The sequence below is a fragment of the Triticum aestivum genome, chromosome 2D, assembly GCF_018294505.1.
Source record: "Triticum aestivum cultivar Chinese Spring chromosome 2D, IWGSC CS RefSeq v2.1, whole genome shotgun sequence".
NCBI classification, from domain to species: domain Eukaryota; kingdom Viridiplantae; phylum Streptophyta; class Magnoliopsida; order Poales; family Poaceae; genus Triticum; species Triticum aestivum.
In genome coordinates this window covers 420,860,924-420,933,012 of record NC_057799.1, presented here as the reverse complement: position 1 = coordinate 420,933,012, position 72,089 = coordinate 420,860,924, and the positions used below count along the sequence as shown (strand labels likewise).

General features: G+C 50.1%; 1 protein-coding gene across 1 annotated transcript; it reads left to right on the top strand.

Annotated features, from left to right (window-relative positions):
* Positions 1 to 14,478: 14,478 nt before the first annotated feature.
* Positions 14,479 to 66,380, top strand: LOC123055813 (putative uncharacterized protein ENSP00000383309). Its single transcript, XM_044479661.1, has 4 exons — positions 14,479 to 15,021; positions 63,576 to 64,120; positions 65,460 to 65,628; positions 66,090 to 66,380. The coding sequence occupies exons 1-4, from the start codon at positions 14,479 to 14,481 to the stop codon at positions 66,108 to 66,110; spliced, it is 1,278 nt and encodes a 425-aa protein (XP_044335596.1). The 3' UTR covers positions 66,111 to 66,380.
* Positions 66,381 to 72,089: the final 5,709 nt, after the last annotated feature.

Here is a 72,089-nt window from a genome sequence, read left to right as displayed (position 1 = left end):
ATCTTTGTTTTCTCGTCTTTCAAGTTCCTCATAGTGACCAGCAGATATAAATCCCAAGTGACTCAAAGAATAGAGCTATGCTCCTCGGCAACGGCGCCAGAAAATAGTCTTGATAAGCCACAAGTATAGGGGATCACAATAGTTTTCGAGGGTAGAGTATTCAACCCAAATTTATTGATTCGACACAATGGGAGCCAAAGAATATTCTCAAGTATTAGCAGTTGAGTTGTCAATTCAACCACACCTGGATAACTTAGTATCTGCAACAAAGTATTTAGTAGCAAAGTAATATGGAAGTAACGGTAACGGTAGCAAAAGTAATATTTTTGGGTTTTGTAGTGATTGTAACAGTAGCAACGGAAAACTAAATATGCGAAGAACAATATGTGAAAAGCTAGTAGGCATTGGATCGGTGATGGAGAATTATGCCGGATGCGGTTCATCATGTAACAATCATAACATAGGGTGACACAGAACTAGCTCCAATTCATCAATGTAATGTAGGCATGTATTCCGAATATAGTCATACATGCTTATGGAAAAGAACTTGCATGACATCTTTTGTCCTACCCTCCCGTGGCAGCGGGGCCCTAATGGAAACTAAGGGATATTAAGGCCTCCTTTTAATAGAGTACCGGACCAAAGCATTAACACATAGTGAATACATGAACTCCTCAAACTATGGTCATCACCGGGAGTGGTCCCGATTATTGTCACTTCGGGGTTGCCGGATCATAACACATAGTAGGTGACTATAGACTTGCAAGATAGGATCAAGAACTCACATATATTCATGAAAACATAATAGGTTCAGATCTGAAATCATGGCACTCGGGCCCTAGTGACAAGCATTAAGCATATCAAAGTCATAGCAACATCAATATCAGAACATAGTGGATACTAGGGATCAAACCCTAACAAAACTAACTCGATTACATGATAAATCTCATCCAACCCATCACCGTCCAGCAAGCCTACGATGGAATTACTCACGCACGGCAGTGAGCATCATGAAATTTGTGATGGAGGATGGTTGATGATGACGATGGCGACGGATTCCCCTCTCTGGAGCCCCGAACGGACTCCAGATCAGCCCTCCCGAGAGAGTTTACGGCTTGGCGGCGGCTCCGTATCGTAAAACGCGATGAATCCTTCTCTCTGTTTTTTTCTCCGCAAACACGAATATATGGAGTTGGAGTTGAGGTCGGTGGAGCTCCAGGGGGCCCACGAGGCAGGGGGCGCACCCAGGGGGCAGGCGCGCCCCCCACCCTTGTGGAAAGGGTGTGGGCCCCCTGGCCTTGATTCTTTCGCTAGTATTTTTATTATTTCCAAAAATAATCTCCGTGGAGTTTCAGGTCATTCCGAGAACTTTTGTTTCTGCACATAAATAACACCATGGCAATTCTGCTGAAAACAGCGTCAGTCCGGGTTAGTTCCATTCAAATCATGCAAGTTAGAGTCCAAAACAAGGGAAAAAGTATTTGGAAAAGTAGATACGATGGAGACGTATCATGTCTCGCGAGGGTGTCGGCGTTCTGGGAACGGGGGTCCCCAGACTTGCCTGCGGCCCACGGCGTGGCTATGCTAGCAGGCCGTACGACCCGTCTTCATCAACAAGGCATTCAAGACCCTCGCGAGGGGCCAAGCCTCGCGAGGCGGACGATGCAAGACCTCCTCAGGAGCGGCCTCACTAGGCTGCCTTGTGAGGAGCGGATATATCAAGGCGGGGCAAACCTCGCGAGGCTCTCGTGACGTGAGCCATGACGATCGACACCAGGCGAGCGCCAGCGCGCGCAGCATCCTTGTTTACTCTTTGGTGTTAAGGAGGCAGGCGCAGGCGCGGAGTACCGAGGCATCAGGCAAAGGTTTCCATATCGGTGCAACGAGACCAAGACCAGCAGGCCAGCAGGACGGAGGTCACCATGGAGCCCAAGACGGCGTCACCACCAGAGCCCTTTCGCAGGCGAAGACTGCTTTTGTCAGGATAACTTGTACTAGCTATCCCCTTTCAAATTTGCCCGCCGTTGTTGGCTCCCTTCCCGCTCAATATTTGGGGAGAGGACCAGGGCCTATATAAGTAGAGCTAGCCATCACAGTAGGGGCAACTCAACTTGATCTCACCCGATCGAGAGCCAACCCTTAGCGACACCGAACACAAGAACACCTCAACCTCACGAGGCTGTTCTTCCCCTTGTACTGTTCATCATCAGCTCAAGAGGCAATCCACCACCACCACCACACTGGAGTAGGGTTTTACACCACAACGGTGGCCCGAACCAGTATAAATCTCGTGTCTTTCTGTGTTGAGAGTTTGTCGAGTTCGTCTGCGAGATCTTAGCGAGCTAGGGCATAGATCGGTAGGAGGGAAGGAACTTCGTGCGCACCCTAGAGTTCGAACCTTAAGGGTTTTGCCGGAACCCCAGATCCGACATTTGGCGCGCCAGGTAGGGGTGCACCGTAGCTTCCCTTCCGTCGATCCGCGCTCCGTCGCTCCGTCATCTCCATGGCGGACGCTCGTCGCGCTCGAGCTGAGCGCCGGGCTGCCCTCACCGCCCGTGTTGCTCAGACGGCTCCCGTCGGTGGGCCACCTCGTCGTTCTCCGTCTCCGGCCGCCAACGCCGCCACCGGCCCGGCGGGGAACGGGCAGCAAGCGTCCTTGCTGCACCCGTCGGTGCGGCAGGACGGTCGCACCGCCACTCCATCGCTGACCCCGACCGGTTCCTCGTCCCACGCATGTCGCGCTCCCATGGACGCGCAGGCCGCGCTCCTCATGGCGAACGAGCTCCTGCGCTACCGCCCGGTCGATGACCTCTACGAGGACTGGCTCGACCGCATCGCCGAGCTCGTCCACGCCGCAGGGGGCTCCCCGGCACCGTCCCACTCTCTGCCACGCCCTCCGCCAGCCACGGGCGACGTGGCTCATGGAGCGCCTCCACCACCTCTGCCCCAAGACGGTGCCTTGGCACCAAGGCGTGCGGCCCCACGACGCGATCCACCACGCCCGGTGCCAGCGCGCGAAGAAAGAAGCTGCCAAGAAATTCCTCGGCCGCGAGAAGCTGCACCTGCGCTCCCCGCGCCGCCTCGCCAAGACCGCGCGCCGCATGCGGTGGCGGCACGCGGGCCTCATCAATACCAAGCTCCACCTCCGAGACGGGCCCCGGAAACCACGGCCGGCTGCCGCGCCTTCACCCCCGAGCTGCGTAGCGTCGCCTGGCCGGGCAAGTTCAAGCCGGATCTGCCTCTTCGCTACAACGGCACCGCCGACCCCACGGAGTTCCTGCAGCTCTACGGGCTGAGTATCGAAGCAGCCAATGGCGACGAGAAAGTCATGGCAAACTGGTTTCCCATGGCTCTCAAGGATGGTGCCCGCTCCTGGCTCCTGAACCTGCCGCAAGGCTCGATCTCCTCCTAGGATGAGATGCGCGACCGCTTCGTCGCCAACTTCCAGGGCACCCGCGACCGCCCACCGGCCGCGGGCGACCTGCGCCGCATCAAGCAACAACCAGGAGAGACCCTCCAGAAGTACATCCAGCGCTTCAACAACACTCGCCTCAAGATCCCCAAGGTCACGGACGAGGCCATCACCTCCGCGTTCTCTGACGGCGTCCATGACATCAAGATGAAGGAGGAGCTCGCTATCCACGAGGAGTTGTGCAAATCTCAGGAGTTGTTCAACCTGGCGACCAAGTGCACAAGAGCTAAGGAGGGGCGCCTCTCCCTCCTCGAGCTGCCAGCTGCGGGTGCAGAGGAGAAGAAGGCCAAGGCCAAGGACGTGAAGCGCAAGGAAGCGGCTGTGCTCGCAGCGGAGCCCGACACCAAGCGAGGCAGAGCCCGAGTCATCCAAGAACAGCCGGCCGTTCTGCGCCTTCCACAACCTGAACACCCACAACACCAGCGACTGTCAAGAGCTCAGAGCCATTCGCGAGGGACGTTTCGGTCGACGCCCCGAGCACAGCGACCGGGGCTACGGCCTAGGAGGAGGACGTGGAGGCGGACGCTGGGACGACCGTGGCCCGCGCCAGGAGTGGCGCGACAGGCCTCGTGAGGATCGCTGGCAGGATCATCCTCGCGAGGGCGCCTGGAGGGAGCAGCCTGGTGAGGATCGCCCTCAGGGCAACGCCGGTCTTCCCCCGCTGCCGCCACCACCAAGAAGGAATGACGACCACCATCAAGACGAGGGGCTGGGGGCTTCCAGGAGCCGCGTCCAATCGCCTGCATCTTGGGCGGCGCCCAGGCCCCAGCCTCGCAGCGTATCTTCAAACAGTTCGCTCGTGAGGTGAATGCAGTCCTCCCCAAGCTCGAGGCCACGCGCCTGCTCAGGTGGTCCCAGTGCGCCATCACCTTCAACTTGGCAGATCAGCTCAAGTGCGCAGCCACCGCTGGCACCCTCCCGATGATGTGCTCCCTAGTCATCAGCAATGTGCAGGTTACCAAGACCCTCATCGATGGCGGCGCAGGGCTCAACGTCGTATCCGTCGACACGTTCGACAACCTCCAAGTGCCGTATGCGCAGCTTTAGCCTACCAAGCCTTTCTCAGGAGTTACCGATGGTTCCACCACACCGATAGGGCAGGTCCGCCTCCCTGTCACCTACGGGGAACGCAAGAACTACCGCACCGAGCTCATCGACTTCGACGTCGTGCACATCCGTCTGCCGTACAACGCCATCCTCGGGTACCCAGCCCTGGCCAAGTTCATGGCGGTGACACACCACGGCGACAATGTCCTTAAGATGCCAGGAAGCGGCGGAATCATCACGGTCCCATGCGAAGAAAGAGATGCGGTGTGCTCCCTCGAGCGCGCCTTTCAAGCTGCCGCAATCGACGACCCCGACAGCAAGAGCGAGGATCCTCCCGAGGCAATCCCCAAGAAGAAGAAGAAGCAGATGCGCCGTGCCGGACCTCAGGAGGGTGGCGTCGCGGCTGGAACCTCGTCAGGATCAGCGCCCGCTCCAGGGGCGCCACCTTCCATCGCATAGGAAGGCGCGCCCAGCGCCCTCCTTGGGCAGGGCTCGGGGGATCTCTTCTGGAGGGCCTCAGACCTTGCCAGCATCTCGAGGGAGGCGCTCGGGCACCACTTGAAGGCGTGCTTCACGGCACGTTTCCCTCAGGAGAATACAGGGCAAGGAGTGCCCACCACTCAGGAGTTCATCACCAGGACCACTCAGGAACTGCAAGACGCAAGGGCCATGCGCGGCGACCGCCGCTCACGACGCGCAGCTCCCCATCCAGGCGAGGATGTCGGGCTGCGCGTCTGCATCGACGTCCCAGGGCTCAACAGGGCCGCTTCTTGATAATCCCCAAGTGCAAGGAATCGTCGTAGCAATTTCCAAAGGTGGAAGTGATAAGTATGGAGTGTCGAACCCACAAGGAGCTAAAGGTAAGATCAATATTCTCTCAAGCCCTATCTGCCACTGATACGACTCTACGTACACCGAACATTTGCTTCCAACTAGCAACGAGAAATAAAACTATGTTGTGGGTATGAAGAGGATAACTTTGTATGATAACGGAGAGCTAAAATATAAAAGTAGGTGTTGTTATCATAAAGTTAGAATATATTACTAAATATTATAAATAGCAAGTGTGGAATAATGATGGGCCGGTGTGCGGAATTATCCTAGGTAATCGTTAACAAGACCGGTAATCATCATTGCAATTTCATATGAGGGAGAGGCATAAGCTAACATACTTTCTCTACTTCGATCATATGCACTTATGATTGGAACTCTAGCAAGCATCCACAACTACTAAAGATCATTAAGGTAAAACCCAACCACAGCATTAACATATCAAGTCCCCTTTATCCCATACGCAACAACCCCCTTACTCGGGTTTATGCTTCTATCACTCAAGCAACCCACTGTAAGCGAATCATGAACGTATTGCAACACCCTACAGCGGGAATCCCTCACGCTTGCGCGACACGGAGGGCACGATAGGACAGCACCAAAATAAAACATACAACTCGTACCAATCTAGATCATCAATCAACCCAAAGACAAAAGATATCTACTCAAAACATCATAGGATGGCAACACATCATTGGATCATAATATGTGGCATAAAGCACCATGCTCAAGTAGGGATTACAGCGGGGTGCAGGAGAGTGAACCGCGTAAAATAGATGAGGATGGTGATGATGATGGTGATGTTGATGAAGACGATCACCGCGGCGATGATTCCCCTCCCAATGGCACTCCGGCGCCATCGAGAGAGAGGAGGAGAGGTTCTCCCCCTTGTGCTTCCTCCTCCATGGCCTCCCCCCTAGATGGGGAAAGGTTCTCCCTCTGGTCCTTGGCCTTCATAGCGATGATGGCCTCTCCGGGATACTCCTCCATGGCCACCGGTGATGATGGCCCCCTCCGGCAGGGTGCCAGAGAGGGCCTAGATTGATTTCTCGTGGCTACAGAGGCTTGCGGCGGCGGAACTTCTGATCTAGGTTTCTTTCTGGAAGTTTGGGTATATATAAGAGGTGTTGGCGTTGATTTCACGTCAGGGGGGTTTCCGGGCTGTCCACGAGGCAGGGGGGCGCGCCCCCACCCTCATGGGCAGCCCGAGACTCTTCTGGCCTACTTCCGGTACTCCGTGGGCTTCTTCTGGTTCAAAAATGATCTCCAGCCCGAGACTCTTCTGGCCTACTTCCGGTACTCCGTGGGCTTCTTCTGGTTCAAAAATGATCTCCGTCAAGTTGCACGTCAATTGGACTCCGTTTGGTTTTCCTTTTCAGCGATACTCTAAAACAAGGGGAAAACAGAAACTGGCACTGGGCTCTAGGTTAATATGTTAGTCCCAAAAATCATATAAAAGTGTATAATAAAGCCCATTAAACATCCAAGATAGATAATATAGCAGCATGAATACTTCATAAATTATAGATACGTTGAAGACGTATAAGCATCCCCAAGCTTAATTCCTGCTCGTCCTCGAGTAGGTAAATGATAAAAGAATAATTTATGAAGTGTGCATGCTAGCAAGTGCTTAAGTTTGATCAATGATAATTCTAATCACTTTTTCTAGCATCATTATATGTCATAACAATAGCTCATCTCATAAAACTTTTCATGATCAAGTAACAAGCAATTCACGTGTTAAGGTATAGATCATAAACTTTCTTGGAAACTAACAAACCGTGTTATCAGTCATCAAACAATTACAATTCATCTTATTTTCAGGAAGAGTCTATGTCAGAGCTTTGATTTAGCAAACTCCACATACTCAACTATCATTTAGTCTTTCACAATTGCTAACACTCACGCGATATTTATGGGTTCAAAGTTTTAATCAGACACAGAGAAAGATAGGGGCTTATAGATTCGCCTCCCAACCTTTTACCTCAAGGGTAATGTCAACAATAGTAGTTCATGATGCCTTACATCCAATTGGATATATATATATATATATATATATATCAGAATCTTTCCAACACAAGGTGCTTGCCAAAAGATAAAATGTAAAAAGGAAAGGTGAAAATCACCATGACTCTTGCATAAGGTTAAGAGATAAAAGTAAAAGATAGGCCCTTCGCAGAGGGAAGCAGAGGTTGCCATGCGCTTTCAGGGTTGGATGCACAAAATCTTAATGCGAAAGAACGTCACTTTATATTGCCACTTGTGATATGGACCTTTATTATGCAGTCCGTCACTTTTATTTCTTCCACATCACAAGATCGTATAAAGCTTATTTCCTCCATACTAGTCAATCATACATATTTAGAGGGCAACTTTTATTGCTTGCACCGATGACAACTTACTTGAAGGATCTTACTCAATCCATAGGTACGTATGGTGGACTCTCATGGCAAAACTTGGTTTAAGGATATTTGGAAGCACAAGTAGTATCTCTACTTGGTGCAAAGAATTTGGCTAGCATGAGGGGAAAGGCAAGCTCAACGTGTTGGGCGATCCATGACAATATACTTTATTTCAGATATAAGAAATCATAACCCATTACGTTGTCTTCCTTGTCCAACATCAACCTTTTAGCATGTCATATTTTAATGAGTGCTCACAATTACAAAAGATGTCCAAGATAGTATATTTATATGTGAAATCCCTCTCCCTTCAATATTCTTTCATGAATTGTTCAAGTGACCAATTCTACGTTTGCTAACTTTCAATAAGTTTACTACCTATACTTATTATGTGTGAAGTCATTACTCCCCATATTATAAGCATATGAAACATATATAGATTCAGATTTATGACATTCAATTTATTCAACCATTTACTCATAGGATATACGTGAAGCACATGAGTAAATGACAAACTACTCCAAAAGATATGAGTGAAGAACACTGAGTAGTCAAATAATTAACTAGCCATGGGAGGATTCTTTTTCATTCAATATTTCAGATCCAATGATTTTATTCCAACAGCAAGTAAAATTGAAAATACGCTCCAAGCAAAACACATATCATGTGACGAATAAAAATATAGCTCTGAGTAAGGTATACCGATAGTTTTGAGGACGAAAGAGGGGATGCCTTTCGGGGCATCCCCAAGCTTAGGCGCTTGAGTCTTCCTTGAATATTACCTTGGGGTGCCTTGGGCATCCCCAAGCTTAGGGTCTTTCCGCTCCTTATTCTCCTCATATCGATATCTCACCCAAAGCTTGAAAACTTCAATCACACAAAACTTAACGTAACTTCGTGAGATAGGTTAGTATGGTAAAGAGCAAACCATCCACTTTGGTACTGTCTAAGACAAGGTTCATAATTGTTCCCACACAATGTCTACTGTACCATATCATTTCTACAATTTATATTGAGAAATATAAGTCATAGAAATTAGAAAACAAGCAAACTATGCAATGAAAACAGAATCTGTCAGAAACAGAACAGTCTGTAATGATCTGAACATAAACCATACTTCTGCTACTCCAAAAATTATGAAATAAATTGGTGGACGTGAGGAATTTGTCTATTAATCTTCTGAAAAGAGAAGCAACTCAAAAGCACTCTTCCGTAAAAAAATGACAGCTAATCTCGTGAGCGCAAAGTTTCTGTTTTTTACAGCAAGATCACATTAACTTTCTCCCAAGTCTTCCCAAAGGTCTTACTTGGCACTTTATTGAAACAAAAGATATAAAACATGATTACTACAGTAGCCTAATCATGTAAACACACAAAAACAGTAAGGGTAAATACTGGGTTGTCTCCCAACAAGCGCTTTTCTTTAATGCCTTTTAGCTAGGCATGATGATTTCAATGATGCTCACATAAAAGATAGGAATCGAAGCACAAAGAGAGCATATTGAAGAATATGACTAGCACATTTAAATATAACCTACTTCCTATGCCTAGGGATTTTGTAGCACACAATTTATAAGAACAACAATCAACTAGCATAGGAAGGCAAAATAAGTATAACTTCAAAACTTTAAGCACATAGAGAGGAAACTTGATATTATTGCAACTCCTACAAGCATGTATTCCTCCCTCATAATAATTTTCAGTAGCATCATGGATAGCAACTTTGTTCTCATACTCAATTGGAACCTCTTCCAAAATAGTGGAATCATTACTAGCTAAAGTTGACACTCTTCCAAATCCACTTTCATAAATATCACACTAAGATTCAACACCCTCCAAAATAGTGGGATCACTAATTCCTAAAGTTGACACTCTTCCAAACCAATTTAAATGATAGTAGTATTCATACTCCAAAAGATATAAGTGAAGTTCATGGAGCATTCTACAATTAACATAGACTAACCAATATCCAAGCTCAAAATATATAAGTGAAGCACACGAAGCATTCTATAAAACCATACTCAAAAGATTTAAGTGAAGCACAAAGAGTAATTCTATAATATCGTACTTAAAAGATATAAGTGAAGCACATGAAGTATTCTATAAATTTATGAAGGGACATCTCATACTATCATGGTTCTTAAATAAAAAGAAAAACACAAAAGACACAAATCATGTGAACAAAACAAAAACCGAGGTATACCGATATTTGTTGAAGAAGAAAGATGGGATGCCAACCGGGGCATCCCCAAGCTTAGATGCTTGAGTATCCTTTGAAATATTTACTTGGGGTGCCTTGGGCATCCCCAAGCTTGAACTCTAGCCTCTCTTTATTCTTCTCACATCGGTAACTCCTCGTTCTTCGAACACTTCATCCATAAAAACTTAACAAAAACTTTGTGAGATCCGTTAGTATAACAAAGCAAATCACTACTATAAGTACTGTTGCAAACCAATTCATATTTTCTTTTTGAATTTTAGCTATTGTAATATAACTTTTCCATGGCTTAATCCACTGATAGAAATCAATAGTTTCATCAAAACAAGCAATCAATGCATCGAAAACAGAATCTATCTTAAACAGGACAGTCTGTAGTAATATGGACGTTTAGTATACTTATGTAACTCCTAAAATTATGAACTAAATTTAAAAATTTGAAAAATTTGTACAGAAGTAATGTGCAAAAATTTCTAGACCCATTTGACTTTCCAGTAAAAAATTTAAAATCATTCACTACAGCCAAAGTTTCTGTTTTTGTTCTGCACATAGTAAACAAGCAATCTAATCATCCTAAAACCAAAGCTTGGCACATTATTTTTATAATACAATGGATATATACAAGGGGATAATTATTTACAGAGAAACTTCCATGAAAAATTCTACATTGTTTCCGTGAGCATGAACACAAGTGCTCAAGGTCGACCCTCACTTCTTCAATGCATAACTTTCCAATCACTTCTCTTTTTGAAAAAAAAATTAGGCATGAGAGGCAAGTAATAATTTTTTTTCATTCTTTTAATTTTTTTTATGTTTCACCCACAACTAAACAGAAACAAAAAGGAAAAACAAAATCTACTTAGTGAAGAAAGCAAACAAGCACACACGAGAATATCAACCCCACGCTATTGCTCCCCGGCAACGGCGCCAAAAAAGAGCTTGATAATCCCCAAGTGCAAGGAGTCATCATAGAAATTTCCAAAGGTGGAAGTGATAAGTATGGAGTGTCGAACCCACAAGGAGCTGAAGGTAAGATCAATATTCTCTCAAGCCCTATCTGCCACTGATACGACTCTACGTACACCGAACGTTTGCTTCCAACTAGCAACGAGAAATAAAACTATGTTGTGGGTATGAAGAGGATAACTTTGTATGATAACGGAGAGCTAAAATATAAAAGTAGGTGTTGTTATCATAAAGTTAGAATATATTACTAAATATTATAAATAGCGAGTGTGGAATAATGATGGGTCGGTGTGCGGAATTATCCTAGGTAATCGTTAACAAGACCGGTAGTCATCATTGCAATTTCATATGAGGGAGAGGCATAAGCTAACATACTTTATCTACTTGGATCATATGCACTTATGATTGGAACTCTAGCAAGCGTCCGCAACTGCTAAAGATCATTAAGGTAAAACCCAACCATAGCATTAACATATCAAGTCCCCTTTATCCCATACGCAACAACCCCCTTACTCGGGTTTATGCTTCTGTCACTCAAGCAACCCACTGTAAGCGAATCATGAACGTATTGCAACACCCTACAGCGGGAATCCCTCACGCTTGCGCGACACGGAGGGCACAATAGGACAGCACCAAAATAAAACATACAACTCGTACCAATCTAGATCATCAATCAACCCAAAGACAAAAGATATCTACTCAAAACATCATAGGATGGCAACACATCATTGGATCATAATATGTGGCATAAAGCACCATGTTCAAGTAGGGATTACAGCGGGGTGCGGGAGAGTGAACCGCGTAAAATAGATGAGGATGGTGATGATGATGGTGATGTTGATGAAGACGATCACCGCGGCGATGATTCCCCTCCCAATGGCACTCCGGCGCCACCGAGAGAGAGGAGGAGAGGTTCTCCCCCTTGTGCTTCCTCCTCCATGGCCTCCCCCCTAGATGGGGAAAGGTTCTCCCTCTGGTCCTTGGCCTTCATAGCAATGATGGCCTCTCCGGGATACTCCTCCATGGCCACCGGTGATGATGGCCCCCTCCGGCAGGGTGCCAGAGAGGGCCTAGATTGATTTCTCGTGGCTACAGAGGCTTGCGGCGGCGGAACTTCTGATCTAGGTTTCTTTCTGGAAGGTTGGGTATATATGAGAGGTGTTGGCGTTGATTTCACGTAAGGGGGGTTTCTGGGCTGTCCACGAGGCAGGGGGCGCGCCCTAGGGGGGTGGGCACGCCCCCCACCCTCGTGGGCAGCCCGGGACTCTTCTGGCTTACTTCCGGTACTTCGTGGGCTTCTTGTGGTCCAAAAATGATATCCATCAAGTTGCACGTCAATTGGACTCTGTTTGGTTTTCCTTTTCTGCGATACTCTAAAACAAGGAGAAAACAGAAACTGGCACTGGGCTCTAGGTTAATAGGTTAGTCCCAAAAATCATATAAAAGTGTATAATAAAGCCCATTAAACATCCAAGATAGATAATATAACATCATGAATACTTCATAAATTATAGATACGTTGAAGACGTATCACTTCTCAGGAGCTCTCCTGGCCTTCGCGCGTGGGACGCTGCGAGGGTCCGCCGCACAGCTACGTTCACATGCCCTTTTGTCGGATATGGGGTTCCGGCAAAACCCTTAAGGTTCGAACTCTGGGGTGCGCGCGAAGTTCTTTCCCTCCTACCCATCCACGCCCTAGCTCGCTAAGATCTCGCGGATGAACTCGACGAACTTGCAACACAGAAAGACACGAGATTTATACTGGTTCGGGCCACCGTTGTGGTGTAATACCCTACTCCAGTGTGTGGTGGTGGATTGCCTCTTGGGCTGATGAAGAACAGTACAAGGGGAAGAACAGCCTCCTGAGGTTGAGGTGTTCTTCTGCTCTGCGGACTTGTGTGGGTGAGATGGCTCTGAATGAGTTCAACCTGCCTCTACTGTGGTGGCTAGCTCTACTTATATAGGCCCTGGTCCTCTCCCCAAATATTGAGCGGGAAGGGAGCCAACAACGACGGGCAAATTTGAAAGGGGACAGCTAGTACAAGCTATCCTGACAAAAGTGGTCTTCGCCTGCAAAAGGCTCTGGTGATGACGGCGTCTTGGGCTCCATGGTGACCTCCATCTTGCCGTCCTGCTGGTCTCGGCTCGTTGCACCGATATGGTAACCTTTGCCTGACACCTCGGTACTCCGCGCCTGCGCTTGCCTCCTTAGCACCAAAGAGGAAACAAGGACGCTGCGCGCGCTGGCGCCCGCCTGGTGTCGATCGTCTATCTCCGCTCCTCGCGAGGCAGCCTGGTGAGGCCGCTCCTGAGGAGGTCCTGCGTCATCCGCCTCGCGAGGCTTGGCCCCTCGCGAGGGTCTTGAATGCCTTGTTGATGAAGGTGGGCCGTACAGGCCTGCTAGCAAAGCCACGCCGTGGGCCGCAGGCAGGCAAGTCTGGGGACCCCCATTCCCAGAACGCCGACAGTAGCCCCCGGGCCCAAGGTGCGCTCGGGCTTGGCTTCGCGGCGAAGCCAAGGGTCAAGTACGGAGCGCCGCAGGCCCCAAAAGCCTGCAGCCTTGATTGACGCGTGGCGGTTGATTAGACGTGGGCGCCTCCGCTTCCCCACGCTGCCTCTGAATCCGCCTGGCTATGCAGCCCCTGCAACCTACGCAGTTATTCTCCCATCACCCGCGCCTTGTTTCTCCAGTTCCTCTGCTTCTTCGAGACTCTGCTCCTTCCTTCCAATCTGACCTGCGCTTCGCCTGCTTCATCGCCATGGCGCCGAAACAGGCTGACAAGGGGAAGAAACCTCTGTCTTTGCCAAGTGCGCCTCCGTCCTTCGAGCCTGCGCTCGGCCGTCCCCGGGTGCTCAACGACGAGGCCATGGACAAGGTGCGCCCCATGCTTGCTTCTAGTTTCAACGAGTGGGGAGAGACGGTGGCTTGGCCCGCGTCTCGTTCCCGTATTGCTCGGGCGGCCACTGAGGTCCCAATCTTCATAGATGACCTTTGGGCTGGCCTGATTCTCCCCTTCTCCGCCTTCTTCAACCCGGTGCTTGAGCATTATCAGATCCACATGTTGCATCTCGACCCTCAATCCGTGACTTTTCTTGCCGTATTCGCCTTTGTGTGCGAAGCCATGGCTGGCATCGCCCCTTCTGTGACCCTCCTTCGCCATTTCTTCTCATTGCATATGACTGACCCTTGGCAGAGCTCGGGGTGTGTGGGCTTCCAAGCCGTGGCCGCGACAGCGGGCGCGGGGATCGACTTTGAGCTTCCTCCATCCACGAGCGAGTTTCGGACACGATGGGTGTTTGTTGACGCCGGCGTGCTCAGCCCTCTGCTCCGTGCTCCACCAGGGCCTGCTGTTCCCAACTCCAATTGGGGCCACCAGAGGCTCGCAAGCCCCCGTCTCGCTCCTGTCTGGCTCAGGCTGAGGCGGCTGAAGGACTGCGGCGTGACTGTGCCTATGGTGGTGAAGAAGTTTGTCAAGCGCCGAGTTGCCCCGCTTCAGCGCCATTCCCACCCGATGTGGACCTTGCTCAGCAGCCAGGACCACATGAGGTTTCAGGAGGAAGGACTTCCTCTTACGATGCGGCAAATGGTGCTTGCAGTCCTGACGGGTGCCCCTCTGCCGGACGACATGCCCAAGAAGAGCTGTCTGCTGTACCGCTGTGAGAACAAGGCCGAATTTGCCGCGGGCACGCCCTCCTTTGATGTGTGGGGGCTGCGCCCGATCGGCCTGGTGGGGCCCCGCGAGAACCCCGTCGACGTGGTCCCCTTCCTCGCCGCTGGTGCCGAGCTCGCCCCAAGTGAGGGTGCAGGAGGGCAAGCTCCGACGGAGGTCGGTGGCCCAAGCGCTGAGGAGCACATGCCACGTGGTGATCTTGGGGCGTCGTCCTCGGGAGCTCACGATCCCTCCCCTGGGGCGTCGGTGACCGAGGCAACGCAGCATGCGGTTCCCGAGGTCAAGGCCCCGGAAGCCTGGGAGGTCGTGGCGAGACGACGCCCGACTGTTCACCGCAGCCGAGCACCCCTGAAGTTGTCCCTCCAAGCTCTTCTTTGGCTGCGCCTCGCGCTGGCCGCCATGTCCAGCACTTCGGTCGGCTTTGCATGGACTTCGAGGAGCTCCGCAAGAGGATAGGATCCCCGAGCGGCAACAGCATCTTCGGGCCGTTGAAGCGACGAAAGTACTTCGCTGTCGACGAGTAAGTACTGCACCTTGTGGTTTCTTGATTGTTGCTTCCCTTCCTGATGCTAGTTCCTCAGGACCCCTTCTGCCAGGACCGTTGAGTCCCTCGCGAAGCAATCCTCGCCTTCCTCAGCACCGCCGTTGGCCTTGTGCACCCCGAGCCTGCATGCTGCGCCCGGAGCCGGGCCGACTGAGGGGTGCACTCGCCTCCATGGAGCCTCGAATCTGCGACCTCGTTGCCCTTCCTGCACGGTCTGGCTTGGAGCCTGGCGGGCGTTCCCTGTTCTCCTCCTCTGGTTATGGACAACAGCTGGTTGGGCTCGGCCTTCAGCTCTTCCTCAAGCGGCGGGCCCCGACTGGCTAGGACCCCCCGCAAGGACTGGCTGGCGCCTGGGGCAGCACTAGCCCCCAGCCCCCTGCCGAGAGGTGGTGCGTCGCTTGATGTCCCGCCTGCAGCCCCCGGGGTGGAGGATGAAGTGAGCCGTGCGTTCGAGTCCGAGCGCGGGCGAAGCATCGTTCGTCACGAGCTCTTCCAGCAGGCGATGGACGTGATGAGTCGACTCGGTGAAGAACTCACAGGTGTTGACTCGCGCCTTGAGGCTGAAGGTCTTCGGCTGGTGGAGGAACGGCGTAAGCTGAAGGTGGCCATCAGCCTTGGCCACTATCAGCGTGATCTTGAGAATGCGAAGGCTGAGGCGTCCCTCAAGGTTTCCCGCGAAGCTTGCTCCCGAGCCTTGGAGGAGGCTCGAGAGGCTGACTGCCGTCACGAAGCTGCGGAGAAGCGCGCGTGGGAGCTCCAGGCCTGGAGTGCGTCTCTCGAGCAGCAGGTGGAGGAGCGCAGAGCCATCCTTGTGTCGCTGAGGGGGACGCCCGCAGAAGAAGAGGAGGTCCGGAGGCGTGAGGAGGCGCTGGCTCTGGAAGCCGTGGAGCGCAGCCTTGAGCTCGAACAACTGGAGACAAGGGAGCGTCAAGTTGCTCAGGCGGAAGATGCCGTCGGGGCTCGTGAGGCCAAGGTCCAGGAGGAAGTCGATCGTCAGGTGGCGCGGGTTCGCGCGGATCTTGAAGGTCGGTACGACCTGAAGCTGAAGCTTGCAGGAACTGAGGCGGCGGGCAGGACCGCCGCTCTCAGGCCCAAGTTAGACGAGGCGGAGAGACGTGGGAAGGCCGCGGCTGCCGCCTTGGTCACGGCAGGCGGACTTGGCCTCCGCCCACGCCGAGCTGCTTTCGCTTTAAAAACGGGTTGATGATGCTGAGGCCGTCACGCGGCAGAACAGGGAGGAAGTGCTTCAACGGCGGACGCTGGAGCGCGAGCATGCCCCCATGCTTCAGGACCTCCGAAATAGGGCTAACACCGCCCTGGGCTTCATCTATGACGAGAATGCACCGCCCCCCACTCGAATGACTACGCCAGCTACCTGACCTTCTTCACCAACATGGTGACACACCTGGAAGCCCAGTCTGACAGGGCTCGCCAGCTCGTGGAAGAGAGGAGTCGGGGCCTGCTCGGGCGCGCGTTCTGCCGCGTCTTCAACCATCTCCGGAACACCTACCCCGACATCGACTTCGATGCCGCCATTGCCCCCGTGCCACATGCCATCCGAGGCGACCTAGCGCGGTGGGTGGAGGACAATGTGGATGCGCTGGTCAGAGCCTTTGCCTCTGACGACGACGCGGTGGTGGTCGTCGCGGATGAAGGCGACGTGGTTGACGACGGCGACGGTGACGGTGACGGCGAAGACAACGACGACGCGAGCGACGCGTCTGAGGGCGATGTAGCGAGCGACATATCTGGCGGATCCCGCATTCTCTTGTGATTTTATCCTGTACTAAAAAACTCGGGCATGGCGCCTAAAGATTGTGAGAGCATTTTGAGAGGGGGAGCCCCTCATGTAAACAAATCATGATTTCTACTCCTTTATGTTGAACCGAGGGTGCGTTTTGGTCAATCACGAGCCTGACGGCAAGTTTTGCCGCTGCGGCTTACCTTAGCTGGGGCAGGCCCTAAATCGTACTGTAAGGTTGAGAGTCGCCGCGGGGCTCCTGAAGGGTCTGCTGACTCGCCCGAGTGGGCCTCACGAGGTTCTTGTGCCGATCGGCACGCGTGGCATGCGTGTTGTGCCTTGCCCCGCTTACGAGGGGCCTGCGAGGGGGAGGCGGTGAGTGTGAGCTCCAGAACAAGGCAAGAACCAGATGGCAAGAAATCGCTTGAACGAGAAAATTCACCCCCGCACGCAATGACAAAAACTCGACTCCAACTTAAATCCAAATCCAGAAAGCAAGACTACAGAAGAAGAGATCCAAAGCAAATGGCCGCGTCCGGCGCCTAGTCTAGTCTTCTGGTCTTCAAGTCTTCTCACCAGCGCGGAGCTAAGTGCTGCCACTAGGCATGGGAGGGAGCCCCAAGGCCTGAGGCCGGCACCCCTGAGACTCCGGGGCATGTACAGCCCCACTCATTATTACGTGAGAGTGTCACGGGCGGCGAGCTTCACAGGCACTGGGCCTTCTTCACAGGAACCGGCCTTTCTTCATATCGCCAGACGAGGGCCCCGCCTCGCGCCACCCTCGACCACCTTTGAGCCGACCGGCAACCTGGACGACGCTAAGGGGGTAAAGGGGACGCCAGCGGTGCCCCCGGCGACCATGGGTCCTCTGCCGGGGGAAGGCTCGCTGGCACCTCCCCGGCAGAGGGCCTACCTCCGGACGTTGCCTGGCTTCGCGCGACGTGGGGAGGGGCCTTGCTCCTGGCTCCCTCCGTGCGGCCCCCAGCGTGCTTCCCCCGGCGGAAGGGATGCTGCTGTGTCGGGGTCGTCGATCGATGTTGTGACCTGATTCACTTGCAGCCCATGGTTAGCGTAAGCCTGCCCCTGAGAGATTAGTGGTACCCTGAAGTTGTCGTTGCTGGCGCAATCGTCACGGTTCTCCGTTGGTTCCTGGAAGGCTTTAACTTCCAGCGTCCCCTCTTCCCAATCCTCTCCGAGGAACGAACCAGGGTCGTCCTCCAGTGCGTACTCCTGATCCATCATGCGGGGCACATAGGCTTCCGGGGCCGTCACCCCGAACACCTCGCCGTAGTGCCCCACACTCCATGTTGCCCGGCCCAGCGTGGCATCCTGAGGATGGTAACGCGGCATCCCACTGGGACCATGGGAGGCGACGCCTGTACCCATGCTTGTCGCGGGCGGTGGAGCCCCCGGCGCCGCTGGCCGTGTTGGTGTTGACGAAGCCCCCAGGCGCACCCGATGGCGCGTGGTTGCGGCGAGGCCCCCCGTGAGACCCCGTAGTGGCCAGAGAAGGAAGCTGATAGCAGAAGGGTGGCACCCCCGATGCCGTCGCATCCAGCATCTCGGCAACACGCTCCAGCAGTGCATCCCGGCCGCTCTCCATCAGCTGGCACCGCAGCAGCTCTCACGCCACCGTGAGCGCTGCCCGCATGTTTGCCTGCTCCCGTCGTGAGTGCGGCGCCGTTGCTACGGCGTGGCTTGCCGCCCTTGCAGCGGCTCGTACTTGCCGTGGAGTGAGGGTAGATGATGCCTGGCCGCGCTGCCCGCGCCCCGCAGTGTTGGGCGGTGCTCGCGCCGCCTGGAGCGCGGGGTCGAGGGCTTCATGGGCATGTGACACCGCTCGGGCTGGCCAAGCTGCCCAGCGGTCGGAGTCTGGCCTTGGATTGCCGGACATCAGGGCGTGGAGCGTCGGTGGATCGATCGGCGAGGAAGAGGCTCCGGCGCACCCCTACCTGGCGTGCCAAATGTCGGATGTGGGGTTCCGGCAAAACCAATAAGGTTCGAACTCTGGGGTGCGCGCGAAGTTCTTTCCCTCCTACCAATCCATGCCCTAGCTCGCTAAGATCTCGCGGACGAACTCGACGAACTCGCAACACAGAAAGACACGAGTGGATTGCCTCTTGGGCTGATGAAGAACAATACAAGGGGAAGAACAGCCTCCTGAGGTTGAGGTATTCTTGTGCTCTGCGGACTTGTGTGGGTGAGATGGCTCTGAATGAGTTCAACCTACCTCTACTGTGGTGGCTAGCTCTACTTATATAGGCCCTGGTCCTCTCCCCAAATATTGAGCGGGAAGGGAGCCAACAACGGCGGGCAAATTTGAAAGGGGACAGCTAGTACAAGCTATCCTGACAAAAGTGGTCTTCGCCTGCAAAAGGCTCTGGTGATGACGCCGTCTTGGGCTCCATGGTGACCTCCATCTCGCCGTCCTGCTGGTCTCGGTCTCATTGCACCGATATGGTAACCTTTGCCTGACGCCTCGGTACTCCGCGCCTGCGCTTGCCTCCTTAGCACCAAAGAGGAAACAAGGATGCTGCGCGCGCTGGCGCCCGCCTGGTGTCGATCATCATGGCTCACGTCACGAGAGCCTCGCGAGGTTCGCCCCGCCTTGATATCTCCACTCCTCGCGAGGCATCCTGGTGAGGCCGCTCCTGAGGAGGTCCTGCGTCGTCCGCCTCGTGAGGCTTGGCCCCTCGCGAGGGTCTTGAATGCCTTGTTGATGAAGGTGGGCCGTACAGGCTTGCTAGCAAAGCCACGCCGTGGGCCGCAGGCAGGCAAGTCTGGGGACCCCCGTTCCCAGAACACCGACACCTTTGGCTTGCCGAGCGTGGCATCAGCCTATCAGCACAACCTGCGGCGCGTCCTGGAGGCTAAAGAGGCTAGGCACCACGCCGTCCTGGCAGAAATGGAGACGGTCCTTAGGGAACCACCTGAGCCCCGAGAGCCTCCCGAGGCTCAGGGCCCCGGTGGCTCGTAAGGAGCTACCCCTTCGTTGCACGCCTTCAGCTGCCCCAACTCTCCTTCGTCTACAGAACCAGGTGACATTTTCCAAGTTCGTTTAGCTGGGAGCGCCCCTCGGGCTGCATTATTCCCAGGCCGCATGGGTCCGTCCCTGTGGCATGTATCCATTTTGCTTATGTCTTTAGTTTACCTTGCTGGGGGCGCCCCTCGAGCAGCATCATCCCCAAGCCGCTCGGGCCTGACCCAGTGGCATGTATCTTTCTGCATTTACCCAAGCTTATCTGCCTTCCGTGCTTAATCCGCCTATGATTATCGCCTGCACGATTACCACCTGCTCGATCGTCGCCTCCCACGGGACCTCCTCACACTGGCACGACGCTGGTGCATGGGTTCGTCCCTACCACGTCGACAAACCTGAGCGGTCGAGCTCTGGCTCGCGGCATGCCCCGCGCACGTCACCTCATCAGGCCCTCAGTGCCTTTACCTCCTCATGGAGCAACCAGCGGCAGGCTGGCAACCATAACGGCAAAACCGTGTTTCTCCTTGTGCTGGTTTGCAGAAATATCATGAGGATAGCACGGGGCGGCACCGCGAGCTCCCACCTCTACCAAGTAATCCGCTTGCGCGTTAAAAGGGGGGCTCCTGAGCATCGCGACTCAGGAGCTCTTACCGGCTCTCCAACCCTCAGCCCCTAGCCTTGACCACGGCATCGCGACCTGGCATACCAGCGGCGGTTGAGCTCGCTCGAGGGCCGGGACCTGAGGATGTAGAGCATAAAGGAAAGCATTGGAAGGGGGGACCCGTATGGGCCTAACCTGTCTACGTTGCGGATGATTGCGCACAAGTCTGGCGCGGCGCCGAGAATCGACCCCGAACTGCCAAGATAAGTCACGAGCTCGGAACAACTAAATTGTTGGAGCCTAGGCGTTACGCTCGCCACATCCCTGATGCGGCCATGTCGCATCCCTTTCCTACCTTACCATAGCTGCTTGAGGGCTAAGGGGGACCTCCTGAGCATCGTGCCTCAGGGGCTCTTACTGGACCTCGGGCCGCTCACCTCCTGGCCTTGACCACGGCACGCGACCTGGCATACCAGCGATGGCTGCAGCCTGCCTGGGGACCGGGACCTGTCAGCGTAGAGCAACAAGCTATCGCGAGGATGGAAAGGGGAGACCGAGCCTTAACAGGACATGTGTTCGCAAATTTTCATAACATGGAAGATATGCGCAAAAGACATTACAGACCCTTTACGCACCGCTACGGGGTACTTCATGATTCTTCGCAGGGAATAAAAACGAGAACTAAGAGGAATCCTATCTACACCCTCCCGCGGCGGACGCCATCATCAACAGTGGGCCACGGGAGGCCGGCGCCGACCCCATCCAGATCAGCGGCGGCGGCGGCTGGACGTCGCGGCCCTACTTCGAGCCCGGCGAGAGCTCGGGGGCACGTAGCTATCGCCGCTCATCTCCGGAGTCTCGTAAAGCTCGGGAGAGTCGCTAGACTCCCAGGGGCTGCTGCTGCTGGAGTAGCCACGAGCAGAGCGCGCGTCGTCCTGGCGCTCCCCTCCAGGGCAACACTCCAGGCGGCGGCCCTCCGCGTCGAAGACCTTGAAGAATAGCGTGGAGGAGCCGTCGTACTCGAAGTGGATCGCGAGGGCGCCCTCCGCGCGGCAGATCTGCGCAACCTCGCCCCAGCCGCGGGTCATGAAGATCTTGCCGGTGGGGACTGCTTCGATCTCTGCTCAGGTCGCTGGAGCATCGCAGTCGGCATGCTGCAGCCAGAGCTCGAGAGGCCCCCTCGGCAGCATCACGTCGGATAAGAACCGCGGGAAGCGGATCCAAGAGCTTGGGGCATCGGTGCCCATAGCACGAGCTCGCACGAAGAATCCGAAGCGTGGATTCCAGGGGCGACAGCGTGTCGCCATAGCGTGGCGACCACGGGCGCGGCGCGGGCGGCGCCGCTCGTCGCTCCGCCCTCCTGAGCCCTCAGCTCGGGCGTACAAGGGTAGCGGATACCCTAGAGGAGGCCGCTCGCACCAAGGCCTCGTCACCACCTGCATCCCTGCTTCGTCGTGGCGGTGAGCCGGCCTCTTCTTCGGCGGAAGCGGCCCTGGATCATCGCGGGGGGCCTTTCCTTTCTCTTTAGTGGAGAACCTTCGGATGGGAACCATTGCTGCTAGAAGTGGAGCAAGGAGGAAGAAGCGAGTAACCCAAGAAGAGATGGGCGACGGGGGCTCCGCCCCCCTCCCCATTTATAGCGGAAGAAGGCCAACCGGCGCCTCCCACGATCATAGGTAATGATGGTTTTCCTATCATGTCGCAGGGACTTGTCAAGTCGAGCAGTTGCCGAGGCAGCGTGGGGAAGCGGAGGCGCCCATGTCCAATCAACTGCCACGCGTCAACCGAGGCCGCAGGCTTTTAGGGCCCGCGGCGCTCCGCACTTGACCCTTGGCTTCGCCTCGAAGCCAAGCCCAAGCGCGCCTTGGGCCCGGGGGCTACGGTCGGCGTTCTGGGAATGGGGGTCCCCAGACTTGCCTGCCTGCGGCCCACGGCGTGGCTATGCTAGCAGGTCGTACGGCCCATCTTCATCAACAAGGCATTCAAGACCCTCGCGAGGGGCCAAGCCTCGCGAGGCGGACGACGCAAGACCTCCTCAGGAGCGGCCTCACCAGGCTGCCTCGCGAGGAGCGGAGATATCAAGGCGGGGCAAACCTCGCGAGGCTCTCGTGACGTGAGCCATGATGATCGACACCAGGCGGGTGCCAGTGCGCGCAGCGTCCTTGTTTCCTCTTTGGTGTTAAGGAGGCAGGCGCAAGCGCGGAGTACCGAGGCATCAGGCAAAGGTTTCCATATCGGTGCAACGAGACCAAGACCAGCAGGCCAGCAGGACGGAGGTGACCATGGAGCCAAGACGGCGTCACCACCAAAGCCCTTTCGCAGGCGAAGACCGCTTTTGTCAGGATAGCTTGTACTAGCTGTCCCCTTTCAAATTTGCCCGCCGTTGTTGGCTCCCTTCCCGCTCAATATTTGGGGAGAGGACCAGGGACTATATAAGTAGGGCTAGCCATCACAGTAGGGGCAACTCAACTTGATCTCACCCGATCGAGAGCCAACCCTTAGCGACACCGAACACAAGAACACCTCAACCTCAGGAGGCACTACAAAAAAAATACACTTCCGTGATGATACGTGTTTGTCACAGTAGGTCGCGTTTTCTGTCATGCATGTACATCCATGACAAATTTATGACAGAATCAAGATAGTCATACCTGTGCTGTCGTAGAAGTGTTCCATGACATTGCCAAAATTATCATCACGGAAGTGTCCACTTCCATGACGATAAATCGCGCGTCACAGAAGTGCTTTCGTCAAGGGTGACCGACACGTGGCATCCACCGTAACGGAACACCGTTAAGCTATCGGGTCGGGTTTTGGATCCGATAACCCGTTAACAGCCCTGACCAATGGGGATTTTCCACGTGTAAAATCATCATTAGCTGGAGGAAACACGTGTCGGCTCATCGTTGGGACAGATGTCATCCACTCATTGGACGGAAGGCGCCTATGATACGTCGACACGTGGCACGGCCCAACAGAGGCCCATTCCTGTGAAAAGGCCGGCCCGTTTGACTTGGTGAAAAGGTGGCGGGCCGGCCCATGGAAAGCCTGTTAACGGCCTGTTCGTATATAGCCCATTTACAGCCCGCTAACCCAAGGCCCGTTACGCCCTATCCGAATTAGGCCCAGTAGCGTCATCTGGGCCATCCAATATGATTCCAGCCCGTTTTCACTTCTGGCGCATGTATGGCCCATGACGTCTTTCGGCCCATATGAGGCCCTATGTAACTCTTGGCCTATTAACGGCCCGTGGTGAAACTGGCCCGTAATGAACAGTGTATCACTTTACACCCATTAACGGCCCGTGGTGAAACTGGCCCGTAATGAACAGTGTATCACTTTATACCCATTAACGGCCCGTTATTCCGTTGGGCCGTTTCCAGCCCATGTTATCTTTCGGCCTTCTCAGAGCCCATTTATTCTTGGGCTCATTTCCAGCATTCGTTTACTTACGGCCCGTTACTGTCATTTTCTGCTTGTGGGCCAAATTCAGCCCGTGGTTACAGTCGGCCCGTTTGTGGTCCGTTAATACGTTGGGCCGTTTTCATAGCGTCATCAAATACGGCCTATTAACGATGGCCCGTTATGGTCGGCCCATGAACGGACGATTCCAACTCTAGCCCGTTTACGGCCATAATGCGGTCTGTTTGGCCCATGTTTGGCCAATCGATCATACGGCCCGTATAAGGCCCATTGATGATACGGCCCGCAGAAGGCCCATTGTTTCTACGGCCCGTAGAAGGCCCATTGTTTCTACGGCCCGTAGAAGGCCCACTGTTTCTACGGCCAGTAGGAGGCCCAGTGTCACTACAGTAAATATTAGCCCATGGTTATTGTGGCCTAGTTTTAAAAAATAGGTTATTGCAGCCACTAGCTAACCGCGGAAAAAGAACTGCAATGACTACAAGCAAACAAATAAACAAGACAACAAGGAAATAAATAAGCAAGCAACTAACGCTAGGCTATCACGGCTATTACACATATTACATCCACTGGGCATCAAAGTTCGCCACCAGTGCAAATATAGGGAACAAAGCAGCATATCATATACACTGGTTGTCAAAGTTGGCGACCAGCGCAAATAAACGCCGCAGCAAAACAAATCCAGAACTGAAACCACTTCAGAAGATCTCAAGAAACAATATCCTGGGTACCCATAATGCTGGCAAGATGCTTAGCAAGCTTATTAACTTTCTCTTGTTTGGCGCTTAAATCCTCCAGCGCTTGCTGTTGCACCAGAAAATATGCATCTGAATTCTGCAGGGACTTCCTCAGTCCTTCAGCTTCCTGTCGCAGCACATCTGATCGATGTCTTTCAACTTGAAGTTGAGACTCAAGAAGACGAACTGATTCAGGCAGCGAGTTCGAAGAGCTTGTGCCAGCAGTAGTGGCCAGTAACTCGAACACTACATCAAGACAGGACTTTTGGGTTCCCTCACTGTCGTCAAGATAGTTTTTATCAGCTTTCTTGGAGACCAACAGGGATGTCTCACTATCTTGAACCTTATCTGCATTACTTCCTTTACCATTGGATAACGCGGTACTGTTCTCCAATATTTTGTCCGCATTCTAAAAGAGAAACAAGCAGACACATCACATGTTTACCATGTTGTATATGAAACTCATTTTGGTAAATGAGTTCAGTAGTAAAGTGGACAGGATAACAGCATGAAACAAACATATATCTATGTACCATGGTCACTTTATGGTCTATATCATTCTAGTTTTTGTTGCCAAATCAAGATAGAGACACAGTTCAAATAATATTTGTTCAAGACAAAGCAGAATAGACAGAATATAAGTGTGGGTAACTATAGAGCAATAACAACACTTGTAATGTGCATGACATGAGAACATAACTGTTTATTCAATTGAAACTGAAATCAACATAGAGCAGGTTACAACAGCAAACCAGTTAAAGAAACAGGTTTAAAACATACCTGTTGCGCCATTGGAGTTTCAATTCCATCCTTCAAATTTGAAAATAGTTGGTATGAGTAAATACAGTAATGCAAGAGCAAAGGAGTATGAACCATAGCTACAGAACCTGACCTGAGAACAAATCTTCTTCTCCTTTAAGCGTTGAGTTGGGATTCGGAGTGGTGGTCCTCGTGCTTTGGGCACTGCAGTTCCCTTACTAACTGCTCGTGTTTGGGTGCTCTGTGGTGGAGACGGTGCTGTGTCAACTGGAACTGGGTTACTATCTGCCGGGGTTGGGGTTAGAAGGGGTGTAGCTGGTTCTCTGTCCAACTGGGTAGGGGTACAATCTGCGAGAGTCTGGGTTATGTGTGGTGGATCTGGTCCTTGGGCAAGTACAACCGTGGTTCTATCTGCATCAACTGGTAGCACTATCTTTTCTGAAGACCGTGTTGTTACTCCCTTAGATACTGCCATCACGCTCTCCAATTCAAATGGCTGATAAACAAGAAAAGTAATTGAAAGTATAGACATTGTATGATAGACAGGTGCAATGGATAGTGGGGAATAAAAGAGGGCATGAAATAATTCATATTTATGTTGTCTAACCAAACAGGATAGCATGACACAATTTCACATATATGATGGCTAACTAAACAGGATAGCATGACACAATTTCACATTATGATGGCTAACTAAAAAAGATGGAAAGACATAGTTCAAAATATGAGACTATGTAAACAGGATGACATGACATAACTATATAATGTGTTTATTAAATAGGTTGGCATGCCATAATTCACATACATTCACGGATAGAATGCCATAATTCAAAATATGATGACTGTAAACACTAAACAGGATGAGATGATATAACTATATGATGTCTTTATTAAATGGGTTGCCATGCCATAATTCAGATAGATGATGTGTATGTACTATGTAAACATGATGGCATGATATAATTCAAATATATGATTTATATAGTAAGCAAGTAAGCAGATGGCAATCCATATATGATGTAAAAACTAAGCAATGCAAGACAACATGCATGACATGGGTAATATAACCCTGCCAAGTTTGAGCATAGACCTCAGGGGGGAAATAGGACTGGTCATCAGTCTCTGAATCCTCCTCTGAGGAGCTCTCTGTAACCAGCAAGATGTCTGCTTCAGCAGGTAGCATTGTCTGCTCTGAATACCTTGTTTTCACTCCAGATACTTCCATCACCGCTTCAAATGGCTGATGCACAGGAAGAGTAGTTGAATATACAAACGTTGTCGACAAATGGAACACGTAATACAAAAAAATGATAGCATGATATAATTCACATACATGATGATTGGCTAAACAGCATGGCATTGCATAATTCACATATATAATGCCTTTGCAACAAGATAGCATTGTATAATTCACATATATAATGTCTTGCAACAAGATGGCAATGCATAATTCACATATATGGTAATTAGACACTGAACAGGTGGCATTCACACAAAGCATGTCTAAACTAATCAAATGACATAGCAATGCGAGACACCATACGCACGATATGAGCAACATAACCCTGCCAAGTTAGAGCATACACCTCGGGGGGGGATAGGACTGGTCATCTGTCTCTGAATCCTCCTCTGAGGAGCTATCCGTAACCAGCGAGATATGCGCTTCGTCAGATAGCATAGTCTGCTCTGAAGACCTTGTTTTCACTCCAGAATTTGCCATCACCGTGTCAAATGGCTGATGCACACGAAGAGCAGTTGAATGTACTAACATTGTTGACAAATGTAATATGTAACGAAAAAAGGATGGCCTGATATAATTTACATATAAGATGACTGGCTAAGCAGGATGGCATTGCAAAATTCACATATATGATGCCTGGCTAAACAAGATGGCGTTGCATAATTCACATAAACGATGAATAAACTAAACAGATGGCATTCGCACAAAGGATGTCTAAACTAAGCAGATGACATATTTGATGTATAAAGTAAGCAATGCAAGACACCATATGCATGATATAACCAACATCAGCATGCCAAGTTAGAGCGAAGACCTCAGGGGGTAAATAGGAGTTGTCTTCTCCTTCTGAATCCCCCTCAGAACAGATATCTTCCTCTCGATTACAATCCGAAATGCGTGGAGGGGGGCTGCCTTTGCGCCTACCATGGAGCGACGTCTGCATGAAATTTTATTGCCACGCAAGGCTCGTCTCTTTTGCTCTACATGTTCAGTTCCATTGTTTACAATAACTGTCATGCATAGGAATAAAACATAGTGAGATTATGTAAGGAGTGCATGCAGAAATCCAGAGTGATGGTAGCAACCTGTGGATAGACCCAAAACCAATAATAGCAGGCAGATAATGGCTTCAGTTAAAAAATACAGATAATGGCTTCTTTACTGTTTGTTTCCCACCCAACATGAAACTCATAGTAGACACCGGAGATTAACCAGATAGTAGATAGATACTATTGATAGCGGCCCCGATATGTACCCCACAACCATTTAAAAACTCAAGTTTGACCATTAGTTTGGAGCTGACTCAGAGTCTAATCGGTGAACAGGACGATAAAGTAGCATGTAATATTAAGCGATGCATAACGTAAGCAGACACGAAAGAGTGCGACCTCTCTTGCGGACCCGTGTAGTCCTCGAGGTCATCTGCTCGGTTGATGATGGTAATGCAGTTTTCATGGCTGCCAGCGGCGGGGAAGAAGATCTGAGGCGGCGAAAGACAGTCTGGAGGCCGGATCCCTGCTGTGCTGGACCCTTCTGTCGTTGGAGCAGCTGAGCTGGGGTGGACGACGGCGCAGCAGGAGCGGGACAAACCACGCAAGGTTTTCTTTGACAACTATCTGTAAGAGAAGTAATTCTGTAAGGGCTCGTTTGAATTGGAGGATTCCAACAATGCAGGGATAGGAAATAGACAGGAATAGGATAGGAATGCACGTGCAAAACAGAGAATTTAAAAACACAGGATTTCTGCCAATCTGGGTGTTTGATTCACAACAATTGGAAGATCACAGGATGCAAAGAAGCATGGTGAGATTAAGTCAAACCACAAGAAAATGTACGGTTATAATGCTATTATGCTACTATCTCTTAGTCTTGTGCTTCATGAATAGGAATTTGAAAAGGAGGACAAGTGAAAATTAAAATTCCTACGTTTTTTCTTTCAAGGAGACACTAAAGGAACAAATCCGTGTGCTCAGTGGTCAATATATATAACATGTAGAGTAAAAAAGAGATGCAACAAGTGTACAACCTCTTTGGCGAAGCCATGTCGATCTTAGCGTGATTGGGTTGGCCGGTGAGGATGCTCCGGCTGACTTTGCTGTCGGAGGAGGGGAAGAAGATCTTAGGCGTCTGGAGATGGAGCCCGAGGTACTGCTCCGCTGTGATGGAGGGTTTCGTCGTTGGAGCAGCTCCGGTGAGTTGTACGATGCTGAGGCTGAAGCAGGACAAGAGAGACAACGAACAACGTTAACCTGAGTGGAATTCTAATAGCATCTCCAATACATGCCGTAAAATACATAACCACAAAGTGCTAGATGTAAAATACATCAGCCGCTCATCTCTGAATTTAACTATCGAAACTGAACTTAACTGTCGAAACTGAACTTAACTGTCGAAACTGAATTTTGCTGTCGAAACTGAATTTGCTGTCGAAACTGAACGCACTAGCAAGGTGAGGCTACACGCCGGTCGACTAACTTTTTCATCTCTGGTTAGTCGATTTTGCAGCCGTTGGATACGAAATCAAGGGCATGCGGTTCATCTTCAACCTCCACCCCCCTGACCCGCCAGCCACCACCGGCCAAACAGTAGCCCCCCGCCGCCCGCGGCTGGCGGTGCGCCGCCCCGCCCGCCCCGAAAACACTCCCCACCGCCGGTCCGCCGCCGCCCCGGCCATCCCTCTAGGCCCCCCCGTGCCGAGCTTTTTCTCCGGCGATCCCCACGCCACCGCCCCGCCAGCACCCTGCCACCGCCGGCGACCACTGCCCCCATCCTGAACCCTAAGATAGATAGTGGGGTACCTCTCCGGCGAGCCCCCTCCCCGCTGCGGCTGGTTCTTCCTTCACCCCGGCGAGCCCCCCCACCCCCTGAAAATCGACTGACCCAAAAGTCGATTCAGTCGACTGAAGTGTAGCTAAATCGGAGCAGCATCGCAAGCAAGAGCAAGAGCGAGAGCAGCAGCGCGAGCAAGAGCAATAGCAAGAGCAGACCAGGCAGGGGACCGAGAGCAAGAGCAGAGCAGCAGCGCGAGCGAGAGCTAAAGCAGCAGCAGCTCCTACTGATGTGGACGTCGCCGCCGAGGGAGCGACGCCGTGGAGGAAGTGGCCGGTGACGCCGCCGTGGATGGAGCCGCGCCGTGTCGGCTCGGGACCGAGCGCCGGCAGCACCGTGAGATCGAATCAAGAAGAAAATGCGGCGATTAGTGTACAACCTCTTTGGTGGCGCCGATTAGGCCGCAGCTTCATCCGAGGAAACGGTGATGATGATGCTCTTCCGGTGGTGCAGGTGAAGACGGCGGTGTGGGAATGGAGGTGGCGCGAAAGACGAGGGGAACGTCGGGGCAGCTCCTTGGAGGTGGAGGACGGGGTGGCTGAACCGGCGGGACGATGAGATCGACGACGGATCCTCATCCGGTACGGTGGATGAGGGACGTCGAGGTGTTGCTGTGGACGACGTCGTCGGGGAAGAGGCTCCGGCTGGGTGGCGGACGGAGCAGGGTGTGGGTTTCGTCGCGGGTTTTCGTGGCCTCGGTGTACGAATGGGTGGGCGGATGGGATGGCAGTGGGGAACCATGGCTTAGAGACGCGCTTGTCCGAAATGTGGGGTAAGTTATGAAAGTACCCCCACCGATTTGAGGCGGTTCTTTCGGTTCAGGGGTAGCACGGGCATTTCACGTGTCGGGATTTCACAGGAGGTGGGAGTTTTCGCGCGCGTTGTAATTTCGGAATAGCAAGGCACGGGTTGAGATGGAGGGAGTTGTCCGAGCACAACAAGACAAAGATATATCTTAAATATTTCGGGCTAACAAGGCGCGGGTTGAAATTTCCGGACAAGCCTAACGTGTACTGTACCAAATCAATGCGCACTACAAATGTCATTCAAAACTTTGAATTCATGTATAATGCATGCAACCTACTACTGAAATGAACGTTTTAGTGCATTCCAAACGTATATATTACCGCTTCAATATGAACTAAATTTGAATTCGTTTCTCTCTTTGAATAAGATCTATAGTAATGATTGTTGTGAAGTCAAAGCATTTGAATTCGTTTCTCTGTTTTAATAAGATCCACAATCATCATTATTGTCAAGTTAAACCATCGTTTGTGTATTATCTTCACAGCACACCACATGATTAGTCTCGAGTTACATATGAACTATGTGTACTATATGAACTCGAACTAGATTTTTTGAATCCAGTTTATTTTCATTTCAAATCACATTACATTTCTAGCTCTAGCTAGATCTTCATAATCTAAACCATGTCTCATATGTATAATGTGTTTATCACATTATGTATGGTGCCCCGCCCCCTACGCCTACAAGTATTTAGATGTGAGTTGCAAACACCACACATTACCACAAATTCAAATAAAATGTGAGAATGTTCGATATATAGTATTGTTTAGATTGTTCGATATTTAGTTGTAAGCTGCAAACGCCACACATTATCACAAATTCAAATAAAATGTGAGATTGTTTGATGTATAGTGTGGTTTAGATTGTTCGACATTTAGCTGTGAGTTGCAAACGCCATGCATTATCACATTATGGTATAACATGTGCACAACACGTGTATCATCGCTATATTCATGCATGCAATGTTTAAAACACTATGATCTCCTATTCAAATATATGAATCCACTTTCATATCAAATTATGACCTTTGTTAGTCTCTTACACCCACACAATCCTCTAACCTTTGTAGCTACCACTAACTTTCTCTCATGCATGCACACGCCCTCCTCGCCCTCCCCCTCCCTCGGCATTCTATCCATCGGGCACATTCATTTTTTTCTTTAGGTCATTCTCCCAGAGTCTCCACAACTCCTTGCTGACACACACCGATCGATAAACCTCTCCAGCGATGCCTGCCTACAACATACACACACACCTTCAATCTCCTCCTTTATGTGTCCTTGCCTCGTGTCTCTCATACGGTCAGACACACGTGTAAACTCTCGCCCCTCTTTTCATCGATCTCACAACCGCACACTCCTCCCCCTATCTAGCTAGTAGTTGGGCCTCTCGCACCACCTCCTAGCTCCATTCTCTCTGTCTATCCGTCTCGCTGGGCCTTATTTGCCTCTAACAAATGGACGTACACCGACCGATCTCTCACTATACATATAGCTAGCTAGGTCCTTATAACTCGTTTTTACCCACACGTCAATCGATCTACCTCATTAGTTGTGTCTCTCCCTTCCTCCGACAAACAACAATTGATCTACCGATCTAGTTAGGTTTGCTTACCAAACACATGGTTCCCCTTCATCATCCATGGATGCGTCCCGACAGATCTATCACGCACAGGCACACACAGAAACACATCCCCACTCTTATTGATAACATTGCAGTTCCACCCTCAGTTGGTCTAGTAGGCCTCTCCCACCATCTTCGAGAAGCAACTCCATCACCCATCTAGCACTCTACCCCTCTCCCTCCCTCTCTCTCTCCTCTCTCTCTCTGTCCCATCATATTTCCCGTCCTTCAGTTATGTATGGATGTCGACTGATCTCCCTCAAGACATAGCTGGGTCTCTCCTTCTCAACACATATACGAGTCGTTCTACCTCTATAGTTAGGCCTCTGCCTACCCCTCCCCCACCCCCTCCCCCCCCACACACACCGATACATCGAGCGCTCTAGTCATGTCTCCCTGCCACACACAAACTTGACATGTGCCCTCTAACGTTCTGGTAGGCCAGTCGCCCTATATCTTTGACTTGCACACACACACACAATTTCGATGGCTCTCTTCATCGATCTCGCACCCACCCACTTGATCCTCTCTTCGACTCTATCGATAGCTATGACCCCTCCCTCTCTTCTCGTGGATTGCCTGACCCTCTATGTATGATATGGATAGGCCTCCATTTCACACACATTGCATGCAAAATTTTGTTTGAGATGTCATCGACACATATTCCCACAAATAATTCACAAAATCAACCCCCACCCCACCGCCACCCCAAAACAAAAAACACTCACGAACGCGGTTTGTATCTCTCACACACACCCACGTAGGTGGGGGACGTGCACGAAGAGAAGAGGTGCATGCACGGCGCACGTACTCCCGTCGCTTTCCCAACCACACCCGCGCGGTACACGGTGGAGCTCATTTCTGTACGAAAAAGGCAGCCCATGTGGTAATTTGGCACATGTACTGGTTGTCCACTTGGTGGAGGGAGGATCGTCTACCATGGGTGAACAAACAAATTGCGACTTGACGTGTTATGTTAAAAAAGAGGCAAACCATGTGGGGCCTACCTTAGAGGCAAGGCTCTATACACTGGAGTACTTTTGATGTGTCCCGTCAACTCGCAGAACGAGGAGAAGCTTGCTTAGTACGCCTTCTCCCCCGCCCACGGGCGCGGTGGCTCGCAGGATGAGGTGAAGCTTGCTCCGCCTTACGCCTGCTCCCTCGCCCATGCGCGCGGTGGCTCGCAGGACGAGGAGAAAAATTTACTACTCCCTCCGTTTACTCCTCGTCCCTACTACCTTGGTTATAGAGATTATATCATATTGTTTGGAATATATATGTCCTTTAGTAGATTTCAATATGAACTACTAGTACATACTCCAAACACTGATGTATATAGACCTATTTTAGAGTGTAGATTCACTCATTTTGCTCCGTATGTAGCACTCTCCCTCGCCCCTCGACCCTCGCCCACGTGGTGGACGTGCAACAATTCATTCGGTCTCATATAGCCAGAACGATATATACTGCACTACCATTATTGCTCGACTTCCCGAAGAGGCGAAGAGCCAATCGCAAGGTTAATATTTTGGAGATGCCAAGCGCAAGGTTATAGGAGAACGAGTAGTAGGTGCCGCATCATTTATAAATAAAGTTTTTTTTCTTCAGTGGCACGTACGCAATATGATAGGTTCATATGGAGAGAAAAGGAAACCGCTCCACTATATACATAGTCAGGACGGGCCAGCCTACACGGTTGCTTGCTGGGGTTGCTCTCTTCACACTCTCTCGCACAAAATGACTGTGGCCACATCTCTAACATCCCGGCGGATCACGTCCGCTTGGGGAAGGGGTGAATGCTTAGTGTAGATGCGGTGGCCGTCGCCGACGGCGAAAACCCACTGTCGGCACGTCCCGATCAGGGGTCCCCACCGTTCTCTATCACAAAGCCGGTGAGGTTGCCTTCGTCCCTTGCTCACTGCTGCGACGTGGGCAGTTGCCACCTCCCGCCGCCCTCCTCAATGTTGTGCTACGTCCCTTAGGTACAACTCCCTATACAGCCGACTTGCACCACTGCTCCAGCTGCCCACATCACTCCCTGTGGATATTTATCTACTTCTTTGCCCCGCACATACCTCTACTGGCTTCTACGTAATGTATTTGTGATGAGTTTATGTCTCATCAACTAGTCCAAGTAATCTTATTCTAATCACGCTTCTTCAATTTCTTTGCCACAGGGATGCTCATCTCGATTTTGGTGAAACTGCACAAAATGATCCGATGGTCAAAAGGTTGCAAACTTCATTTATTAGGAAGCTCAAACGTTGCCAGCAAATTGAAGCCTGGTCAGGGTTCACGGTTCAAGGGCTAGGGACTGCATGGATCGTTTTTTTCTTTAGCTGCCTCTGTTCCAAAATAAGTGTCAACTTTAGTAGTAGTGCAACTTTGTACTAAAGTTTGCACAAAGTTGAGACACTTATTTTGGAACGGAGGGAGTACATATTTGCTATGATCTGTCGATCATTGAGATGCAATAGCATGCATGTTAGTCTCCTTTGTATTTGATGAAATGTTGCAACGGGCAACCTTGGACGCAAGATACATGTAACAGAAGCTGGAAGCTTCATAGCATTGTACAAATTTATCTCGCTGATAAATTACAGTACGTACTATACTAGTACTTCCTCCGTTCCTAAATATAAGTCTTTGTAGAGATTTCACCATGAACCACATGCGGATGTATATAGATGCATTTTAAGTGTAGATTCATTCATTTTGTTCCGTATGTAGTGGAATCTCTACAAAGACTTATCTACTAGTAATAGCTAGCCCCCACTACTAGGAATTCTCTATCCTCTCCTTGAGCCACATCATCAAAATTGATGTAGCCATTAGATGAAGTAAATCAGTCCATAATAGCCATCTGATCTAGACGTTGAGAGGCTCCGCACTAAGCCACATGCAAGCATGCAGAAATACCGTGGCACATGCATGTGAGTGGGTTTTAAATCACATCAACATGTCTGCATGCAAGCATGCACTGGTAGCATGCATGTAAGTGAGCTTTTAAGTCCCATTAACATGTCAAAAAGAAAAATATAATCCCATTATGCAGTAGGAGTTGGCTGATCTTTTTTCCTTACGTGGGATGATCTAAATGATGATGGGAGTTTATTTAGTTTGGCTACCACATTTGTCATGCGGTTATAGAGTTTTTTTTAGTTTTATGAAATCGATAATTTTGCGCAGAGATATACCGCTGTTCCGCGGCAACACGCGGGGACTCATCTAGTAATATTTAGGAACAGAGGGAGTACTATGCAAAGAGTTAGGTGTCGCACGGTGATAGTGTGAGGTGGGCCATGTAATCACTGAGCCTGCGTGTTTTCACTGCTCTTGCACGCCTCCGCTGTAAGAATGGAGAAAATTGCAATCTAGTAGTAGTACCTCCTTTCGTCGAAAGCATGGGACATCCAGCAGTCCTACCACCTCAGTAATAAAGACCAATGAGCCGTCAAATCACATAGACCCAGCAGTAAGTTGGACGGACGAAGCAACCATCACTCTTGCGCCAGTGAGAGGTCGCTTCTGCTCTGCCCGGGCATGAATGCGGCAGCAATTCTTTGGAGCGGCGCTGACCGTTTCGGGCGGGAAGCGCGCGCGGGCGATGGAGGGGCTTTGGGTGGGCCAGGCTGGTCAGGAGCAGGCGTGGCAGCTGTCCGCATGTCCCTACCGGACACGCCCGGAAACGAGAGGATGCACCGACTCTCGCGGCTAAAATCGTACACTACACAACATCTCTCTGTAGGAGTAGGTCGATCTGTCGCTCTCTCTAACACACACATGCTGTTAAACACACACACACACACACGCACCTTGGTCCCGTTGCACCTTATAACGTGACTTATTACACCTAGATGGAGGGAGTAGTAAGTATACGAGATACGGTGGCACACTGACTTAAGTTGAATACAAGTGCCCAAAATTTGTGTGCATGTTATAATAAGGATTCACTTAAAATAGTATGTGAGCGAACAGAGGGATCAATTGGACAGTGTTCCCGTGCAGTAGCGAGATGTGTGAGGTAAGATACACCGTTGGCGCTTTTAATTTTTCTTATTAATTTGTTTGTTTCACCCTCTAATTGGTGGGACCCAACGTACTACGTGGAGAGAGGTAAGGTGACTAAGGCTGCATTATTTCTGCACCACTGTGGATAGTCTTACCACCAAAGCCACATGACACGATTATGATTGAAATCCCAATGAGTCCCACACACAAAAAAAACATGGCATGCTTGTCACACGAATGCAGGAATGTATAAAAGGTTATTTTCGTCTCGTTGAACATAACGGGAGGGTTGTGTAGCTGGTTAGCCTGTTCGCTCATCAAACTTGAGGTCTCGGGTTCGATAACTACACTTGAGCATAATTTGTGCCAGGAGGATTCTTTGACTGGTCAAAATGTTTTCTAGGGTTTGCACGCTTCACACTCTCTCTCCAGTATATACATACACGCTGGAGCCTCAGCGCTTGTAGTTGCTCTCTTCACACTCTCTCGCCCTCTCCCGCTGGAGCCTTAGCGCTTGTAGTTGCTCTCTTCACACTCTCTCGCCCTCTCCAGATCTAAACAAGACTTCATTGGCCTCTCTCTCCCCTCACTGCTACTCAAAGAGCCGGCAGGATCCATCCGCCGGGAAGGGAAGGAGGCTTAACGTTGTCGCCGTCGGCGAGGGACTACTGGCGCAGCTGTTCACTTTCCACCCAGCGGCGACGCGGGAGGGCCTCCGACCCCTTCTTCTTCGCCGCCGTCCCGTCGCCCACCGAACCACACCCCAAGTACCTTAAGGTATAATTTACTTACTCCACATGCATTGCTCTAGCTGCATGTATACCATGAATCTAGGACGTGGTTCAAAGAGGAAAGGAGTGGGGGAAAGTAGTGGGAAAAGTTGTATATAGCATGAATCTAGGATGTGGTTCAAAGAGGAAATGAAGGGGGGAAGTTGTATAGCATGAATCTAGGACGTGGTTCAAAGAGGAAAAGAATGGGGGAAAGTAGTGGGGAAAGTTGTATCGCATAAATCTAGGATGTGGTTCAAAGAGGAAAGGAAGGGGCGAAAGTACTAGTTCAAAAAGGAAAGGAAGGGACAAGGCTGTAGAGTTTGAGCAGGACTAGATTTGCTGCACTCACATAGGGAAAGGTGTCTAAAGATAACAAAACTGGGACCAACACAAATATGCTGCTTGGTTGTTTGTTCTTTGTTGCAATAGACTGTGCATGACCACAGTACATCGGTAGATGCACATGGTGCTGGTGCATCCACTGTCCCGTGCAACTCATTAGCTGTTGTTAATCTAAGGCCCTGTTTGGTTAAAAACTCCCTAGTCCCTACCTGCTTGGTTCCAGGGACTAAACATGGACTAGAGGTTATTAAATGACATGCTAAAAGACCATGTTACCCCTAGTAATGAAATAATAGAGACAAGGTGCGATGCGTGGCAGGGGCAACTGTTGGAAAAAGTCCCAAAAAGACTCCCTCGGGGTCTTCTTTCTTTAGTCCCAAATGCCCACTTTTAGTCCCTAAAAGTCCCTCCTGTTTGGTTTAGATGGGACTGACACGGAGTTTTTTTAGTCCCTACACCAAAATGTCCCTGTAAACAAACACCCTCTAATAATGCCGCTGGAAAATTGATGCAATGCCACAGTTAAAAGCAAATTACATGTTTAACGAATTTTATTGTTAATATAATCTCTATGTTAATATTAATCAATGCCACCGTTTGAGAAATGCTACTGTCTTGCTTTCTTTCCCATTTAGATAAGGTAGATGCTTATTTTTGTTGGCTTCTGTGTCATCCACCGTTATTGACCACTAATTGTTTCCTTTGCACCTCTGTGTAAACAGGGTTATCTACTTCACCTCGTTGCCATCGTGAGCTTTTGTTGCACTGCACAAAACACTTTTGTTTTAAGAGTGTTTTGTGCAGTTCAACCAAAATGTCACACCGACAACGTTGCTTGATTGCTTGATCTTAGTGGAACTACACAAGAGGAGATCTTACTTCCTATCCGTTAAGATGAATTTGGTTCAGATCTTCTTCTTGTGAGTTGTTTGAATTCCGCGTCATGAGAGGTCAGTACTAGCCTTCTTTCACATGATTCTGCAGTGTGCTTTCATATGTTGTGATACTTGTACGATAATGTTGCTTGATTTTAGTGAATTGCACAAATGGAGACAAGACTTCCAATCTGTATGTGCACCGTAATATCCCATTGAGGTAAGATAAGGATATTTCACAAGGAGCAGTTGAAGGATGGTTACATTACTCCCCACAAGACCAAACTAACTTCAGCTCAGAAGGACTGACAAATCTCCATTTTTTTGCTGTGATGCGCGAGTACAATATTGTTCTAGGATTCTTTCTGGTGAGTTCCATTTTTCTAAAAGTGTGCTCTACATGGACCATGTATGTGCCTGTTGAAACTGTCAATTCATAGTATAGTTTGCTTTATACTAATCACTTTTTTGTATTTGTGCAAACAGGGGTGCTCAGCTTGATTTCAATGGGAACTGCACAAAATGTTCATGAATACATCGAATCATTCATTTCCACCACAAGAAAGGAGGTGCCGATAAGTTCAAGGCATTGCAACATATAAGGGCGAAATCATACAAGCTACGCGCGAATTTGGTTGATTTTGGTGGAACTGCACAAAAATAACAGCTGGTTTATTTAGCACGAGGTGCCATGTCAATGTCCGAACTGATTGTAAACCCTGCCCATTCCACAATCGTAGGCATTTGATATTTTGGAATGGGACAACCTTGTCAAATTTTGCTCATTGATTTTAGCAAGACATGCGTTTGATATTTTCGAATGGGACGCCCTTTGCTGTCAGCAGCGCCGATCAATTTTTTCTTTATTCTTTAGTTGTGAAGTAAATATTGCCTCTGACATGTGTGTAGCTGAGATGCATAATCATCGATTGTTTTGAATGTTCTCTATGAATTGCCAGGCCTGTGTGTTTGATTGGAATGTACAGAAATGCTAAAAAGCTGCTCAAACTCTTTGTACTCCTTCTGTTCCTTTTTACTTCGCACATTGTGAAAGTGCATACTTTTTTGTATAAGATTGGTCAAAGTAAGATACTTTGACTGCAGACAAAACTTGTATGCAGACTAGAAAGGACCGGAGGGAGTACATGTGAAACTGCTTCAAATGAGGTGATCACCCTGGGAATAATGCTAGTACGTATTGTTTTGCATGTTCATCCAATGCCAGTGATACAGGAATTCGAAGTAATCAAAATAAATTCATTCATACACAGTCGGATTTCATATAAACATGCCGGATTTCATTACATTTCATACATTCTTCAACTAAAAAGGGGTGCACTGGAGGTATAATTAATTAACCGAAGCTACCCACCTGTGTCCCGCTGAGCCGAACAGAAGCTTCAGTGACTTAACTACAGGTGCAGTTGCGTAACTGACATGTGGCCTGTTGGGCCCACGTGTCAGTCAGCCAACTGCACCAGCAGTTAAGTAGAAGCAGCGTTCTTCTCCAGCGCAGCTCTCCGACTCCACGTCGCCGCCAAGAAGCTAACCGGCCATCAATGGTCAACCCGCCTAGCTTGGCTTCAACCGGAGGGTAGCAGCGGTGGCCTTATTTGGACCCGAGCAGCGGCGACCTACCGTGTTCTACTCTTCCTCGTTTTCTGTGTGGCGCGGCCTCGTTAGCAGCGGGGCGGGGCCTCGGCGGAGCCGGCGATGTCCTCTGTCTCGTTGCCGGCGGGTGGCGCCTCAGCGGAGCGGTGGAAATCCTCCCCCATGTTGCCGGCAGGGTGGGGCCTCAGCTGAGCCAGCGATGTCCTCTGCCTCGTTGTTGGCGGGGCGGGGCCTCGGCAGAGCCAGCGGTGTCCTCTGCCTCGTTGTTGGCGCCGTGGGGCCTTGGCGGAGCAGGGCCTCGTCGACACCAGCGGAGCGGGGACTCGTCGGAGCCGGCATTGTCCTCTACCTCGTCCTCGGTCTCACCAAACATGGCCTCGCCCGCTTCATCGCCCTCTTTGCTAGCCTCTTTCTAGGCGGCCGCAGCCTCCGCCACCCGCATGCGGTACCGCCAGCGCTCGAGGCGGCCCTTCCGGGCGGAGCGATACGAGTCGAGCAGCGCCTCCTGCTCCGCCCACTCCGCGGCGATCTGCTCCTCCGCCTGCAGGTGCTCCTGGAGGAGATGGTGGTTGTAGGCGGCGTCGGCTTGCGCCTCCCGGAACTGCTCCTCACGCATCCGCCTCACCCTGTCCATATATTGGGCACGGGCCTCGCCGATGGTCATGGTGCAATGCACCGGCAAGGATGGCGCGGAGGAGGGGGTTGGCGCCGGATCGTCGACTACCATGTTCTCCATTGGGACGTCGTCGTCCTCCGGCTGCCTGCCGGCCAGCCGGTCGGCAGCAATGGCTGCCATCTCCTTGTGGTTCGTCGTCCGCCCGTCCCGAAGAGCGCTAGAGCGCGAGGAAGCCATGGTGGGCAGTAGTGGTGTGGACAGGAGAAAGGGAACGGATGCGGATGACTGCGGCATTGGCCGGCGCAGCAGTTTATATAGCAATGGTGGGCGGGTGGAGGGACGGACGTGTGGCGCCGGAGTAGCCGCCTCGGCAACCGCGTATCATTAATGTGGGCGGCAGATGGACGGACGGACGGCACTTGTGTCGTTTGAAGGCGGAGCAATCACCTATAGTGGGAAGCGGGGCGAGCGGCGCTGACTGTTTCGGGCGGAAAGCGCACGCGGGCGAGGAGTTGACTTTACTTGGAGAGGATGACAATGGGGACCCACCAGGTCCATAGCCTCACGTAGGCAAGTGCCTCCTTATTATATATATAACTATAATTTATTTTGCTTCCTCCTGGTTTCCTGACATCACGGTCTGACACCATTGTCAACCTATGTAGTAGTCAATAAACGAGAGAATTGCACAAGAAGCGGCCGACAGCTGGGACCAAGTAGCTCGAGCAGTATTTGTGTTTTTGAGGTGTGAGCACTGTAGAGTTTTTCGATGTTTAGCCCAGATATTAATTTTTCTCCTCTGAACAACAAGGAAAACATCGTTGCAGGTATTAACTGGGCGGGCTGTGGCCGGTCTAGCCCAGGCCAGATATCCAGCCTAGATATTAATTTTTTCAAGCTGAAAATGGCTAGCCCAGCTATACTTTTTTTTAGGAATACCCAGGCAAGGTCAAGTTGTTATTCTTCGCCCCGCTGGGCTGCAAATCTTTCCTAGGAGGGAAGCATTAGGCTTAACAAGAAAATGGGCTTTAAGAAATAATAAATGGGATATAATTATAAAAACTGGGCAGTAACTATAAAAAAATGCACCAAACACGTGATTACTTTATAAAATATTATTTTTGGATATTGAAAATTTTAATTTCATTAATTGTTGCGAGCGCAATGTTTCGTTGGATTTTTACGTAATATAAATTTATATTGAAATTGTATTTAATCTGACTAGAAATTTCAGGATAAAAATATTTTGGATCCCATCAAAATGTGGGAAATTTTATTGAATTCTGTTTTGAACGGTTGGTTGAAATGGGCTGTACTTTTAACAAACTGTAAATGGGCTGTAGTAAATTCCATTAGAATTCAAAAATGGGCTACACATTCTTACAAATCTCAAATGGGCTATAAGTTCTCTGCCACACACTTCTGGCCTTACTAAGTTGATGCGTCCCCTAAAAAAATAGAGTTGACGCGTATGCAAGGCTTTGTCAACTTATAGTCAACACACGGTTCTAGCAGCAGTGGCCATTGGATGTCCATCCAACGGATGCCGTGCTTCTTCTTCAATCTCGGATATTCTAGCTTCACCCGCCCAAAAAATGATTCCTCCCCCTAACATCTGGGGCGCACCGTTTCGGAAGCTGACCTGTGGGCCTACTAAGCTGATGTGCATGCATTCAAAAAAAAGTTGACGTACCAAGGGCTTTGTCAACTTAGTCAATATAAACGATTCTATCTGCAGTGACCGTACGATGTCCATCCAACGGCCGTCATGCTTCTTCAACCTCTGGTCTTCTTGCTCCAGCCGCGCAAAGCAGCGCCGGTCGTGCCGCATGCTCCTGCCTCCCGTGGCCGGCTGTGCTGTCGCAGAGGTCTCACCGCCCCCTACTATTCCCACCGCTGGCCAGTCCCTGCGGTGAGGGCAGCCTCACACCGCAGCCGAACCAGTGAACCCTCGTACTCCTCTCCGCGCGGGCTTCCACTGCCGCGTCTTTCCCGGCTCCGCGTCATCCCCTTCCTAGGCCTCGCCGTCGTCCACCGCTGTGGTGCTCTCCGCGCGGCGTGGTCAACGTGGTCAAGGAACGACTTCCATCGGAAGAGTACCGTACGTGGAGAGGCTGACAACTGGGTCCACGGCCACAGCCCAGTTTTTTTGTGATTTGCCACGTAAGTCGCTTTGTCAGGCCTGTTGGGCTGCAAATCTTTCAAGACGAGGAGAGCTTTCATTCGGCTGGCCGAGAAAATGGCCCATCAGTAATGAGAAATGGGCTGTACATTTTTAAAACACATCAAACCGGCAATTAGTTTCAAATATCTTTTTTTTCATTTCAAGATTTTAAATTACATTAATTTTTATGCGTGGAGAATTTGTTGGATTTTATATTGATATACATTTATTTTTAAAATCAGTTTGAATGTGAGTCGAAATTTCGGGATTAAAAACAGTTCGGACCGCACCGAAATATGCAAAATTTTGTATAATTTTTTAACCGTGGCCACAATATGGGCTGTAATGCTAACAAAAAGAATATGGGCTCAAAAAAACCTTAAGAATTAGCAAATGGGCTGTAAATTATTAGAAATAATGGCAGATGGGCTGTATGCTGTTTTCCACAGATTTGAGGCTTTCCTAAAAAAAAGGTTGACGCACAAGCACTGACTGCTGGATGTCCATCCAACGGCCGTCGTGCTTCTTCAATCTCTGCTCTTCCTGCTCCAGCCGCTCAAACGAGCGCCGGCGGGACTGCCTGCTCCCTCCTCCCCGCGGTCGGCTGTGCTGCCGCGCAGGCCTCACCACCCCACCGTACTCCCATCTCTGGCCTAGCCATCCCTCTACTCACCCACACCTGCTGTTATTCTCCGGCGATGGCAGACGAACCAGTAAACCCTCGTACAGTCGTACTCCCCTCCGCATGGGAAACAACTGCCGAGTCTTCCCTGCCTCCGTGTCGTCCCCTTCCTAGGCCTCGCCGTCGTCCACCGCGGTGGTGCTCTCGGCGCGGCGTGGTCAATGTGGTCAACGACCGACTTCCATCGGAAGAGTACTGTGCGTGGAGACGCTGACAGCTGGGTCCATGGTTGCAGCAAGGAAGTGCCTCCTTATTACATGCAAAATAATTATTCCTCCACCTGACAGCGGGGACCCATCGGACGGGCCACCGTATTTCATGAAAAAAACGTTTCCCCCCTGACTGCTGGGACCCACCAGCTACACCTTCGCATGCAAGGAAATGCGTCCGGGCATAAAACAAAACGATTCGCCCCCCTGACTGCTGAGACCCACCAGCTACATCTTCGCACGCAAGGAAATGCCTGACAGTCAGGACCCACCTGGTCGAAGCGTACGTAGTGTTGTCATTCTGGTCGCGAACGTGTACGTACATATATACTGGTGGATGTAGAGGCACACACGTAGCATGTACACGTACGTACAGCGACCAGGGTGCAAGAAAGAAAATACGGCCACGTATGTGTACATACGGGCGGGGTCTCGAACGCCTACTCGCGCATACGTACGGTGAGGGCTCGTTGACATGGCTGGGTCGAAATGGAGAAACAACGTCGTCGTCGTGTTCATGGGGAGGCAAAGGAATGCGTCGTGTTCATGGGGAGGCAACGGAATGCGTCGTGTTCATCGGGAGGCAACGGAACGCGTGGGAGCCAACCGGCTGGGTCGGAACGGAATGCGTGGTCGTGTTCATCAGGAGGGCTTGGACGAAACAGGCGATGGAAACGAGGCCTGGCGTACCGCACAACGGAGGAAACGGACCTCCTACATTCGGAACGGGGTCCTGTTGATCGGGAGGGGTGTGGCGTACTGCAAAACGGAGGAAACAGACCTCCTACGGTCGAAACGGGGGTCCTGTTGATCAGGAGGGGTGTGGCATACCGCAAAACGGATGAAACGGACCTCCTACGGTCGAAACGGGGGTCCTGTTAATCGGGAGGGGTGTGGCATACCGCAAAACGGACGAAACGGACCTCCTACGGATAAAAAGGGGGTCCTGTTCATCGGGAGGGGTGTGGCGTACCGCAAAACGGGACTCCACGGGATACTGTTCATCTCCACCGTCGACCTCCTCCAGCCCCCACGGGCTACCGTCGACCTCCTCCAGCCTCCACGGGCTCCTGTTCATCCAGCCTCCACCGCACGCTACTCCACCGGCTACTGTTCAACCACCCCTCCACGGGTACCCCTCCACCGTCTACTGTTCATCCAGCCCTCCACACCACGGGGTCCTGTTCAACCACCCCTCCACGGGCACCCCTCCACCATCTACTGTTCATCCAGCCCTCCACCACACCACGGGGTCCTGTTCATCCAGAGGCAACACCACCGCTCACTGTTCATCCAAACCCCCCGCAACGCTCACTGTTCATCCCAGAGGCAGCATCGACCGGCTTCAGTTAGGAGCAGTAGCGAAGGAATCGCTCGATCGGGTTCAGTTAACAGCCATCGATCGATCGCTCGGGTTCAGTAATGCGTAGCCTGCAGTGCAATCGCTCGGGTTCAGTTAGAGCCCAACGCCTCGCTCGGGTTCAGTTAGAGCCAACGCCTCGCACACACGCGCATACATGTACGAGAGAAACGCGCATCGCTCGGCCCCCGACCTCCCATCGTAACCGGGAACTCCTCGAAATTTTCCTCGCCCTCGCTTCTACCATGGTTTTTTCCGTCATGGACGGCCCAAAGAATGTCATGCAGCTGCGTCTCCGGCCCCCCCAGGACGAAAAGCCCATTTTGTGTCATGATTTTTTGTCATAGAAGTAGGAGCCCACCACATCTATGATGATACCGGGTTTTGTCACAATTATCGTCATAGAAGTGTCATATGTATGACAGAAAAAAATTTCGTTCGGCCCAAAATGTCACGGATGTGTCTTTTTTTTGTAGTGAGGCTGTTCTTCCCCTTGTACTGTTCATCATCGGCCCAAGAGGCAATCCACCACCACCACACTGAAGTAGGGTATTACACCACAACGGTGGCCCGAACTAGTATAAATCTCGTGTCTTTCTGTGTTGCGAGTTCGTCGAGTTCGTCCGCGAGAAGCAAGCTAGGGCATAGATCGGTAGGAGGGAAGGAACTTCGCACGCACCCCAGAGTTCGAACCTTAAGGGTTTTGCCGGAACCCCAGATCCGACAGAGGGTTTTGGCTTCAGGGGCTTGGTGGTCCGCTGAAGCAGCTCCTGTTTCGGGAGCTTCGCCTTGGTGTCGCGTCGCTTCGTCCGGCCTGGTGGTTCCCCCTGGCGGGTCCTTGATTTGGCGCTCTTCTCTGAGGGCACCAGCACTGCGCTGGCGGAGTGGGGTGTGGCAGACAGGTAGAGCACCAAGGGATCGAGGGGTCAGGGCGCCACCATCACTGGCGGGCTGGTCAGGTATCTCTTGAGGTCTTGAAACGCTTGGTCGGCTTCCGGAGTCCACTCGAATGTGCCCTTTTTCTTCATCAACTTGAAGAATGGTAGGGCGCACTCTCCCAGCTTAGAGATAAAGCGGCCCAATGCTGTCACACAACTAGTAAGCTTCTGCATCTCCTCGAGGGTCTGCGGCGGGCTCATGTCTTCGATTGCCTTGGCCTTTTCTGGGTTCGCCTTGATCCCCCTGTGGGATACGAGGAAACCCAGTAGCTTGCCGGAAGGGACACCAAGCACGCACTTCTCCGAGTTGAGGCGCAAGTTCACTTGGCGTAGGCTCGCGAAAGTCTCCTCCAGTTCTTGGATCAAGGTTCTCGCCTCCCGAGACTTCACCACAATGTCGTCGACGTAGGCCTCCACGTTTCTCCCGAGCTGCCGCCCTAAGGCGATGTGCATCAGCCGTTGAAAGGTCGCGCCCGCGTTGCGCAGTCCGAAAGGCATGCAAGTATAGCAGTACACCCCACACGGGGTCAGGAAGGTGGTCTTCTCCACATCTTCTACCGCCATCTTGATCTGGTGGTAGCCCGAGAACACATCTAAGAAGCATAGCAAATCGCACTCGGCGGTGGAGTCAACGATCTGGTCGATGCGCAGAAGCGGGAACGGGTCTTGGGGGAAGGCTTTGTTGAGGTTGGTGAAGTCCACACACATGCGCTCCTTCTCACCTTTCTTCGGCACAACAACGGGGTTTGCCAGCCACTCGGGGTACCGAACTTCGCGAATGGCGCCCGCCGCCTCCAGCTTGTGGGTTTCTTGGATGATGAAGGCATGCTTCTCCATGGACTGTCGTCTCGCCCGCTGCTTCACAGGGCGTACGTTGGGGCACACCCTTAAGTGATGCTGAATCACCTCTCTCGGGACCCCCACCAGCTGCTTGGGTTCCCATGCGAATATCTCCTTGTTTGCGTGCAAGAACTTCACCAACGCTTCCTCTTGGTCAGGGTCGAGGTCAGCACCTATGGTGAAGGTGGCTCCAGAGGACCCGTCCTCATCGACGGGCACCTGCTTGGTTTCCGCCATGTCTTGGGTGAACAGCTACTTCTTCTTGGTTGGTTCGGCTCCCTTGGCCTCGGGGGCGCCTGCGCTGGCAGGCTGCGCCGCCGCAGCGGTCTTGAAAGCAAGCTTGCGCCCCAGCAGAGCCTCCTTGGTGTCCCCCTGGACGGTGAGGACGCCCTTGCTCCCAGGCATCTTCATGAGGTTGTAAGCCGGATGGGTTGCTGCCATAAACTGGGCCAGAGCTGGGTACCCGAGGATGGTGTTGTACGGGAGGCCGATGCGGGCGATGTCAAAGTCAACTAGCTCGGTGCGGTAATTGTCGCACGTGCCGAAGGTGACGGGAAGGCGGATCTGCCCCAGGGAGTGGGTGGTGTCGCCGCCAACTCCTGAGAAGGGCTTGCTGAGGCGGAGCCGCTCGAGTGGTACGTGAAGGAGGCCGAAGGCTTCCACGGAGAGCATGTCGATGAGGGTCTTGGTGATGGCCACGTTGCAGATGGTGGGAGTGCAACGCATTGGGAGCATACCCGAGCTGGCGGTGGAAACGGGGTGATCCCCTGAGTCGAAGGTGAGATCGGCCTCAGGCGCGGCCCAGCCCGGCGGAGCCCCCGGGCGCTTGGAAGCGGCGCCGATCTGGCGAAGGAACGGCTTGACGTGGCGGTCTGAGGGTGGCGCATGCGAGCAGCCGAGGAGGGCCGCTACCGCGTGGGGTACCGGTGCCGCGAAGCGCGCGATGAAGAGATCACGCAGCCCCTCCCAAGATGCCACTATGGATCCGGGGAGGTTGAGCAGCCAGGCGCGCGGTGCACCCGCGAGGGCCATGGGCAGCCAGTTGGCCATGACCTTGTCGTCGCCCCCGGCCTTAAGGACGGCCTCCTCGTACGCCAGCAGGAAAGCCGACGGGTCCGCCGCACCGTCGTAGCGTGGCAACATCTCCGGCTTGAACTTGGGCGGCCACTGCACCTGCCGCAGGGCGGGGGCCAAGGCTCGGAGCCCCCTGGCCCCGCCGTCGGTATCAGTCGTCGGAGCCGGGAGTGAGACGCCCGCCATGGGGGCGAAGCACGGTGGTGGCAGAGCGCGGATCGACGGAAGGAAAGCTACGACGCACCCCTACCTGGCGCGCCAAATGTCGGATCTCGGGTTCCGGCAAAACCCTTAAGGTTCGAACTCTGGGGTGTGCATGAAGATCTCTCCCTCGCGGATCACGCCCTCACACGCTTTGCGATCTCTAGGCTAGCTCGACGAACTCGCAACACAAGGGACACAGGATTTATACTGGTTCGGGCCACCGTTGTGGTGTAATACCCTACTCCAGTGTGGTGGTGGTGGATTGCCTCTTGGGCTGAGGATGAATAGTACAAGGGGAAGAACAACCTCCTGAGGAGGGGTGTTCTTGAGCTTTTGTGAACTCGAGGGTGTGTGTGGATTGCTCAAGATGGGATCCCTCCTACTGTGGTGGCTAGTCCTATTTATAGAGGCCCTGGTCCTCTTCCCAAATATTGAGCAGGAAGGGATCCCACAACGGCCAATTTGAAAGGGGACAGCTAGTACAGCTTATCCTGACAAAAGTAGTCTTCGCCTGCCAAAGGCTCTGGTGGTGACGCCATCTTGGGCTCCACGATGACCTCCATCTTGCCGTCCTGCTGGTCTTGGTCTCATTGCACCGATAGGGAAACCTGTGCTTGACGCCTCGGTACTCCACGCCTGCGCTTGCCCCCTTAGCAGCAAAGGGGAAACAAGGACACTGTGCGCGCTGGCGCCCGCCTGGCCTTGGTCGTCATGGCTCATGTCACGAGAACCTCGCGAGATTTGTCTTGCCTTGATCTCTCCTCCCCTCGCGAGCCAGCCTGGTGAGGCCACTCCCGAGGAGGTCTTGTGTCGTCCGCCTCGCGTGGCTTGGCCCCTCGCGAGGGTCTTGAAAGCTTGTTGGTGAAGATGGGTCGTACGGGCCCGCTCACAGAGCCACGCCGTTGGCCGCAGGCAGGCAAGTCTGGGGACCCTCGTTCCCAGAACGCCGACATTCATCATACCCTTAGGTTTTAGACCACAACATATGATCTCGAGGTAGATAAACTCTTGTAATCTCTATATTCATCAAGATCAATCAAGCAGGAAGTAGGGTATTACCTCCATTAAGAGGGCCCGAACCTAGGTAAACATTGTGTCCCCTGTCTCCTGTTACCCATCGATCCATGACGCACAACTTGGGACCCCCTACCCGCGATCTGCCAGTTTTGACACCGACACGAGGTAGTTGTGTACCCGACAAAGATATGGAAGGTTCCTCCATGGGAATCAGCTCACGGTGGTGAACTGGATTTATCTCATCAGGATAGTATGCGAACCACGACCACGGTCTTGGCCTGAAGAGGTATCTCATATGCCCGATCCCCTCTCGCAACGGTGGCGGACATGGTTGCCACTGCAGTTCTTCAAGCTGCAAGTCTTCTTCGGATGACACATATGCGAAGGTGTCCTTGATGTTGTTGCACAATAGCGGTGCATGACCATGGAAAGTCTCAACGATTACCGTGGGAGGCGGCTTGCACAGGTGTGAGAAGCGTGACCTCTTTGTCACTGATGTCGACGGTGGGCTTGGGGTAGACGGTGGTGACCTTGTTGACGTTGTTGGTGGCGACAACTTGTTTCACTACAAAAAAGACACATCCGTGACATTTTGGGCCAAACAGAAAAAAAATTTGTCATGCTTATGACACTTCTATGACGATAATGACAAAAGCTGGTATCATCATAGATGTGTTGGGCTCCTACTTCTATGACTAAAAATCATGACAAAAAATGGGCTTTTCGTCCTGGGCGGGCCGGAGACGCAGCTGCATGACATTCTTTGGGCCGTCCATGACGGAAAAAACCGTGGTAGAAGCGATGGTGAGGAAAATATCGGGGAGTTCCCGGTTACAGTGGGTGGTCGGGGCCGAGTGATGCGCGTTTCTCTCGTACACGTACGCACGTGGGTGCGAGGCATTGGGCTCTAACTGAACCCGAGCGAGGCGTTCGCCTACTAAACACGAGCGATTGCACTTCGGGCTATGTGTTACTGAACCTGAGCGATCGGTCGATCTGGCTATTAACTGAACCCGATCGAGCGATTCCTTTGCTACTGCTACTAACTAAAGCCAATCGAACCTGCTGCCTCTTGATGAACAGTGAGCGTTGTTGGGGGGTTGGATAAACAGTTCCCGGTGGGGGTTGGATGAACAGGACCCCGTGGTAGTAGAGACCGTTGACACTGGATGAACAGGACCCCGATCGAGCCGGTTGGGGGTTGATGAACAGGACCCCGTGGAGGGCTGGATGAACAGGACCCCATGGAGGGCTATTTGAACAGTAGCCGATGGAGGGCTAGATGAACAGTAGCCCGTGGAGGGGTGGTTGAACAGGACCCCGTGGAGAGGGTTGGTTGAACAATAGCCGGTGGAGGACCGTTGGAGGCTGGATGAACTGGAGCCCGTGGATGAATAGTCGCAGGTGGAGGCTGGAGGAGGTCGACGGTGGATGAACAGTAGCCCGTGGAGGCTGGAGGAAGTCGACGACGGAGATGAACAGTAGTCCGTGGAGTCCCGTTTTGCGGTACGCCACACCCCTCCCGATGAACTGGACCCCCATTTCGACCGTAGCGCTCCAACACAAGTCCATTTCCTCCGTTTTGCGGTATGCCACACCACTCCCGGTGAACAGGATCCCGTTTCAACCGTAGGCGGTCGAACACAAGGCCGTTTCCTCCGTTCTGCGGTACATCAGGCCTTGTTTCGATCGGCTATTCCGTCCAAGCCGGTTGGCTCCCGATGAACACGACGCATTCTGTTGCCTCCCGATGAACACGACGAAACAGTTTCTCTGTTCTGACCCAGCCATGTACACGAGCCCTGGCCGTATGTATGCGCGAGTAGGCATTCGAGACCCCGCCTGTATGTACGTACGTGGCCGTATTTACTTTCTTGCACCCTGGTTGTACATACTTGTACATGCTATGTTCGCGCCTCTACTATGACACATGCCCTTCCTTACTCGGCCAGTATGTACGTACACGTTCCCGACCAGAATGACAACGCTACGTACGCTTCGACTAGGTGGGTCCCGACTGTCAGGGAGGATAAGGAGGCACTTCCTTGCGTGAGAAGATGTAGCTGGTGGGTCCCAGCAGTCAGGGGGAAACATTTTTTTCACGAAATATGGTGGCCCGTTCGATGGGTCCCTGCTGTCAGGTGGAGGAATCATTATTTTGCGGGTAATAAGGAGGCACTTCCTTGCTGCGGCCGTGGACCCAGCTGTCAGCCTCTCCACGTACAGTACTCTTCCGATGGAAGAAGTTCCTTGACCACATTGACCATGCCGTGCCGAGAGCACCAAGGTAGTGGACAACGGCGAGGCCTAGGAAGGGGACGACGCGGAGCCGGGGAAGACGCGGCAGTGGATGCCCACGCGGAGAGGAGTACGATGGTTCACTGGTTCGACTTTGGTGTGAGACTGCCATTGCCGCAGAATAACAGGGGGTGTGGGTGAGTAGAGGGATGGCTGACAGTGTCCTAGACTAGGGGGGTACTCACCACGTCATCTCCCGACCAGCTGGATCAGGCCGAGGACCCCCATGGTGGTTCACTATTGGGCCAGTTCGGACAGCCCATGCCGCATACAAGGAGGATTCTACAAGACTTGGCGCCCAAGACAAGGACTCCTCTAAAACCTAGGCCTACAGTGCATATATAAACCGAGGCCAGGCTAGTCAATAGACAATCTCATATTCATTACTACAATCTCGTGGTAGATACATATACTCTGTACTACACCCATATGAATACAATCAAAAGCAGCATGTAGGGTATTGTCTCATCAAGAGAGCCCGAAGCTGGGTAAAACCCCGTGTCCATGTTACCATCGCTCCCAGACGCCTAGCTTAGGACCCCTCCTACGAGATACGCCGGATATTGAACCGACATTGGTGCTTTCATTGAGAGCCTGCTGGCGGTCGCCACGGGGCGATGGGAATTTGGATCGTCTCCGGCGCGATCTACGCATCGGAGCCGAGTTTTATGGTCGATGTCGGCATCTTTTGTCGCCGGCTCGACTGGCCACCTTGGCTTAACCAAGGACTGTGCCCTACCTCCAATCATCATCTTCGTACGAGAGCCTTCGTCAACATCAACTCCGATCTCTATCATGATCATGGAAGAATCATCCATGGAGCTCGGGGGCTCAACGTCAACAATGCCCTCGGGCGACTGTGCTGTTTTTTCCAAACAACAAACTTGTATCCGCTGCCACCACCTCCTCAAGCATCGCTTTGACGATTCCTGCGGTGGAATTGTGCGGAATTAAGTGTACAACAACCATGCCTAATTTCGTCGAGTTCCGATGGAGGAATCTCTGGCAATCTACGATATATCAGAGCCCTGTCAAATCTGGACGGGAATCTGGACGAGTTTAGGGCGTGGTCTCCAGAGCCCAGCTCGGAGGTCCTTTGGAAGATCTAACCGTTCATCTGCTGCGGAATTCCCATATCTACCACCCCTCCAAATTTCAGCTTGATCCGACGGTTCAAACTCCGGGAACCTTCCGATGAGTGGACCAATTTTCGGATCTGTTTTCTGCGCGAATATGAATCCGCCCCGAGTTCATGTTTCTTCATGAACGGAATATTGGACAACCCTTTTGAAGGAATTTTTTTCTAGGGTATTGTGCGTTGTTTTTAAACACATAGCCATAAAATTTTAAGCCTCCTCCGAGGTAATCTTCCCCATCACGTTGGTGTCAAACCAGTTCGGCAATATTGCTCCACGGCTGCCGACCTGCGCTAGACACGTCGCCGCTTTGTTGAGCCAAGCTCAACTTCTTCGATCATCATCTCGGCAAACCGAACAAGAGTTCGGCATCGCGAAGGATAAATCATCACCAACATCGCTGCCCCACGGATTACACAGAGCGGGCACACCGGCATCGCCGCATGGTCACTTCATCAAGCCAGCATTGACCGCGTCACAAGTCACGACCTGCGTTAGCGCCGCATGGTCACTTCATCAAGCCGGCATTGACCGTGTCACAAGTCAAGACCTGCGTCAGCATGGCCACACTGTTGCTTCTTCAAGCCGATGTCCATCACGCCGACCTGCTTCAACACCTCGGCTGACATGGCAGCTACAACGTCTCCTCACCGACCTGCTCCGTCACCTCGGCTGGACCGAGGACTTTGCTATTTCTTCACCAACATACTCCGGTGACTTCGGCATCACCAGCCGACCAGCTTCGTCACGTTAGCTGGACCGGGAGCTTTGCCTCGGCGAGCCTACCTTTTCCAGCATCATCATGCCGTCGCTTTGTCGCCCATCAGGCATTGGGTGTGTGGATCGAGTCCCAATTTTGGGAGTAACCTTTCTTCAGATTGCTACAACAGATAAACCAGGTGCTATTAATCCTAGTATTCTTTCTTGCTTGGGTTTATTTTTCCCAAGGAATTATTACTCCAGTTTGTTTCATCATCTGTACACAGGTCTATCAAATGGTGGCCGCATTAACGATGGTCGCGTGGTGGTTCGGTCAGTTTCCGTATACAGTTCGGCGAATGCCGCATCCGGAACTCGGATCGGCCTGTGAATTCAGCCTCTGCAACGCCTTCACCGCGTCACGCCGACACCCTGCATCGACATTGACTTCGGCGCCAGGCCACATCTCTTTAAATAAATTATTTTTGCGAAAAGCAATTATCCTTTTTGGACCGCACTATTTTATGTGTGTAGGTGACCGACTTCGACCACGTCACGCGGTCACTTCGGCAAGCCGACGTCGTTGTCCCAATCGGCATAAATTGGCTCGCGTGATCACCTTGTTGGTCGAATCGCCATACCGACATGTTCGGTTGCCTCGGGGACTTCGGCATCGCGGAGAGAGCTCTACCTCATTGAGTGTTCGGCACACGGGCCATATTTCTTTTATTACTCACTTTGCATAAATTACTAATTATGCAACAATTTTTTAATTTATTATTATTCCTATTATCTCCGGTTTGCACTATTTTCTGTGCATAGATGAAGGATCCGGGTCGGGCAGCGCTATCACCTCGGCATACCGACGTACCACGTCACCTCGGCTGGACCGACGGCTTCATCATCACTTCATTAACCCATGCTGGGGACTTCGGCGTCACACTGCCGGCCTGCATTGGCCGTGCTATGTCGCCACTTCGGAGTGTCGAGCTATTCGCTCTGCCACCTCGGGACCGGCTTGGGGGCCGGGACCTTGTCCCGCCGTAAGCTCGGGTCGTGCATCAACATCGAGCACATTAACCAGCTAAGTCGCTTTTATGCTCAGAATTTTCAATTTTAAATTTTGTTCGGTTCGACCAAAGCATTATACTTTTTTGGCAAAAAGTTGTATGTGAAAAACTTCCTTGTCATAACTTTGTTTGTGACACACAAATTCAAATACCCCGTTTACTTGGGGGCTTCCTTTATGAAGCCTTTCCTCTTGCATATGATTATACTTGTACGGCTTTGTTCCCTGTTCGTGTATTATGCCACAATATGCACCATGTTGACTTAAGTGTTCCGCAAGCTGGGTTGCCTTGCTCCTGTGTTTGCCCCTACGTTCCCGATTGTTCGGCTAGGGAGTAAAGGGAGCACCTCTGCGATTGTCACGATCGGGTCATCCGAGCTCGGACCTCAGACTAGGTGAAGCCGAAAGCTAGCGCTCTTATTGTTTTCAATTATGGTCGGCACACAACGGAACTCATGAGTACAAAAAATCTATTGCACAAGTCTCATAGTAACAATGAGCAACCGAAGAAAGGTATCGGTGGAGGTACTATTTTCTTCGAAGATGCTTCTTACACTTCGTCAGTAATATAGCATAAGTTCCCTGAGCGCGCTTTGTCTGTTACAGCCTTATGGCTTGATTGCCTGGTTATCGGAAACACCATCAATATTCTCGACAGGTGGAGTACATAACACTTTTCGGTCCTTGACCGAAGAGGGAGAAGCCGACGGTCGGTTAAGACGCGTTTAAAGTTCGGGTGAACACATATATGACATAAGTACTTCGGTACATACAATCATTATACATAAAATTCTTTTACCCAAGTCGCTTGGGGGCTCTTGAATTAGCATGAGCTGTTTTATAATAAGTGTTCTTCTTCTTAGTCGTTGTAAAGTCTTTTTCTATCACTCCTTTTTTCGACGCGAGTGTGTGGTCAATAGCCGGGGAGCCTAGTCTCTCTCTAAAAGCCGTTCGAGTTTAGTTCGCTAAACTGGCCTAACGAGCAGTACTCCGCCTTCGGGATAGGTGGTTACAGCCGTGGGCTGACCCGCCTGAGGTCTTGAGATCAGATGTGTCATATTAATGCACGACAGAAGCACCCGTTTTTTGACCAATTTTCGGATTGGCATCGATCACTTGATCTAATTCGGACGTCAAGTTTTTACTAAATTGTTGGGTTTTCCAAGCCTATGGCACTTTTAAACTATTTGTGTGTTTCCCGCATAAGTCTCGCAGTGCAACGCCGGACACCTTTAGAGATTCGGCGAAAACATTCTCGGATATTGCTATATATGCATCGGTTTCGAATTGTGTCTTTGGTCAATAGTTGGGTTGCCCGGCTCCTATGCTTGCCTCCTATGTTCCGCTTTGTTCGGCTAGGTGTGCAAAGGGAGAACCACTGCGATTGTGCTTCCAGCTCACATGGTTAAGCACCTCAGTGGAGAAAGCCGAAAACTGACTGTCACAATAAGCGTAAACTGGTCAGCGATCCGATGACTATGTTAAATGACGGGCCATTCATAACATTGGCCGAAGTGTTTACGGCTTGACCTCGGCTGTCGCCGAACACTAACCGGTGGCTCGTAGCTAGCTTCCCCAGTTTAAAGCTCCTATGACTAAGTGAAAGTTATAAAGCCCGCATATCTGATTGCCTCGTTTCCGCTAACACAACCTCCTTCGGGCACCGAGACGTCGGCTAAGGGTTGTTTTTATATTGGGAAAACACCCTGCGTAGCATCTACAATGGGACGGAAGTCGACGATGGGCCACTTTCAACTAATAAACGGTCGCAACGGAGTCAAAATAAACATATTATCGGCGTTTGTATTTAATATACAAAGGCTGCCTTCCGTAATCATCGTTATAAAGCCATACATATGCATCAATTTGACTTAAGATTTTGGCCAAGCTGGGTTGCCTGGCTCCTGTGCTTACCCCTACGTTCCCGATTGTTCGGCTAGGCGGTAAAGGGAGCACCTCTGTGATTGTTACTACCGGGTCATCCGAGTTAGTACCTCAGACTGGGTGAAGCCGAAAGCTAGCAATCTTAAAGGATCACATTGGTCGGCAACGACGGAAGTAAAAATTTTGGTTCATTAATACCATAGAGTTCGGGAACTTTCGCCGAACTAAATCCTCAATATTTTCCTCCCACATTGATCGGAGGTGAGTTTTCATGATCATGATAAGCATGACGACCCAAAGAAAGGAACCGATAGCGGGACTATTTTCTTTGGAAGATGTTTCTTACGTTAAAACGTAATATAACATATCTCTCCGTGTACCTTTGTTTATAAAACCGTATGACCGGATTGCCTTGTTTGCCGTAAAACTTTGCCCTTATAACGGCTTTATAAAGTAGGACAAACACTCCCCAGCTACTGGCCGAGGAGGTTGAAGCCGATGGTCGGTCAACAAAGTTTTGTACAATGCGGATTTGAGCATTAATGATGAAAAGTACTTGGATACATAGAATCATTACACATAAAAATTGCGAGTAAAATCCATTTACTGCAATCCATCTTTTAAACCCCTTGGGGCCTACCTTGGCGAGCTCGGATTTCGACCAGCTCTAAACTCTTTTAAGAGACCTTTATTGTCTTTCCGAGAAGTTTGTGTTAAACACAACAAAATTTTCTGTCAAACGGATATCGATCCTTAATTCGGCCACCCATGCCCACATTAAGGCTCGGGGGCTACTGGGCTTTGCGCTCATTATTTACAAATATTAAAGGGGCACATCGATCCCCTAATCTGGGGTTGCCACCCGACCAGTGTCTCGGGGGCTACTGCATTGCCTATTCAATGTAGAAAATTCAAAGTGCTCAGTGTTCGGCATAACCGAACTATGGACAAGCGTGTCTTCGGACGACAATAAGTACCATATGGGACTTATCCGGCATCAAGCTGATATATCACGGCGACTTCTCACGACTCTCTCTCAGGGGCCCGTCCGCCGATCACTATTACCTCTAATATATTACACTGCGTTTCTATTCCTATGTATGCTGCCGAGCTAGGAGTTGATCCTCAGGCCGATTTCACGACCTGGGTCTCAGGGGCTACCAGGATCAACATTTTTATGTTTTCCTTCAGGTGCATCTCAGATTTTAGGCCAATAGACACCTTGAGGGCTACTGGCAATACATCTCGTCAGCAAATAAATTTATACGCATCGGAAATAAAATCCGCAAACAATCAGCCCATGACTGAGGTGCTGAGCCACCTCGGAAGCAGTTCGGCATATAGCTCGGATGCAAGTGGCTGGCTCCTTAGAGGGCATTTCCGGCATTAAGCTCGGCTAACACATTTTTAAACCAAGGTGATCTATGACACCTCGGACATAGTCCGGCGTTGGAACTTGGACACAGTCCGGCGTTGGAGCTCGGATACATTCCGGCGTTGGAGCTCAGAAACGGTCCGGTGTTGGTGCTCGGCTGCAAAAGATACCTCAAATGCAGTCCGGCGTTGGAGCTCGGATGCAAGAGGACACTAGCACCCGGCAACAACTTCAAACCCGTGGTGTGGCATAAAAATAACAGGGCATTGATTAAGGCCGGAAACTTAAAGGGACTCCTCGGATACCTGACGTGTAAACTCTTTTGATGCACTTCGGCGATCCTCAAGATCGAAGATGAGAAGGTTTGTTGAACCAGTTTTCAAGACCGACGACCGAAGATGAAGAACAGTTCGGAAGAATCGAGGAGCGTCCCCAACATGAAGACCAGTTCAGGGGGCTAATGACGGTGTCCTGGACTAGGGGGTACTCACCACGTCGTCTCCCGACTAGCTGGATCGGGCCGAGGACCCCCATGGCGGTTCACTATTGGGCCAGTTCGGACAGCCCATGCCGCATACAAGGAGGATTCTACAAGTCTTGGCGCCCAAGACAAGGACTCCTCTAAAACATAGGCCTACGGTGCATATATAAACCGAGGCCAGGCTAGTCAATAGACAATCTCGTATTCATTACTACAATCTCGTGGTAGCTACATATACTCTGTACTACACCCATATGAATACAATCAAAAGCAGCATGCAGGGTATTATCTCATCAAGAGAGCCTGAAGCTGGGTAAAACCCCGTGTCCATCTTACCATCGCTCCCAGACACCTAGCTTAGGACCCCTCCTACGAGATACGCCAGATATTGAACCGACAAAGGCCTGGCCAGCGGTGGGAGTAGTAGGGGGCCATGAGGCCTCCGCGGCAGCACAGCCGGCCACGGGAGGTAGGAGCACGCGGCACGACCGGCGCTGGTTTGGGTGGCTGGAGCAAGAAGACCAGAGGTTGAAGAAGCACTACGGCCGTTGGATGGACATCGTACGGTCACTAGAGCTAGAATCGTTCATATTGACTACGTTGACAAAGCCCTCCGTCTGCGTCAACTTAGTAGGCCCACAAGTCAGCCTCCCACTATGGTCGGTCCCAGCTAGCAGGGGAGTATTCATTTTTTGTGCATAATAAGGAGGCACTTCCTTGCGTGCGAAGATATTGCTGGTGGGTCCGAGATGTCAGCGGGGGGAACGTTTTTTCGCGAAATACAAAGGCCCTTCCGGTGGGTCCCAGCTGTTAGGTGGAGGAATCATTATTTTGCGCGCAATAAGAAGGCATTTCCTTGTGTGCGGCCGACCCAGCTGTCAGCCTCTCCACGTACAGTCCACTTCTGATGGATGTCGTTTGTTGACCACGTTAACCACGCCGCGCCGAGAGCACCAGGGCGGTGGAGACGGCGAGGCCTAGGAAGGGAACGACATGGAGCCAGGGAAGACTCGACAGTGGTTGCCCACGTGGTGGGGAGTACGAGGGTTGACTGGTTTGGCTGCCGTCGCCGGAAAATAACAGGAGGTGTGGGTGAGTAGAGGGATAGCCAGGCCAGGGATGTGAGTATGGTGGGGCCGTGAGGCCTGCCCGGCAGCATAGCCGGCCACGGGAGGCGGGAGTAGGTGGTTCCGGCCGCGCTGGTTTGGGCGGCTGGAGCAGGAAGATCAGAGACTAAAGAAGCACGATTGCCGTTAGATTGACATCTAACGGCCTGATGCTGGTAGAGTCGATTGTTGACTAAGTTTCTTTTTTTGGGAAACCTTGTGTACGCATGAACACAGTAGGCCCACAAGTCAGCCTCCAAATCTGTGGCGGACAACATAGATCCCATTTGCTATTTTTTTTAATAATTTGCAGCCCATTTGCTAATTCTTAAGAAATTTATTACAACCCATTTTCTGCCCAGGACCTCTTGGGGAACGTAGTAATTTCAAAAAAATTCCTACGCACACGCAAGATCATGGTGATGCATAGCAATGAGAGGGGAGAGTTTTGTCCACGTACCCTCGTAGACCGAAAGCGGAAGCGTTATGACAACACGGTTGATGTAGTCGTACGTCTTCACAATCGACCGATCCTAGTACCGAACGTACGGCACCTCCGCGATCTGCACACGTTCGGCTCGGTGACGTCCCACGAACTCATGATCCAGTAGAGTGTCGGGGAACAACACGATGGCGCGATGACGGTGATGATGAAGCTACCGGCGTAGGGCTTCGCCTAAGCACTACGACGATATGACCGAGGTGGATTATGGTGGACGGGGGCACCGCACACGGCTAAGAGATCAATGATCAACTTTTGTGTCTATGGGGTGCCCCTGGCCACGTATATAAAGGATGGAGGGAGGAGGAGGCCGACCCTCATAGGGCGTGCCCAAAGTGTGGAGTCCTACTAGGACTCCCTAGTCCTAGTAGGATTCCACCTCCCACATGGAATAGGAAAAAGGGAAGGGAGAAAGAGAAGGAAGGAAGGGGGCGCCCCCTTTCCCTAGTCCAATTCGGACCAGTCCATGGGGAACGGGCGCAGCCACCCTTGAGGCCTTTCTCTCCTTTCCCGTATGGCCCATTAAGGCCCAATACGAATTCCCGTAACTCTCCGGTACTCCGAAAAATACCCGAATCACCCGTAACCTTTCCGATGTCTGAATATAGCCTACCAATATATCGATCTTTACGTCTCAACCATTTCGAGACTCCTCGTCATGTCCCCGATATCATCCGGGATTCCGAACAAACTTTGGTCATCAAATCACATAACTCATAATACAAATCGTCACAGAACCTTAAGCGTGCGGACCCTACGGGTTCGAGAACTATGTAGACATGACCGAGGCTCATCTCCGGTCAATAACCAATAGCGGAACCTGGATGCTCATATTGGTTCCTACATATTCTACGAAGATCTTTATCGGTCAAACCGCATGACAACAAACGTTGTTCCCTTTGTCATCGGTATGTTACTTGCCCGAGATTCGATTGTGGTATCTCAATACCTAGTTCAATCTCGTTACCGGCAAGTCTCTTTACTCGTTTCGTAATGCATCATCCCACAACTAACACATTAGTCACATTGCTTGCAAGGCTTATAGTGATGTGCATTACCGAGAGGGCCCAGAGATACCTCTCCGACAATCGGAGTGACAAATCCTAATCTCGATCTATGCCAACTCAACAAACACCATTGGAGACTCCTATAGAGAACCTTTATAATCACCCAGTTACGTTGTGACGTTTGGTAGCACACAAAGTGTTCCTTCGGTATTCGGGAGTTGCATAATCTCATAGTCATAGGAACATGTATAAGTCATGAAGAAAGCAATAGCAACATACTAAACGATCAAGTGCTAAGCTAACGGAATGGGTCAAGTCAATCACATCATTCTCTAATGATGTGATCCCGTTAATCAAATGACAACTCATGTCTATGGCTAGGAAAATTAACAATCTTTGATTCAACGAGCTAGTCAAGTAGAGGCATAGTAGTGACACTCTGTTTGTCTATGTATTCACACATGTACTAAGTTTCCGGTTAATACAATTCTAGCATGAATAATAAACATTTATCATGATATAAGGAAATAAATAATAACTTTATTATTGCCTCTAGGGCATATTTCCTTCAGGACCACGGTCAAAAAGTTCAACCTTATTTTTATACATTTCGGTCGAGTCTGAACTGTTGTAATCCCAAAAGGATAAACATTTATTTTTTAAGAACTTATTGATTTGCCAGAAAAAATTGTTTTGTTTTTGTAAGCAAATAAGACGTGGGACAATTGAGTTGGTTTAAGGGAAAACCAGTGGTAAAAAAATCAGCGCTGGGAGGGAAAACAACAACAACAAAATAAGGATGTAAATATGAAAAGGGAACTTTATGTATTTTCAATATAATGATACGTGTATATGAACTAGTAAAACTATAGGTAGAGGTTAGAAAATGGAAGCAGAACATGGCGTTTCAAGAGGAAAATAGAATTGGGCTGTGTGTTTGATTCAGTAAAAAAACTGCCTGCGGATGTTCTAAGACAAAATATAACTAACGCTAGCGGGCTAGAGGCCAGTAGATACATGCTGGATCTTTGTGCCCCGTTGTCATCATGGGCTGGGCCTGTTAAAAACAAAAACAAGTCTGGGCAGTCTACAACCCAGTTGAAACTTGCTCGACCTGAAAAAACAATATACCTGCTGGATCCCAGTTACCAGTCTGTATTTGCAGAATTCTCTCGTTTATTGAGTACGTTGAAGACTTCGTGGGTTTCACCGTCTCAGACGTCAGCATTATTTTTCCATTGCGATAATAAGTGCATGCACTTGCTTGCATATGGCCATGGACCTGTTGGTTCTGTACGGTTAGGCTCTGTATGGACAGCCGTCTTGTGGTTCCACGGACGAATTTCATGCAAATCAGATGGTTTTCAATGAAAGCGGACTAAATTCATTGCATTTTACATATTATTTTCATTATGGAATATTTTACATATTTCAACTAATAATAACGGACTAGGCCTTTTCTTAGTCCATGGGAGGCGCTTCACGATCGAGGTCGCGACACTTAACTGTTCTCGAAGGCCCAAATCATCGCTCCTCTCTTTTAACAATTTGCAGCTGGGCTTGGCATGCCATAGCCCAGTTCCGACGTACTGTGTCCAACTATCAGCCTGTGTAACCGGATGGATCCCCTGCGTACTTAGAAGATGTAAACAAATTGGAGAACTAGGAATTCGAACGACAGGTGCTTATGCTACCCATCAAATAAAAATCAGGTGCCTAAAAATTCGTTTCGAAATAAATGATTCAACTTTATATCCACGTCGACCCTCGACATGATGGTTGGAAGCAAATGCTAAGTTCATACCGAAAGATCATTAACAACAATACCAACTTGCGGACAACCAGGTAGTACAAGTACAAATACCAAACTAACTTATAATCTTTTTACTCCTGGCCCTAGTGTTCGTCTGGTAGAAAATCTTGCAGAGGACTAGCTCCCGCTCCTTCTCTTGCTCCAGGTCCCCGAGGTGGTACTGGTTCATCACCCAGTTTGTCCTCTGCTGGTCGAAGTTCTTGTTGGTGTGCATCACCAGAACCTTTTTGCTGCCCGTCTGCCGGTCGTTGACCATCACCGGCAAGGTATTGCCTGTCTTGTGCCACATCGCGTGCATGCCACACTCCAATTGTATCTTGCGCCACGTCCACGTGCCCCTTTTGAACGCCCTGGAGTTGCGCTGGAAGAAATGCTTGCTTAGGCCACTCAGTGTGATACCTGCAGTATTGTCGAATACAGGTTTTAGTGTACGTAGTTGGCATTTTCATAACATCTTTGGCATGTTGCAGTCACTTGTTTCACTTTATATTAACTGTCAAATTGTAATTGCTTCACTAGGTATGCGTCTAAAAAAGAAAAATAGAGCTATAAACAAAGGAATATGTTTGTGCAAGTAGACGGCCGATCGGTGTCTCACCTGAAAGTTTCTCAGGATGGGTGTAGCATATGTCGTGCTCGCTGTCCATGGTTGGTATGAACAAATCGATGAGAGGGTGAGATCTCGCGCTGTCAGCACTCACTTTGGCCTCAAGGTGCTCGATCAGCTCCTGATCCATGGGATCGAACTTGACGCTAGCCGGCAGCACTGGCCAATCCTTCTTGGACTTGCATCGGTTAATTCCAATTATATGGTACTCAATGTATGATCAATCGACTGTTTTAAGTGAATGATGAAAGATTTCGACAGATAAGTGGTACTCCAAATTTGAAGTCCACAATACTCGAACATGCCGTTGGGACTCTTGTGTCACCTCACGCGCAGCGTGTTGTCACGTCAATTGAATGTGAGGACATGATGAATAATTTAACCGACGTATACTAGTACTACTACTGTACTACTTACTAGTCGTATTTAGTGTCACATTTTAACCATAGGTTGAACTAACCAAATGTCAATGCATGTCACCGAAAATTATACCATTGGAAACTATGTTCAAATACAAATCAAACGATATAATTTTTTGTGACATGCATTGACATTTAGTTAGTGAAATTTATGGTCAAAATTTGACACAAATTACAAAGGGGACCAATAAACCAGGAGGGAGGCAGTAGTACGAGTAGCGTAATATACGGTATATAGGACTAGTACTAATTTAGAAATGGAGTAAGAAGTTTTTTTTGACCTTGAATGAAGTAAGAAGTTATAAGGTTGTGCGACAGACTTTGTAGGCTAAATGAGTAATACAAAATATAATTCCCATTGGACAACACTTTCACCAACAAGTACGCACTTGAAGCCTAATTGATATATATATATATATATAGGGCTGGAATATTCTATTACTAGTAACAGAATATTATTCTGTTGCTAGTAACAGAATATTATTCTGTTACCCCTCGGCCCTATATAGACGCGCGTCACACAATTTCACAACTTCAGCCAAAAAAGCCCGCACCGGTGTGGTTGAAAAAAGAGAAAGAAAAACAACCCCACCCCGCACGACCCACTAACCTACGCCCCTCTCACTGTAACCACCGCCGCCGCTTCCTTCCCCCACGTCGGCGGCCTCTCTCCACCGCGCGCCGCCCTCCTCCTTCCCCGACGCCAGCCGCCGCCCTCCACCACGCGCCGCCCTCCTCCTTCCCTGGCGCCGGACGCCTCCCTCCACCACGCGCCACCCTCCTCCTCCCCAGCGCCGGCCGCCTGCCTCCACTACGCGCCGCCCTCCTCCTTCCCCGGCGCCGGACGCCTCCCTCCACCACCAGCCGCCCTCCTCCTTCCCCGGCGTCGGCCGCCTGCCTCCACCACGCGCCGCCCTCCTCCTCGTCACGCTGCCGCCGCCCTGCTCCCTCCCCCAGCGTGCCGCCGCCGCCCGGCTCCCTTCCCGAGCGCGACGCTGCCGCCCTGCTCCCTCCCCCAGCGCGCCCCCGCCACAGTGGCCGCACGGTCCACTGCCGCCACACTAGTCCGTTCGCCACTACCAACCAAGGCCGTTCGACGACGTTCAACAACACAGAGGTCAGAAGCTTTCCTCTCCTTTTGTTCTGCCTTTGTAAAAAAATTGATTTGGGGGCTGAGTGACTCTAGTTTACTGAGGCATTTAGATGTGTTGATGTTGTGCTTGCTTAGCAAAAGTTCAAGATGCTTGTTCAAAATGTGATATATAACGAAAATGGTAAAGATGAATTGTCTTTTCTCGTAGAAAAATGATGCCATGTAGGTGGTATAGCAGTTCACCTTGTATATCTACCATCAGTCCGTAAAAGGACAAGTATGTTATGATGCTAGAAATGATGCTCTGTAGAATTTCTTCTAATCTAGTTCGAATTTGGTCTACTTGAGTAATTTTGTCAGTTCATGACAAGTATGTACTGATGCTACAAATGTAGGTCATTTGCGAATCTTGCTTTTTCAGAGAGAAAAAGAGTTTGTAGTTGCATCACATGGTGCACTGAGCAACATAAACATGGTGTACTGTGCAACATAAACATGGTTTCCTTCATAAATTATTTGTTTTTGGTTAATTCGTTTACATGGACAGTACAAACACACATTGTTTTGTAGTACATGTGTGTATTGTGATTGTAATTTTGGTTTTCAGTTAAGAAAAAATAACAAAAAAGTTCATAAAAGAACCCAAAACATTCGGTAGTCCTGGAAGTCCAAATTTCAGTTCAACATGTTTTCTATCATCAGCTCATTAAGAACCCCCTGAAACAGTTCAATGTGTGTGTTAAAAAAATGTGTGTGTTCAAAATGGGAAGCACGGTACATAGGGATGTTGTCCATCATCACTAATTGATTAAATCACATGCGCACACACACACATATGCTACCAGGTAGTGCTATTAAAAAGTGAATTTATTCCTTGCATGGATGAACCAGTGACACTACTCTTGCATAAAAAATTTCCTTTTCCAAAAAGTAGTTTCGTACAAAAAGAAGCAAAAGTCATGTTTATCTGGTTGCAAAAACGATGCTTGATAGGTGTTTCTTCTAACGAGTAATGCCTATGTGAACAGAACACTCTATTTCTTGTTTTTTTTATACTCAGAGGAAATCTTGTGAACGTTCAAATCAGGGAAACAGGAGGGCTCACCAACAAAAGCCTATGTGATTCATTTCTTAGGATACGTTGTATCTATTTATCACATATACTTGCGAAAGAGTTCAAAAATGTTCTTTCCTTTCTGGAAATTACATGTGATTCATTTCTTTCTGGGCCATACAAATAACAATAACTCATTAGGCTTGTATGGCTGAATTTCTTTTCATTTGTTTGTATGACTGAAATGCATCCTTGCTTATATTATCTCTTGTAACACAAACATTTTTTTTTATGTTGTCATGTCTTTAGGAGCGCCCTGGCTGATCACAGCCACCCCCCGCAGGCCGTAGAACGCCACCTCCGCAGGCGGTTCATCGCAGCAGCGACCTGGATCCTGCTAGTTCCCACCAGCGATGTCTATTCAAGCATGTCGTCATTCTCTAGCTGCAGTGTGGCTCGGCTACTGCACTTGGTGCAGGTCAGAGCCTTTCCTCTAGTTTTGAACTTCATGGATCCTTAGTGCTTGAACACATTGAACTTGCTGATCCTTCCTTCCTCTGTTCATAGTGCATGAAATGGACTGACAAGGAAGATGCAAAGATGCATTCTGGGTATATTAAGTCTGATGCTATTATCAAGATATGGACTGAATATGTATCAAACCATGTTGACAAAAACTTCAGTTAATTTTGTGTTCTGTTGTTTGCCCCAATTGATCCTTGTGCTAATGTTTGTATATGTTGTGCACTTCTGATCCCATCGTGAAGTGAAAAAATACAAGCGAGGTAAGTACTAGTCCGGAAAGTTTGCAAGTTCGAACGCATAAACCTTAAAAGGTTCATTGAAAAACTTTGTTTGCCTGTTCCGCAAAAATGTCTTGCTAAATAAATATCTCTTGTGCACTTATTTATTCGCCTGAATATTTGGTTTGATTCTCAGGTGCGAGATGGCGGCTGCTGACGTCGCTAAGTCCATCTACAAACTAGTGGTTAGCTGCTCCCAGCGGTAAATGTGGTCGGGTTCAGCAGCGAGCTCTTCCTCGAGCAACCATTTGGAGAACTTTATTGTGTTCTTGTGGTGGTGATTGATTTTAGCATCAACAAATTTGACGTTGGTAGCTAGCTTGCGTATGGAACCCACGAGTTCAATATTGGCTTTAGATTCAGTTCTTGTTGTACAAAATGTCCCAGTGTTGACATTTATTCGGGTAAAAAAGTTTATTTCAGTTCAGCTAAAGAAAACATGCAAGTTCAGTGATGTTGATACCATAAGTTCGGACAAGAAAACAAATATGAATTAAAACAAAATACTTTAAATTCTATAAGTTCAAGTGCTCATCCACACACGGTAAATTCAAGATGGTAAAAGTTCAAGTTGCAAAAACAAGAGAAGTCTAGAACATCGTTGCAAAATATTATTAGTAATAGAATATTATTTTGTTACCCCTCGGCCCTATAAGGGCGCGACGCGCAGACCATAGAAGAAACTCCCTGACCCCAACCTAACCTGCCTCCTACCACCGAAGGCAGCCGTCGCGGGCGAGCGAGCGAAGGCGGCAGCCGGAGCGAGGGAGCCCGCGGCGCCGTGACGGGTCACTCCTCCGACCCACGTGCTGCCGCCGGCCGGCCGGCCGCACGCCTCCCCACCGACGGGCTCGCCGGCCCCTTCCCGCGCGCCTTCCCTCTGACAGGCGCCGGCCCCTCCCCGCGCACCTCCCCGTCGACGGGTGCCAGATCCTCCCCGCGTGCCTCCCCTTCGACGAGCTCGCCGGCCAGTCCCCGCCTCCGGCGGCTGCCGCGCGCCGTCCCAGCCTCCCTCCGCCGCCGCGCACCGCCATCCCCGCCCCGCGCCGCCACCTCGAGCCCTCCGCCGTGCGCCACCACTCCAAGCCCCGCCGCCCCTGCGCCTGTCACCCCCCGCCTTGCGCAGCATCCTACCGACCGGACCAGCCGCCGGCCGAATCCAGCCTCGCCCCCAAGCTTCGTCTTCTTCCTCGCCGAGACACGCGACAGCCACCCCAGTTCGGGCGTAGTAAGTACCTCAGTATGAGGTAAAAACGGTGGTCCGTTCGGAATAAAAGAAAATGGCAGAAATTCAAAATGTAAAAGTTCAAGCAAAAAAAGAAACCCCATGAAAATCCTGATTAGTAAGTACCTCAGTACAAGTCGTAAAACGAGAGAAGTTCAGAACATCGTTGTCAAAAAATGTTGAGTTCAAAAAAAAAGAAACAAAACAAAACATTTTCTTCTTGAATAAAATATCATTCAGTTCGATGATACAAACCATGCAAGTACAGGGGCGATGATACAGTAAACCGTTGAAAATTTACGAGCAAAAAAATCACCCAAAAACAGAGCAAAGTCTAGTTAGTGAAAACATGCTTAGTACAAACCCATGCAAACATCAGTACAAGTACTCTTTTTTCAGAATAATTCAAAATTACTCTAAAAAAATAGCTCAGTACAAACACACACATATAGTACGAGTACTCTGTTTTTCAAACGGGAAAATAGCAGGATCCATCTTGCCGTATTCAAAATTACTCTTAAACGATTGCGAATTTGAGAAAATGTTTAACATGACTAAGTTTCGCATTTTCGGTAGCTTTTCAATGGTATATTATTTGCACCATTTCAATAAACTTTTTAACAAAATCACGTTCAAAACCAACTTTAACCGTATTTGAATTCGTATTTAAACCGTAAGGATTAGAAAAAACTTTCTATACGCAAAAGTTGTGCATTTTCCATAGCTTTCCAACGTCGTATCGTTTGCATCAATCCGACAAAATGTTTGCAAAAAACAGCAAAAATACTTTTCGCCCAGAATTTCACCATTTTTCAAATTACTTTTAAATCATATAGAATTTGAAAAACAATAGTAGATATATGGAAGATGCGGATTTTCACAAGCTTTCCAATGCCATCTCATTTGCTCAATTCCGACAAACCGTTTGAAAATTAAGTCCAAAATACGATTTGCGTTTTCGGTTTTGAAAAAAATGGTTTTTTCAAAACTGCTCTTAAACCATTTTTTTTTTCAAAAACAAATTATACAATTGTAATGTAGATGTCAAGAGCTTTCCAACAATATATTACACGCCCCGTTTCGACAAAAGAAATTGCAAGAAAGAATTGAACTAAACAAGATGATTTTTAACAGAAACAGAAAGCATCAGTTCAAGCGCTCACGTTTCATGAGTTCAACCGCTTGAATTCATGAGTTCATGTAGGGTAACAGAATAATATTCTGTTACGCATAACAGAATAGCCCAGGTGTATATATATGTGTGTGTGTGTGTGTGTGTGTGTGTGTAAGTGCATCTAGTGCCACCCCTAGTTGGTTTTGGAGTATTGACGACAAATTTGGTTGAGGGACTAATGTGTTTGTGAGAATTGCAGGATAACACAGGTAGTAGTCCCATATTGATTCGGTTTACCTACCAGAGATGACCCCTAAAAATGTGTGAAGACATTGAAGACAATGGTGGTCTGTGAAAATATTCACATTGAAGATTATGACATGAGAAGACATTCACGTGAAGACTATGGAGTGCGAAGACATAGTTGTTTTGTAGTTTCCTTTTCTTCTTTGTTGAGTCATAGGAACCACCGTACTATTAAGTGGGGTCCAAGTGAACAATGTCAGAGTGAGTGATGTGATGCTCAACCAAATCCTATGTCTTCGAGCGAAGACAATGAGAGCAAATCTTATCCAGAGCTGGATGAGTCAGCTTTACTTGTAGCCCAAGTCAAGCTGCTGCGTGTGTTTGAACTCTAACCGTTGGACACGTGTCAGTTCCTTAGTGACCCAGGGTTATTTTGGACAAATCAGGTCAGGTTGCCTCCTGGCTATAAATAGCCCACCCCGTACACCATAAATTGGTGGCTGCTCAGAGTTAGTGCACGACTTTTGTCGTTTGAGAGCAACCCACCTCCGAAGCATTTGAGAGAGAGATCCTTGCGAGGACAAAGCCCAAAACACCCAGAGCCAAAGAGTGTTAGGCATCACTGAAGTCTTTTTGCCCACATGATCTGAAGACTTGTTACACTTGAGGACTGTGAATCCTCCAGCCGGTTAGGCGTCGCCTTCTGAGCATCCAAGAGCCATTGTGGATTGCCAGTGAACGAAGTCTGTGAAGGTTTGGAAGTCTACCTTGAAGACTTACCAGAGTGATTGGGCGAGGACTGTGTGTTCTTAGCTCAAGGGGAATAAGATGAAGACGCGGTCTTCTGAGTTGAATCTCAGCCTCCCTAACCAGACGTACAGTTGTCACAGCAACTGGAACTGGTCTACCAAATCCGTGTCCTCTCCAAGCAACTGGTTCTATCCTTCCCATCTCTTTACTTTACAGTTTGTCTTCGTGAAGTCATTGCCTACTTGCATGATCTGATTGGCTTCACTGTGTGAAGACTGTTTGGTGTGTGGCTTCATACTGTCTTCCATCCTGATCCTTACTACCTAGCTGCTGATAGTCTTCGTGTTTTCACTTCATAGCTTACTTGACTATGACTTGTCTAGTGTAGTCTACCTTCCGCTGCATATAAATAGGTTCATTTCTACTGTTTGTCTTCAAAGCCCCCGTGTTTTGAAGAATTTCATAAAAATTGCCTATTCACCCCCCTCTAGTCGATAACTAGCACTTTCAATTGGTATCAGAGCAAGGTGCTCCCTTGTTTTGTGTGATTCGGTTTAACCACCTGGAGTTTTAGCTATGTCGACTGCAGGGATAATCAAAGTCTCCGCTGCGTGCCCTGTATTCGATGGCACTGATTACCCCTACTGGAAGAATAAGATACGTATGCATCTTGAAGCCATTGACGTCGACCTCTGGTATGTCGTCATGAACGGTGTTCCCAAGGTTGGTGAAGGTGTCACTGCTGCTGATGTCAAGAGGTTCATTCAACTGGACTCGACTGCCAAGAACATCATCTGTGGTCATCTGATCAAAGGACAGTATGGTCGTGTGAGTGCTCTGGAAACTGCGAAGCTAGTCTGGGACTGGCTCTCCAAGGTCAACGAAGTCGTCTCAACCCAGAGAGACTCAAGGATTAGTGTTCTTTGCAACCTCTTCAACCACTTCAAGAGAAATGACAATGAGAGTGTCCAGCTCACATTTGATCGCCTCACTGAGATCACAAATGAGCTTCGCGCACTCGGCGCCACAGAGATCACCAAGCACGAAATCGTCAAGATGCTTCTGAGATCGCTTGACAGCTCATTCGACACCCTGGCCCTGATGATTCAAGAACGTCCTGACTTCAAGACTCTCGATTCGTCTGTCATACTTGAGAGGCTCAACACACATGAGTTTCAGCTATCTGAGAAAAGAGATATCTATGGTCCCAACTATGGCCGAACTCGCGCTTTGAAGGCAAAGGTTGTCTCCTCATCTGAAGGAGAATCTGACTGCAGTTCTGAGGATCCCGAAGACATTGGAAAGGAGCTTTCTATGCTTGTGAAGAAGTTCTAGAAGTTCACAAGGAAGAAAGGCTTCAGAAAGTCTTCAAGATCCAGCTCAAGAAACGATGAAGCTTTCACTCGTGATCACAAGAAGAGAACATGTCACAAGTGCAAGAAACCTGGTCACTACATCTTTGAGTGTCCATAGTGGGACAATGAGACCAAGAAGAAGAAGAAGAAGAGCAAGGAATATGATTTTGATGACAAGAAGAAGAAATCCTCAAAGTCTTCTTCCAAATCTTCGTCGAATTCTTCATCACACAAGAAGAGCTCATCCAACAAGGCTCGTGCGTTTGTTGGCAAGGAGATGGATTCAGAGGAGGAGTCTGCATCTGAGGAGGCAGAGGTGGAGTCTGAAGAGGAATCTGATTCAGGCGTGGCAAGCTTGGCTCTAGCTTCAGCATATGTCACCAAGTCCATCTTCAACACTGAAGACAATGGCCTCGTCACCAACACTGATGCTAATGATGAGGATGACTCTGCTCCCACCTACTGCTTCATGGCACGTGGTGCCAAGGTAAACTCACGCGATGCTTACTTTCAAACATCAAGTGAAGATGACTCTGAATGTGAATCTAAGCCTAGCTACAAAACACTCGCTAAAATTGCAACCGAACAACAGAATGCTATGGAACATATTCAAAAATTGCTAGACAAAAGCGATGACCTGTTGGACGTGGAAATGACCCGATCTCAGTCCTTAATTGAAGACATAAAAAATCTTCATGTTAAGTACGAGGAACTTGAAAGTCGTCATGAGACTCTATAAGCTACTCATGAGAAGCTCTCCTATGATTATCTTCAAAGTAAGCAAGAACTTGAGAACATGAGAGGGTCTCATGAAGATCTTCAAAAGGAGAACGAGTCACTCCGTGCTCAACAGATCAGTTCCGCTCAGGAAGGATTTGAACCACCATGTCTAAAATGTCTTGAGCGTGATAATGTTGTCTCTGTTGTTGAATGTTCTACTGCTGCTGCTGTTGCAATATCTTCAACTGCTGATGTGGTAACAAACCCCTCTTTTGAGGATACCACTACTATTGCTGATGAGAATGCCAGGTTGAAGACATTCCTTGAGACAAGAATGTACAAAAGTCTCAAAGGGCATCAGACACTATGTGATTTCCTCAAGAAACAGATTCTAAACCGAAACCCTAGGAAAGAGGGTGTTGGGTTCGAGAGGAGAATGAATGTTGATGGTTCTTACCGGAAGCCTGAGCAGTACCCCAAAACCACATGGGTTGCTGCAAAGGGACCTTCAGTGGATCCATCTACCTTATCTGGCTTCACTTGTGCTAACCCGATTATCATTGATGAATCCTTTGATGCAAACTATAAACTGTTTAAGAATCAGAATGGTGAAGTGCTTGCCAGGTATATTGGTACTAACTGCAGGAATGGACTGTCGGTGTCAAAACCGGCGGATCTCGGGTAGGGGGTCCTGAACTGTGCGTCTAAGGCGGATGGTAACAGGAG

Excerpts from the sequence above, each read along its gene's own strand:
- LOC123055813 (XM_044479661.1), top strand. The coding sequence starts at position 14,479 with ATGAGGTTTCAGGAGGAAGGACTTCCTCTTACGATGCGGCAAATGGTG. Across the intron at positions 64,121-65,459 it reads CGACGTTCAACAACACAGAG|GAGCGCCCTGGCTGATCACA; the intron begins GTCAGAAGCTTT and ends TCATGTCTTTAG. Across the intron at positions 65,629-66,089 it reads GGCTACTGCACTTGGTGCAG|GTGCGAGATGGCGGCTGCTG; the intron begins GTCAGAGCCTTT and ends TTTGATTCTCAG.